This window comes from Raphanus sativus, chromosome 4, assembly GCF_000801105.2.
Source record: "Raphanus sativus cultivar WK10039 chromosome 4, ASM80110v3, whole genome shotgun sequence".
Lineage (NCBI taxonomy): Eukaryota > Viridiplantae > Streptophyta > Magnoliopsida > Brassicales > Brassicaceae > Raphanus > Raphanus sativus.
Genome location: NC_079514.1, coordinates 27,185,400 through 27,257,488, shown reverse-complemented (window position 1 = coordinate 27,257,488; position 72,089 = coordinate 27,185,400). Strand labels below are relative to the sequence as shown.

Here is a 72,089-nt window from a genome sequence, read left to right as displayed (position 1 = left end):
CTTGTTTGCGGATGTTCGGACCTTCGATAACAATGTTCCGTTTGTTTTAAGAAATCGTTTTCTTTCTTAAATCGTAAATTTCTTAAGCCGTTGATTAAGAAATCGCTAACTTCTTAGGCCGTTGTTAAGAAATATTAAGAAATCGTCTTTTTTTTAAGAAATCGTTGATTTCTTAAATCGTTGATTAAGAAATCGTCGTTTTAAAGAATCATTCTCTTAAAACAAGATTTTTCCGTAAATTTTTCGTATAAGTTTTTCTTTTCCGAAAAACCATAAAAATTTTCTAAGCAAATAATTTTTAACGGAAATTTGGATGCCAACTTTGCCTTGTCCGATTTCGACCCCAACAAGTAAGAAGCCCCACTGAACAGAGTCGAATTCCTTTGAGATGTCTATTTTTAAAGCGCATCGTCTTGATATCGATTCTTTGTGGTAATCCTTTACCAGCACAGTAGCAAGAAGGAGATTCTCAATGAGGAGTCGACCTTTCACGAATGCAGATTGGTTCAACTCAATAAAGTCAGGCAGCATATTCTTCAATCTGGTTGCTATCAGCTTTGAAATGACTTTATAAATAATATTGCAGCATGAGATCAGGCGGTAGTCCTTCATTTCTCTAGCTCATGTCTTCTTAGGTATCGGAGACAGAATCGTGGAATTGATTCCTTTGGGCAAGAAACTTTTTTCAAAAAATAAATATTGGATCAAAATGATGAACTCCTTTCCAATGACTGGCTAAACTGCTTTAAAGAATTCCATTGTGTAACCGTCTGGACCCGGTGATTTATCATTTGGCATCGGAAATAGCACTTTAGTTATCTCCTTCAGAAGCATTTCCTTCATAAGCATCTCATTCACTGTATCAGAACAGCGATAAGGTAGCAAGTCATGAAGCTTGCCCATCTCGATATTCTCCAAATCTGGTGGTTTATGCTGTAAAGATTGCCACAAAAAACTCTCAGTTTCCTCTTTTATCTCCTCTGGTTTATGAACCACTCTTCCATCACGACAGACCACCTCATAGATTGTGTTCTGAATTTCCCTTGCAGTAGCTGCTCTCTGTGAAACACTTTATTATTTCTGTCACAGACGTTGAGCCAATGCAGTTTGGAATTCTGTTTCAAAAACTTCTCCTCCAGGCCTGAAACTTTATCCCATCTTTCATAAGAAATATTCTCATTCTCCAAGTTGACCTGTGATGGGTCACGCATACTTAGTTCTTATTTTTGACATATCTCTGTATGAGCTTCCTTCGTTTTTGTAGTCAAATTTCCCATGCTCTCCTTTGCTAAGGATCGGATCTCTGGTTTCAGTGCCTTCAGCTTTTTTGAAAATCTGAAAAGAGATGAAGACGAGCTGAAGATGGGAAAAGAGCTGTTCCAATACTTCGACACCATCTGGAGAAAGTTTTCTAAATCAGCAACTGGGTTGACAAATTTAAATGGCCTCTTTGGACGATAAATTTCAGAACTCAGATTTATACGACAGCGCAAATGGTCAGAACATCCTCCTCCCTCGAACACACTATAAGGTTGTGGGAAAGCATTGAGCCAGAAATCACTATACAAAACTCTATCCAGCTTCTTTGATATAATTCCATCACCCCGCTTATTACTCCAAGTGTAAAGCGGACCATGAGAAGGGAGATCCAGTAGAGAACAGTGTTGCGTAACACTTTGAAAGTCACGCATGCCTTGTATTATGAACAGATTTCTTTCATGATCAGAATGCTCCTCAGCATCCAGAGTTTCATTGAAATCTCCAAAAACTAGCCAAGCCTAGTTCCTGAAGATTGGTGAGTTTTGATGGTTCTTTAGATCCTCCCACAATACATGCCTTTCTACTTCTGTGTTCTTTGCATAAATAACTGAAAGAAAAAAATCACCCCCACCACTAAGAACCATAGAGACCGTGATCAGTTGATCACTTTTAAAAACTGGAGTTACTCTCACATCAAATCGCCATACCAACCATATTCGACCTAATTGATTGTACTCGTAGTTTGTTAACATAGACCAGTCCCCAAAGACTGAAGTAGATATCCTCTGACACCTAACCTCTTTAACCCTTGTTTCCAACAGAGCACCAAACTGAAACCCTTGCTCTCTAATCCACCTTTTTACAACCGAATGTTTTTCTTTTTTATTAAAACCTTGGACGTTCCAGAAGAAACCCGACATAATTAATGTTTTTTTATTTTTCTTTTTCCCTCCAACACTTAGGACTGTGTCTTTTGTGCTAAGAGTGCTCTTTCCAGAGAGATTTCTATTAACTCCACGAGGTGGTTTGTGAGCAGCTGAGCGAAGAAGTCTTTCTCTTGTTTCAACTTTATCATTCCCCTTTATCTCTTGTGAATTTACTTCACATTCCTATGCATGCTCATTTTCTGTCTCAGTCCAAAATTCTCCCTCCTCAGTCTCTTTCTCAATGGCATTACTATCATAACCTTCACCCGTATCCACTTGACCTTCATCCTCAGCTAGAATTGCAAATCTGGATGGTGAACTAATGTTCTGGTCATGAACAGGGTCCTTGCCTCCTGATCTGCTTGACTTCGTTGGAGAGATACTTTTCTAACCCACATCCTCTCTTTCAGTACCCTTCTCTGTGTCCTGGTGCTCTGTTGTTAATATTCGGATCTCTGTCTCCTTTGCGCTCTCTGCTGATGCCACAGTTCTAGAGAGAGGTTCAATCTCTTTAGCAGTCTCTACTGCAGCAACGCTAGCTCCAAGAGTATCCAAAACGATTTGTTGATCCCTCTGTGGTGTCGCTACCATAGAAGTCTCTATCTCCTTAGCCATATTCTTTATGGGTGACTTAGCCTTTGTCAGAATTTTTACCTTAGCACGACAAGTTTTGTGAAAGTGCCCCATTTGAAACAGAAGGTGCATCTGTCCGGTAACCAAGGATAAACAAATTTTACCTCCGCATCTACTCCAAGCTCAGACTTAAAACGATGGCTAGTCGGTAGTTCTTTCACATATTAGCTTCAACAAAAACTTTGGCTTCCTCGAAACTAGTACACTGAAGCGTATATGGGTGTAAGCGTTTTGGTTTCCCTACAGCATTGGCTATGAAACCAAGATCTTTCCAAGAGAACATCCTGTGGGGAACGTTCTTCATAGTTATCCACATTGGATTGTTTTTATCTCTTCAGGCTCCTCCTCCTCTTCCTCAGGAGACCATTTTGAAAGTACTAATGGGATGTTTGCAATATTCCACATTCCCCTTTTCAAAACCCTTTTCCTTGTAGCCTCGTCTTTGATTCTGAATTTCATTGTGCGATCATTAACGACGTTGACATCAATTTTGATAGATTTGTCTCCCAAAGGCCAAATATTATTAACTATGAAGTGGATTCTTGCCACATGTGGTGCCTTGTCTAGGAACCGACCTTCAAGAAGATCGTCCCAAGGAGGCGCAGATTTTTCTATCATATCATCTGGAACTTCAACGACTTCTTGTCCCTCACTTACTCCTACTTGCAGAACATGCTCAGAGAGCGATGGTCCATTCTCCGCTACTTTAACCCACTATGGGTTCGACTGCTTCACAGGTACGACATTGCTTGTTTCCGAGCCTGAATCCATGGTGGCTTGAGTCTCCAGCGCAGACATCGGCGTGGAGACTGATTGCTTGCGGCGAACTCTTCAAAAACCTAATCTCCTCTCAAATCGCCTTATGCTGACGTGTCCCTTCGAGTGATGACTTTTTCCCCCTCGTCCAAACCCTTATTTGCATAGGCATAAAGTGAGAAATATAGGATTAAGCATGGTGGAAAGTGTGGGTGGTTTCTTGATAGTGCTTCACTGATAATACTAAGCTTTGCGGGCCTTCTTGTTTGGGTTGCTTATTGCTGAACCTTCACTGATACCACTCAAATTACCCTAAATAGTGCTTTACTCTCTCAAATAAGAGGTTCAGCTGTAGTACTTAGGGATCGAATCACGAGGAGTTAGGGAACCAATTAAATCTAATTAATTAATCAATCCTAGGTGAAGTTTGGTTTTTCTGATAGAAATGTAAGATGACAATCCTAATTGAGTAAGGTAGTTGCTCTACTAACAATATGATGGGTTGTTTATAAGATAAAGAAGAGTGCTAGACATAGGGCTTTTATTCAGGTATTGGGGATTATAATGTCTATAGATGCCTAACAAGTTGTTTGCATGATATTATAGAACTCAGCCGCTTAACAATCAGTTATATCTCACTGGTTAACTAACTAGATCTCTGATCTCAACTGTCGTCTGTTGACCAGAAAAAGAGTCGATCGATAATCCTATAGGGATATCGAGCGATACACCTTTCGCAACGCCGATCGATTGTCCAGTCAGGATATCGATTGACGGCTTCTAGCTATGCCTAGGCGCGAGCCGATAATGAACACTAAGTCTCAAGGAGGGCTCTCGCTCTTCTCAACGGGAGACAAGTTAGTTCACATAGATAATTCAAGATCTAAACATCCTAGTGATCTATGTTCTAGTTAGCTAATCTAGAACAAGCATAGAGTACAATCCATTTGATGAATATCACAACTTAGCAAGTATAGTTTGGGGCTAATCCCTCTAACCTATTTAAACCCTAGATGTAATAAGTAGACTACTCAGACATGACTAAGCAATTCATAACACAAGATAGGTAAATAAATTGTATTAGATAGAGAATAGAAAACAAATGGAGTTCAATCACAAATGTCTTAATGATCTCTCTCCAATCTCTCTCAGAACTTAGAACAAAACTGAAAACTGTAAAACTATAGCTATCTCTTTCACACTCTCTGCTTGGTTGCCGTCAAAAACACTTAGGCAGGGTATTTAAGCATTTCTATTAGGTTAAAAACTCGTCAGCGGTAATCTCATAATTTAGTGAAGCCTTGGTGAAGTAATCGGCTGAACCATTTCGTCCTTGCTATCGATCAATAACACTTGATGTGTATCGATCAATTATAATCTTCAAGTACGCGGGTCTTCACAGCTACATCGATCGACAACTCTAGGTGAGTATCGATCGATTCGTCTTTGAATGTTGACTTCCGACTTGGTCTTGAATGGTCAACTCGGGTGTATTATCTCTTGTGCTCCAAAATGCTCCAAAAGCATCACTTTATCATGAAACACTCCTGAACATGAAAACATACCTAATAGGCTAGAAAACAATTATATAAATATTAAAAATATCATTATACCATGGTAGAAAATGGGTGAAATCTATGATATATCAACTCCCCCAGACTTACTCTTTTGCTTGTCCTCAAGAAAAACTCAGTAGTCTCTGGAAAATATTTGAAAATAGTAGGGACTCAAAGATTCAAAACACTGAAGTCATCACTCTATGGATTCACAATTCATGTCTAAACATCATAATCACAGAAGTTCATTATGCAGTATCCTAGCTTAGCAACCAAATTCATCTAGTTCACAACCTAGCAAATCTTATTTGACATTCTCCTCTACTAACCTCATTTCTTAACATAAAATAATAGTGCATGCTTTACCTTGGGAGTATCGATCAAAGGACACATGAGTTCAACTCAAACAAGTATCTGAACACACATGTAGTCTTCTCTAATCCCTTTCTCCCCTCATCTCTCATCTCTGAATCTCTTATTAGTTTCAATTTCAACAGGTTTCGATACCAACACAGGTCATCTAGTCTATCTCATTGACATTGCAATTGTAACTCATACATTTTTGGCAAAGTGTAGGCGAATATTGGGGATTATAGGTAATGTACCTACCCCTCGCTTCCACAATGTGTGATCGTCCCTGAGATTTAGAATAATGGGGTCACAGGAGACACTTCTACCCCTCTGCCTCTCAAGAAGTCATATCAATATTTTATAACTTAAACTTAGATCTTTGAGATGCCGAAGAGAGAGAAGGAAGAGAACCAGAAACACACAGACTTTTTATCTTCCAGACTTGTAGGAGGATTTCGATCCAATGTATACCAAGCCCCAAGACAAGCAATTAAAGTCATTATTAGTGTTGGAGGTCAGCTTTGGTTCCTTCACACAATCTAGGCAAGTGTGTATAGGTGACAGGTTGATCCACTTTAGCATCTTTAGTACTATTTGTAATCAGTAAATCTAGAATGGTGCTAGAGAGTGGTTAGATAATCAAGTATAAATCAATATCAATGTCCCAATTTTAGTACTTATGTGAAAAATAATTTGAAAATACTTTTAAATAAAAATCAAAATAAAAACACATATCAGTAAACCCCCCCCCCTCCAGACTTAACTTACACTGTACCAGTGTAACACAACAGGAGTTAAGTGAAAACATAAATCATAAGTACTCAATTTAACAAGTAAGAACGACTAAACCTGACCGCGATGGCGTCGATCGATACGTATACACATACATCGATCGTTAGAGATGGTGGTGTCGTGTCGAGCGATGCGACTTGTTGTGCGGTCGATGGGATCATCATTCTACTTGGATCTTAAAAATCTGCAAAAACCAATGCGAAAATAATTAGTAAAAATGTAGAAAATTTTAAAATAAAACCTAATAGTGGGTTGCTTCCCACTCAGTGATTTGCCTCCCACTCAGCGCTATGTTGTAGTCATTTAGCTTGACTTTGGTGGTGTGAGCTAGTTGGTGCAAAAACTGCTACTTGTTGGACAACAAGTATCAACTTCGTGTCTTCTCCTATTGAACCATGTGGCAATGAAGCTTCTTGTGGCATCATCACTTCTGAGATGTTTCTCATCCATCTTGAGAGTGGCATCTGTGATGTTCCTCAGACCTCTTCCAAGTAGTTCAATGCTGTCTGCATTCCTGAAGATGGTGTTGTATGCGTATTCTGATAGCTCCTTCAGTTCCTGCTGCAAGGCGTCGATTTTGTCATGAATCAGCTGATCTCGGTTTGTCAAAGACTCGGTGTCGATCGATGTTATAATGTGTGCGTCAGTCGTTTCGCTGGGAGTTCTATCGGTCGATCCAGTGGTAACTGTGTCGATCGATGCTGAATGCTGACCTTCATACTCGAGAATTCTCTGAATAGCGAGTACTTCATTTCTCAGTAGACCAGTGGCCAAGCATAGGTTGGTCATTCTGTCGTTGAGAGGGTCGTCAATGTCATCACATCGCTTGTTGAACCTCTCCTCCATAGTATCCACAACTGCATAAAGCTCTTGTTTGATTTGATCAACTTCTGCTGCAGTGTAAATAGTCTGCGCTGGTGGTTGCTCGATGTCGATCGATCGGGATGTGTATGTGTTGATCGATGTCACGTTGTGATTATGAGGTTGACCTTTCTCGCGAATTGTTTCCAAATCTTGCTGTAGAAGATCAATCCTTTTGCTTAACCATTCGACATTGTTGTTTAGACGGCTATAGACGTCTCCAATCCGTGTGTTGATGTAAGTTATCTCTCATTCATAGGTGATGAACATTCTGGTTGGGTGTTGGATGTCGTCTGGCCGATATCGATCGATGGTGTAGGTACTGTGTCGATCGACACTGGTGGCGTAGCTTCCTTCTCAAGCATCTTTCTAATGCTCTAAATCTCCATCCTTAGCACTGCCATATCACTGTGAAGAACATCATAGCTGCGATCCAATGGCTGGTAGATAACTTCCACCAATGTGCGGATATCTTCTTCCAGGTGTGCCTGAGCTCCCCAAATAGCAGTCACCATATCATCTATTTCCTCCTTGCTGTAGGGTACTGGTGCTGGTCTGTATGCATGGTAAGGGCGTGCATGTTTTGGAAGGCGTAAGCAACTTCTCTGAAATAGAGATGCTCTCTCCAGGATTTTCCTTATGTGCTCTTTGGTGACAGAGATTATATCACCATCAACTCCCCTAGCATGTCAAAATTCATCTTTGTGGACACCAAATTCGTCTCTCTCTTCCCATCTGAATTTTCGGGATCCATTGGTATCAAAGGTACGTCGTCCAAACTCAATACGTCTGTCGGTCGATCTGGCTGTGGCGTTGTCGATGGTGATGAAACGATATTGACCGATGGCGAGTTTCCATGTGGACGCAAACGTTGAGGAACAGTATCCTCTGTCATGGTGACATGATGGTTGTCTCGGACGTGAGCTAGGATATCTGGATGGCTACGTTGCTGTGTGAACAGGTTATCTGGTCCATTGGCAACTTGAAGGATGTCTGATATGTCCTCTCTGGATATGTGTAGAATCCTTCCATCCATAGCTCTTGCAAAGCCATCTCTATCCCTGTAAATACCAAATTCATCAGGTGTTAGTGAAGCATTCCTGATATCTCTAGAATTATGAAAACGAGATTGAGGTAAGGTGAGAGAATCGATCGATGGTGCAGTGGTGATGACGATCGATGAGGATCGTTTGGCTGCATGGTTAGATCGATTGCTTTTGTTGTTGCGGGTCTCCATGGTGATGCTTTTAGTTGCTGGAGGCTGCAGGGTATGAGTTGTTGATGTTTAAATTTTCGTGGTGGACAACATTATATACACATCTGTTGCCCTAATCGGTGAAATTCCGATCTTGTCCCTTAAGTCGTCTGACTTAATATCGATCGATGTAATGCTTGCGATGTCGATCGATAGACGAAGTCGTTTTGCTGGATGAGGTAGATTATCGATCGATGGTTGATAATGCTCAAATTACCCAGTAGAGCTTATTCTCTCAAATAAGAGGTACAACTGTATTACTTAGGGATCGAATCACGAGGAGCTACGGAACCAATTAAATATAATCTACTAATCAATCCTAGGTGAAGTTAGTTTTAATGATGGAAATGTAAATAGCAATTCCTAAAATGAGCAAGGTAGTTGCTCTAACTAACAATATGGTGGGGTGTTTAAATGAAATAAAGAGTGCTAGACTTAGGGCTTTTATTCAGGAATCGAGATTATAATGTCTATAAATGCCTAACAAGTTGTTTGCATGATACTATAGAACTCAGACGCTTAACTCTCAGTGATGTCTCACTGGTTTATGTCTCAGTGATGTCTCACTATAGAGCATTTTAAAGCATTTATAGAGATTATAATCTCCATTCCTGAATAGAAACCCTATGTCTAGCACTCTTTATCACATTTAAACAACCCATCATATTGTTAGTTAGAGCAACTACCTTGCTCATTTTAGGAATTGTTATTTTCATTTCTATCATATAAACCAACCTTGCCTAGGATTGATTAGTAGATTTTATTTAATTGGTTCCCTAGGTACTGGATTTCAGAGATATGGAAACCAGAGTGGAAACATAAACTTTTTTGGTAGTGGTCAGAAGAGTAACTACAACCAGAGTTCACAGTATCAGAAACCCTTCACCAACACAAGGAACTACGACAACTCAGCTTACCAAAACCCACCGCCACCCACCCAGGAGAGTAAGTTTGATGCCATGATTGATAGAGTTCTGGAAGGTCAGCAGAAGCTTACAGTAGACTTCAATGGGAAGATTGATTCTGTCTTCAACAATCTGACCACGAGGATAGACACCATCTGCACTCAAGTTAAGAAACTTGAGACACAGATTGTCCAGACTGAAGACTCTATCAGGAGGATTGAAACTTCTAAGGAAGTAGGGGAAGAAAATAGGAAACACCACGTCAATGCTATCATAGATGATGATTTCTGGCAAGGGGTGAAACAGGAGAAGCTACAAGAAGGAGACTTTGAAGTGGAAAGTTCACTAAGTCTCAGTGGATCACAATGGTGTCGATCGACACCAACTAGTCCACATCGATCGACATCGACGATGTCATTTCCGGATACGCTTGCAGACTGCAAAGCGGTTAGGATATTGACACATGCTGAATTCACGGCTTCTCATCCATACCCACCCACCCACACCTACGAAGATATCAACTGACGAGACGAGCCACTCATCGATCGACACAAAGAAGAGAACCGTATCGGTCGACCCTTTTCTCCACCTATCGATCGACACGCACCTCTCACATACCGAGTGCAACTACCATCGATATACAGAAACCGAATCAATGCACTCAGACCCACACCGAAACCACAAGCTAACCCTACCGAAATCACTGGTAACCTTTCAGACACTACACCAACATCAGAGGGAACTGAAGGAAGAAGGTTAAGGAGTAGGAAGGAGAAGATTCCTAAGAACCTTAAGAGGGAAGCTAATGAAAAGGAGATTGATGGTTTCACTAAGAGAGTTATCGGAATCCCACCAGAGAAACCTTTTGAGGAGGTTTATTTCACAAAGAGATTGTGGATGTTCTTTAGAGAAACAAGGGAGACTGAAACTGACATTAGGAGAAGGTTTGACAATGTTAGAGAAGATATGAGGAAGAGGATTACTTTGCCAAAGAAGAGTGATCCTGGGAAGTTTGTAATACCCTGTGTGATACAAGGGATTGAATTTCCTCATGCACTATGTGACACTGGTTCATTAGTCAGCATCTTACCAAAGGTCATGGCAGACCATCTGGGCCTGCAAGTAGAGCCTTCACCAGAGATCTTTACTTTCGTGGATTACTCTCAGATAAACTCTGGAGGCTTCATCAAAGACCTAGAGGTACATATTGGTGATGCTATCGTCCCTGTGGATTTTCATGTCCTAGATATCAAGCTAAACTGGAACTCTTCCCTCTTACTTGGAAGAGCATTTATGGCTACAGTAGGAGCCATATGTGACATGAACACCAACAGGATGTGCTTGACTATGATAGATCCAGAGATCCACTACGACCCTGTCAAACTTGGCAAACCACAAGCCAAATCTGTGGTAAAGGAAGATGATACTGTTATCATCGCAGTTTGTCATTGTGAAGTCGAGTACAAGACAGAGTACTCGGGATCAATCGACAGTACTTTAACGTCATCGATCGACACTTACAAGTCAGAGGAGATCGACAACAACTATGGATCATCGATCGACAGAGACCCACCAGATGATGAACTCGATCTACCAGATCATTGCTACCCGAATTTCGCCATCCCACCCAACCGAAAGGAAGATGATTACTCAGTAAGGAGTTGGGCGGATAGCGGATTTCATGAGAGTTTTGCAGTAGACATAGCCACCTCTTCCCACAGTGGAGACCACAGTGAAGAACATGATGCAGACTATTGGGAAGAGTGATCTTGGGAAAATTACTTGGAGAATGACAGATTTGCAATTCGATTCCCACAATCGATCGACATCAAACGCCCACCATCGATCGATTATCTACTTCATCCTGCAAAACGACATCGTCCATCGATCGACATTGCCAGTATAATATCGATCGATATTAACCCAGACGACTTAAAGGACAAAATCGGAATTTCACCGATTAGGGCAACACATGGGTATAAAAGTTTGACAACTAAAGCCACGAAAATTCAAAACTTTTCACCTTCTACCCAGCAGCTTCCAGCATTCAGAGATTCATCAATGGAAGACTGCAACAACATGTTCAATCGATCCAACCGTGCAGCTAGACCTGCACCATCGATCGCCACCACCACACACCCATCGATCGACACCTTCAACAGAGCTCAACCGAGATCTCATGAACCTTACGATATCAGGAACGTTTCACTAACACCTGATGAATTTGGAATTTTCAGGGACACAGATGGCTATGCAAGAGCTATGGATGGAAGATTTCTGCACACATAACCAGAGAAGACATAGCAGACATCCTCCAAGTTGCTAATGGACCATAGAACATGTTCACACAGAAATGTAGCCATCCAGACATCCTAAATCACGTCCAGGACAACCATAACACCAACACAAAGGAGGATCCAGTTCCTCAACACTTCGGTCAACCTCGACGATCGACATCGTTTCAACACCATCGATCGACGGCGGATATCCCGGACCGATCGACAGACCAAGAGTCAGATCGCCCGACAGACGGTTGGAGTTTGGACGACGTGCCTTCAATACTGATGGATCCAGGAGATTCAAGTGGGAGGCTAAGGATGAATATGGTGTCTACAGAGATGAGTTTGGCTATGCTAGAGGAGTTGATGGTGAGATCATCCATGTTACCAAGGAGCAAGTAAAGAGACTTTTGGATAGAGCATCCCTTTTTCACAGAGGTTGCTTACGCCTTCCAATACACACACGCCCTTACCATGCATACACACCACCACCAGTGCCCTACAGTAGAGAGGAGGTAGATGATATGGTGACTGATGTATGGAGAGCTCAGGCGCACCTTGAGGCAAACATGCACACATTGGTGGAAGACACTTTCCAGACTTTGGATGTCAGTTACAAGGACTTCCAGAATGATATGGCTGAGATAAGAGTGGAGCTTGGAAACATATTGACCATGCTTGAGAAAGAGGCTATGCCACCAGTATCGACCGACAGAGTACCTATACCATCGGTCGACATCGGCAAGACTACACCCATGGACCGACCAGACTGTTCATCACCTAAGAAAGATGAATGGGAGGTTGCTTACATCAATACACGGATTGGAGACGTCTACAGCCCTCTCAACAACAATGTCGAATGGTTAAGCAAGAGGATAGATCTTCTACAGAAAGAGTTGGACACAATTCGCCAGAATGACCAAGCTCAGAATGCTACTTTTCCATCGATCGACACACATTCTTCATCGTCGATCGACACGAGGTTCGCAGAACTGGAAGATAGGATGAAATCGTACGTAAGGAAGCATGAACTTTTCAGTTCACCTATCCTACGATTCCAGGCCACAATGTCACGACAGCTGAACGAGCTACAAAGAGACATGTGCATAGTTCAAGATCATCTTGGCCTTCGTGACAACACGGAAACATCGATCGACAGGCCTCGACCAACATCGATCGACATCGAACCACCATCAGCGAGAAGAGAATGCACTACAGCAGCGATTGATGAACTTCGACATGAGCTGTACGAGGCTATGGATGCTATGGAGAGGAGACTCCACGGGACCTGTGATACCATTGATTATACTGTTAACGAACGAGTTAACAGCCTATGCAGAACTACTCGCCATATGAAGGGCAATATACGTACTCTGCAGTACCAAGGACAATGCTCGTAGTCGATTGACACAGTGGATTCTGAGTCGACCGACAGACCCCTCAGCGAAATGACCGACGCGCATCTCGTAGCATCGATCGACACCGAGTCTTTAGCAGACCGAGATCAGTTTATTCTGGACATGATCGATGCATTACAGAGTGAGCTGAAATTATTATCCGTACATACCTACCAGACCATCGACAGGAAAGTTGACAAAATCGAATACATCGAGAATTCTGTGAGGAAACTTCAAGATACAGTCCTCCAGATAGATAAGAAACAACTACGAGCGGATGATGCCACAAGAAGCTTCGTCTCCACATGGTTCAATAGTAGGAGACACAAGATTGATGATTGCTGTCCGGCAATAAGCAGTTTCTGCACCCCATGAGTCACTCACCTACCACAGTCAAGCTAAATGACTATAACCAAGCGCTGAGTGGGAGGCAACCCACTATTAGGTTTTCTTTTTCTTTATTTAATTTTATTTTTCATTTTTGCTTTTATTTTATTTTTTTTGATTTATTTTGCAGTTTTTAGATCCAAGTAGAATGATAATTCCATTGACTGACATTCACCATTCATATCGCTCGACGCCACACGACCATTACTAACGATCGACGTATACCACTACGAATCGATCGACATCTTGTCGATCAGGTTTATTCATTCTAACTTGTTATATTTATTAATTATGTTTTATTTATTTACCTCACCACCGGCTGTGTTACACTGTGACAGTGTACTTTAAGTCTGGGGGGAGTTTACTAATATGTGTTTTTATTTTGGTTTTTATTTAAATTATTTTTCAAAATTATTTTTCGCATAAGTATTATAGGAACATTGATATGGATATTTGATCGTCTGACCACTCTTTAGCATCATTCTAGATTACTGATTGCAGATAGTACTAAAGATGCTAAAGTGGATCAACTTGCCATCTATATTCACTAGCTAAGATTGTTTGAAGGAACCAAAGCTGACCTCCAACACTAATACGGACTTATTTGCTTGTCTTGGGGCTTGGATATCACTGGATCGGAATCCTACTACAAGTCTGGAAGGTAAAAAGTCTCTGTGTTTCTGGTTCCCTTCCTTCTCTCTCTTCGGCATCTCGAGATCTAAGTTTATGTTATAAAATATTGAAATGATTTCTTGTGTTGAAGTTTTCTTTACTAGCTGTATCTAATTCTGTCTGATAGATTAGATCTAATCCTCTGAAGAAAGTGATAAACAGCTGCACTTTGTTGAATTTGTGGTGTGGACAATCTCTCTGATAGGACTTGAAACGAACCCAATAGCGTCTGAAAGGCTCTGTAGGTTCTGCATGAATGTAGCAATCTTACTTCTCAAATCTTTTCGCTCGCCTCATCAATGAAATTGATCAAGAAAGCATTCTAGTGGTAGTTGATACTTGCTCAAATTACCCTATACCAATATTACTCTCATCAAAGAGGTCAATTGTTATACTTAGGGATCGAATCCACAAGGAGCTAGGGAATCAATAGATCTTATTGTAATTAAGCTAGGCTAAAGATTTGTTCTTAGTGCAGTAAATAAAAGTAACAAGGAATTGGTTTGAGCATGACAATTACTCAAGATGATTGGATGGGTTAACTAGTATGATTTAAAGAGTTAGATCTAAGGTTGCTATTCAGGTTATCAGGATTATAGAGGTATGATTCCTATGTGAGATGCTTGCATGATATTTAAGAATCCAACTAAACAATAGCGCAACTGTCGTTGCGAACATCTATTACTAGAATCGATGAACACGCCCAGGAGGGTCATAGATTAGGATACCGATCGATATGTCTATGCATGTATCGATCGACTTGCTTTCACATGTCTCGATCGATATGTTGTCGCATGTATCGATTGTTATTTATCATGCGTCTATCGATCGATCACTCTATAGGAGTATCGATCGATGCGCTACTAGCAAGCCTTACCGATCGTAGGTTGAATACAGTTCACCAAACAATTACCCAGTCAGTTGTCGCTTGTTCCAGGTGAGTTGCTGGCTCTAAGAAGATAGATCCAAGGATTGTATCTTTGTATTCATGTGTAGGTTAGCTACTCCTACACAAGCATTAAGCATGATCTTCAAAGATGAATATCACATGCTCAGGTAATCATATTTTGGGCTAATCCCTCATACCTATTCGAACCTCAAATCTAACAAGGGTGTTTACTCAGACATAGCTAAGCAGCACATAGACAAAATCATAAAAAGCTCTCTAAATAGAATAGATAAATAAATGGTGTTCAAGAATGCTCTTAGATTTGACAATTCTCTCTCTCACCAAAACTATGAAACTAGAAACTATCTTAGAAAAACCGTTGTCTGCCAAAACACATAGGCAAGACACAAATAGTAGAATAATTAGGTTAAAACACGTCAGGGGCATTATGGTAAATAGACGGTGCTTTGGGCTTCAAGTCGGTTGTAAACAAATGTGGGCTTCTGCGGCTGAGTGTCGATCGATAGTACTGAGTGTACATCGATTGACGCGCTTCTCTCATTGTCGACCTCGGATGGTCGATTTGGTCTTTCTCGGGTAAAATCTCTAAAGTACTCCAAAATGCTCCAAAATCATCATCTTTCTCCCATTAGCTCCTGTACCTATAAATATGTAATAAAGACCCTAGAATGGATAGAATATATCAAAAAAATACCAATATAGCATGTCTAAAAGTGGGTCAAAATCATGGTATATCAACTCACCCAGACTTAACCTTTTGCTTGTCTCCAAGCAAAAACAACTTGCAGTCTTGGAAAATGTTTGAAACAGCAGGGACTCAATATGTCTATATTTAAAATCATATCTCTCTAGTAGTGCAATCCAAATAATAGACATCCTAATCACAAAAGTGCACTATACAATATCCTAGTTTAGCAACTAAATTCTCCTAGCCAGCAACTTAACTAATCATGTCTAAAAGTTCCTCTACTAAACCTCATTTCTTGCATAAAATAAAAGTGTAGCTTTACCTTGGGAGTATCAATCACAGGACACATGGATTCAACTCAAACAAGTTTCTGAACACACAGACAGTCTTCTCTGATTTCTTTCTCCCCTCTTCTCTCTTCTCTGAATCTCTAATTAGTTTCAATTTCAATGAATTTCGATGCTGATTCAGACCATCTAGTTCATCTCATTGACGTTGTTGCAATTGTAACTCATACATTTTTGACAAAGTGTAACGAATAAGAGGGTCACAGGTAATTTACATATCCCTCGTTTCCACAATGTGCGATCATCCTTGAGATTTAGAATAATAGGGTCGCAGGTAATATACATATCCCTCTGCCTCTCAAGAAATCATATCAATCTTTTCTTTTCTTTTTTTTTTTATATCTGAGATGCCGAAGAGAGAGAAGGAAGAAAACCAGAAACACACAGACTTTTTACCTTCCAGACTTGTAAGAGGATTCTGATCCTGTGTATACATACCAAGCCCCAAGACAAGCAGCTGATGTCAGTATTAGGTTGGAGGTCAGCTTTGGTTCCTTCAAACAATCTCAGTAAGTGCAAACATAGTAGATAAGTTGATCCACTTTAGTATCTCTTGCACTTCTGTAATCAGTAAATCTAAAATTGGTCTAGAAAATGATATCAATAATATAAATAAGATCATTGTCCCCTTCTTGACTCAACAAAAACTTTTTGAAAACATTTTTAATAAAAGCTCAAAATAATACAAAATCATTAGTAAATCCCCCCAGACTTAAATTACACTGTCCCTAGTGTAAAACAGTCGGAGTTTATAAAAATCATAAGCATAATTAACGAATTTAACAAGTTAGAACGTTATACCTGACTGATACCGTATCTATCGATGTAGATGAAAGATTGTCGATCGTGGCGGAGTTAGTGATGTCGATCGATGTTGACTTGGTCGTGTCGGTCAATAGAGAAGGTAAACGTCTAGTCGAGTCTTTTTTTTATAGACCTGCATAAAATAAATACGAAAATAAGTAATAAAAATTAAAATTAATAATAAAAATACCTAATAGTGGGTTGCCTCACACTCAGCGCTTTGTTATAGTCATTTAGCTTGACTTTGGAGGTGAGTGACTTAGTTGTGGTAAGAGCAGTTGTTTGCTAGTTGGCAAACATCTCCTTCTTCGGTGGACTGAGTAGCAGTGAGGCTTCTTGTGGCATCATCTGATCTAGTCCATCTCTGGTGCATATCCGCTAAGTCTCTTTTAATGACTTGTAGCCTCCCTTATAAATCTCCCATGTTGAACTGATGATGTTGGTAATCATGCGTTGAATGTTTGGTCAGTTCTTCATGTAGCGTGGGTAGCACACCGTATGTGCTTGCTGTATGTCGGACTCCTGGTGTATCAATATCGATCGATGCGGGTTTCCTGGCGTCGATCGCTGTCCAAGTTCCATCACCGTTCGATACATATATGGTATTATCGGTCGATTCGTTTTTAGTTGCGTCGATCGATTCCTGATGCTGACGTTGATACTCAAGAATTCTCTGAATAGCTAGTACTTCTTTCTTCAGTAGACCAGTGGCTAAACATAAATTGGTTACTTTGTCGTTGAGAGGATCGTTAATGTCATCACATCGCTTGTTGAACCTCTCCTCCATGGTATCCATAGCTGCGTACAGTTCTTGTTTGAGTTGATCAGCCTCTGTTGAAGTGTATGTAGTCGGCGCTGGTGGTTGCTCGACATCGATCGATGCCACTGTTACCTGATCGATCATTGTCAGATGGTGAGTACCGAGCGACACATGAGGTGTTGAGTCGGTCGATTTCCATGATGAAGGTTGAGATGCAAGTTGTCTCTGAATATCTGTAATCTCATTCTCCAAATTATTTGTTCTTGACTTCAGGGTAGAGATGTTGCACTCGAAAGGATAGTAGAATTTATCGAATCCCTTGTAGAAGTCAGATGTTTTATACTCTAAAAGATCAGATAGCTCCGAGATCATCTTGTCAACTTCTTCCTTGGTCTATGTAGCTTTTCTTCTTTGAGTGGCTGGATCTTCCGATGTATCTGACCAGCTTATCATTTGTCCCATGTGGGGGTCGTGTGCTCTTGCTCCATACTTCGGCTCGTAATAGAATTCTGAGTTCCATCCATCATTGTTGGTGTGGCAATCGATCGATGCGTCCTCTCTTGCGTCGATCGATGCCGAATGCTCCGCGGCAGGTTCTTGTGGGTAGACGACTGATAGGGGTATAGGAGTGTAGATAGGTGGTTGTGTCGTCTATGCATTGGTTTGCCTCTGGATTGTCTCTATCTCCTGTTGCAAAGCATTCATCATGTTGGATAGTGCATCCATGTCATTGCACATTGGATAGTGGGAATGACCAAGTGTGTTTTCCAAAGAGTAGATATTGGCTTCCAATCGTATAAAGCATCTATCAATCGATTTAGCTTCTTTACTATCGATCGATCCCGATGTTTTCTGCTTGTTGCGTAGCAAATCTAACTCTTTTGCATAAGCTCTCCTCTCTTGGTTATCCAATCCATGTTTCTGTTAATTCAGCAGTAGAATATATCGAGCTGCTTTTGTAGATTTTCCTCTTCCCATTGGTTGCATGATCCCAACATTTGCTTGATCTCCTTTTTCAAAGCTTGGTATATGGCAGGTTGGTCCTTGTCGATCGGTAGATAGTATACACTGTCGATCGATGGATTGTATGGTCTTGGTAAAGCGTGCGGAGAATTGATCGATAACCGAGTAGGCGTATCGATCGATGTCGGTCGACGATCGTGGATTCTGTCGATCGATACACTTAAGTCATCAATGGTCGACTCCTTCCATCTGTCGTCGATCGATGTTGAGGGCATAGGAATTGTATGTGTAGTTGTATGCTGAACAATGGATTTGATATTATTCGCAGGAAACTCCATGTTTGCTGCAAGCCCTTCGATTTTATCATTCAGCGGATGGTAGACACTGTCGATCCTCCACTTCAAATCGTTGAGGGATTCGATTTGTGTGATGTGAGCCTTTGTGAGTATCTCATCCATCTCTTCTCTGCTGAAGGGTTTTGATGTAGCAGGCATTGGCTTCTTATCAGCTCTTCTCTAGCCTTATGTATCCCTGAAATTTCCAAACTTATCGGATGTTAGATTATTATGACCTAATTCTTTATTTATATAAGAATCGGGTGGTAAGGGTTGAGTATCGATCGATTTGGGTGAAGTCCCGTCGATCGATTTCGTGATGTGCAGCTGATGTGGAAGTTTGTAGTTGGAAGCTCCTCCATTAGGTTTGGAAGATGGTGTAGTCATCTTGATTGCTTCTAGGGTGTGTGAAATAACTTCTACCCCATTGGTTTCTTATATATGGCTCCATATCTCCAACTTTTCTAATTTTGGAATTTTCTTTTTCAAAATTTCCAAATTTCTCCATGTCAGTTTGACTAGTATCGATCGATACACAAGTGTTTGTGTCGATCGATTTCTCCTCATGTTGTCCTCGACTTGGACATATGTCGATCAATGCTGACGGTGATGCGTCGCTCGATTCGGGTAACATGGTTCTAGTTGATGTAGATCCATATCGGGTGAGAACTCCTTGTTGATTTGTAGCTGGTGCTTCTTTATGGTTCTCTTCATGTTCTTCCTCGTGTTGGGAAGGTGTAGTAGCTTCTGGGGCAAAAATGGGATAGCAGTGTGCTGGTAATCCATCGTGCCCGGTAGAAACTTTCGTATCGATTGATGCACATCGAGATGTGTCGATCGATTTCCAATGGTTTGATCGCAAGATCGGTTTGTGACTGGTGCCTTCCCTATAGTTGGTTGCATGTGGTGGTTGGATGAAAGGGTGGAGGAAATTGTGGGTGGGTAACTCATCTCTTCGGAGGAAAGTGTATTCGATCTCTATTTCTTTCCAGTAGTCTTCATCATACTCATCTTCCCTTGTGTTCACTGTAGGGTGATGCACTACTTGGTTGTATCCGTATGAGATGTTTCTGTTGTAATCCTCATCGTACTCCTCTTCCTCATGGTTGTCCACTGCATATGTAGGCACGTAGTGGTCTGGTTCCCAATTCCCAACTGAATAATCACCGGAAAAGTGATCAACTTCGTACATAGGTGTACTATCAATCTCTGTGGAGTGAAAACTGTCGCCTGAATCGATCGATGTAATGACTGACTGGTCGATCGATGGTTGGTTAGCTGTGTCGATCGACGACTCTGTAGGGCTGTCGATCGATTCCGAGTATTATGTTTCGTACTCGACTTCACAGTAGCAATGTACTAAGAGTTTAGCTTCTTCTGGAGGCTGGTTACTGAACGTCTGTGGCCTGACAATCTTGACTGGATCATAGTAAATCTTTGGGTTGATCAGAGTCAAGCACATCTTGTTTGTTTGTAGATCACAAACAGCTACAACTGTGGCTAAAAATCCTCTTCCAAGTAGTATAGAATTCCAGTTTAACTTTATATCTAAGACATGGAAGTCAACTGGAACTAGGGCATTGCCAATCTGTACCTCAAGGTCTTTGGTAACTCCCTACGAACTCTTCCTTGAACAGTTTACAAAGCAAAAGAATTCTTTTGTAGGTTCAATCTTCAGACGTATATGATCTCCTATAACCTTTGGTATGATGCTGGTTGATGCTCATGTATCACATAGTGCCCTGGTGATTTCGATGCCCTTGATGCGGCATGGAATAATAAATTCCCCTGGGTCACTCTTCTTCTTCAATGTAATCTTGTTCTTCAGCTCATCTCTGACTTGGTTGAACATCTTCTCAATATCAGCCTCTATAACTCTAGTCTCTCTGAAGAACATCCACAATCTATGTGTGAAGTAAGATTCTTCAAAGGGTCTGTCAATAGGAACCTTCAAGACTCTCTTCTTGAAATTTTCCAACTCTGTAGGGTTAGCCTCTCTTTTAAGATGCTTGGGAACCTTCTCTTTCCTTTTTTTTAAGGTTCTTCTTGCACTTCCCTTTTCTATCTCCATGGGCTCTGATGTATCCTCAACCTCTTCTAATTGGTTATCTGAAGGTTTGGGTCGGGGTTTGAGTGCATTGATTTTGGTCATCTCGATCTTTGGTACTTGTACTCTCGGTTTAGGAACTTCGCATCGATCGATGACAGTAGTGTCATGTCAATCGATGGTGATAACAGTAGGAGGATCGATTTCTTCCTCTTCGGATCAATCGTCGAAAGGGTGGAGCGGGTTCGGGTGTTTCTCTGCAAATTCTTCATGCGCGATTATCTGAACTGGGTTGCTTGTAGCCGTAGTTCTGGTGGACTCTATCGATCGATTACGTACCTCGAACATCGAACGATAGTCTTCTTCCCACGTCGATCGATCACGTTCATCTTCTATCGATCGATCACGTTCATCTTCTATCGATCGATAGGTGTCAATATGCATAGCATCGCCGGCTCCAACAACCTTCTTATGGGGGTTCCCATATTCATCCACTACCCAGAAATCTTCTACCACAATAGTATTGATGTGGTGACTTATGAGATCTTCTTCTCTGGCTTTGATGAAGGCTTCTTGTCTCATGATAGCTTCAGAAGTCTGAACCACTTGTGTCTCCAATTTCTTCACATGAGTGCTCAAGGTGTCGAACTTGAAGATCAAACTTTTGTACACAACATCTGTCTTCCCATTGAAATCCACTGTGAGCTTCTGTTGACCCTCTAGAACTGAGTCAAGCGTAGCTCCAAACTTGCTCTCTTGAGTAGGTGGTGGTGGATTCTAGTAGAAGGAATTTGCGAGGTTTTTGTTGCTGCTGAAGTTGTTGTTGCTGAAAGGCTTCTGGTACTGTGAATTCTACTTGAAGTTTCTTCTCTGACTGTTGCTATAGAAGTTTCTGTTCTGGTTCTGATTCCCATATCTCTGGAATACTCCTATGTAATCCACATCTTCTTCCTCGTCAGTCTCAATGATCTCCACATCTTCAGCAAAATTGACTTGCTTCTTAAAGCTGTTTTGCTTGATTTGCATCTCGTCCATCCGCTCTATTCCTAAAGCATTGGCTGCTTTTCTCCTTTCGTAGTCAGTGTTCTTGGTACTATTGCTAGTTGCCAAGTTTTCGATAAGTCTCACTGCCTCTTCTGGATTCCTGGTGTTGAATTTTCCTTCACTAGCTGTATCTAGAGCTGTCTGGTTTATCAGATCTAAACCTCTGAAGAAAGTGCTTAGTAGCTGCACTTGGTTGAATCCATGGTGTGGGCAATCTCTGTGGTAGGTCTTGAATCGGACCCAACAGCGTCTGAAAGGTTCTGCAGGCTTCTGCTTGAATGTAGCAATCTTAGTCCTCAAGTCTTCTGCGCGTGCTTCATCAAAGAAGTTGATCAAGAAAGCATTCTTGATTTCATTCCAGGAAGTAAGAGATCCTGGTGATAGTTGCTTGAGCCATTGCAAAGCTTCTCTAGTAAGAGAGTGTTTGAAAAGCTTGCAAAGTAGGTAGTTAGCAGGTACTCCATTGGCTTTGACAACTAATATGAGATCCTCGTACCTCTCTAGATGGTCCATAGGATGCTCGTTAGGTGCTCCACTGTAGGGTATCTGTCCTACAAGTATGTAGTAGATAGGTTTCACCTCAAAATATGTCCTTTGAATCTCTGGAGGGCGGATTGCAGATCTGTTGGCATAGTATTGATCTAAACGGTTGTAGTCAGCCAGTGATCTGTTTCTGGTGGCCTCGTCTGCAGCTTGAGCAGCAGCTGCAGCAGCTTCAGCTTCTAGATCATGGATTGCGATCCCCTGATCATTAATCTTTTGACATGCTGCATTACGCAGGTGACCATCTTGGCCACGCAGGTTTCCATGTTCGTCCGCTCGGAGTATCAAAGTCGCGACCATGTTCTCAGTATCGATGTGCGAGGTGCAGTATCGGTCGATGTCGGATGAAAGATGTGAGTCGACGGGTACTCAAAAGTATCGGTCGATGTGGAAGGAATAGTATCGATCGATGTGGAAGGAATAGTATCGATCGATGTCAAAGTGAGATCGATCGATGTCGGTGAACTGGTATCGGTCGGCAGTGACTGAAACTCGGTAGACGGTTGGCGGTGAAAGTCGGTCGATGCATAGGTAGGTGTATCGATCGATGCGGAACATATCAGTTTGCGGATTGAACGTTCCAAAGCAGCGGGGTCAGCAGACAATAATTCCTTGTTTTGTTTGCTACTGGTTATGCTGGGCATGCACCTGAAAAGAAAAATAAGAAAAATTTATCAGTTGACAAAATTAACTAAAAAGAAAAACCTATACTTAAATAAAATCTAATGACGATCAAAACTCCCTAGCAACGGCGCCAAATTTGATACTTGCTCAAATTATCCTATAGCAATATTATTCTCATCAAAATATGTCAATTGCAGTACTTAGGGATTGAATCCACAAGGAGCTAGGGAATCAATAGATCTTATTGTAACTAAGCTAGACTAAAGATTTGTTATTAGTGCAGTAAATAAAAGTAAAAAGGAATTGGTTTGAGCAGGACAATTACTCAAGATGATTGGATGGGTTAACTAGTATGATTTAAAGAGTTAGATCTAAGATTGCTATTCAGGTTATCAGGATTATAGAGGTATGATTCCTATGTGAGATGCTTGCATGATATTTAAGAACCCAACTAAACAATAGCCCAACTGTCGTTGTGACCATCTATTACTAGAACCGATGAACACGCCCAGGCGGGTCATAGATTAGGATATCGATCGATATGCCTATGCATGTATCGATCGACTTGCTGTCGCATGTATCGATCGATATGCTGTCGCATGTATCGATTGTCATTTATCCCGCGTCTATCGATCGATCACTCTATAGGAGTATCGATCGATGCGCTACTAGCAAGCTTTACTGATCGTAGGTTGAATACAGTTCACCAAACAATCACCCAGTTAGTTGTCGCTTGTTCCAGGTGAGTTGCTGGCTCTAAGAAGATAGATCCAAGGATTGTATCTTTGTATTCATGTGTAGGTTAGCTACTCCTACACAAGCATTAAGAATGATCTTCAAAGATGAATATCACAGGCTCATGTAATCATATTTTGGGCTAATCCCTCATACATATTTGAACCTCAAATCTAACAAGGGTGTTTACTCAGACATAGCTAAGCAAAACATAGACAAAATCATAAAAAGCTCTGTAAATATAATAGATAAATAAATGGTGTTCAAGAATGCTCTCAGAATTTACAACTCTCTCTCTCTCACCAAAACTATGAAACTAGAAACTATCTTAGAAAAACCGTTATCTGCCAAAACACATAGACAAGACATAAATAGTAGAATCTAAATTGTTAAGGCTGAAGTACAAAAAAGACTTAACCCTAAGAGTTGCACAAATATTACATCATAATGCCACTATGCTAAACCTGGAGCCAAACACACTCATTTTAATTTTGTTTGGGTTTGCAATATGTTTATGGGCTTTATAACTCCTAATATTATTATTTAACCAAACCGAAATCAGCGAAAATAACGAATGATCATATATTTAATGATCGTAATAAATACAAAAAATGTACGGGTAAGAAATAACCTTCACATATAGAAAAATTGATAATTTATGTGATTGTAATAAATTCTCTTTCAAAAACCTTACCATATACAGAAATTTTTAAGTTAATGATCGCATATTTTCGGATACTCCATTAAAACTTGGTTGACAAGCTATAATTATTTTTTCCTTATTTTTATCAACAAAGAATATTCCAAAACATTCCAAAAATACTCCTAAATTTTAGTTTCTTTAAAAAAAATATACGAAAAAAATATTCCCCAAATTCTACGCAATCACATTTAACAACCAACTTATTAACTTCCACAAATCTTGGCAAACAAAAATTACATATCCCTAAATATCGAAGCTTCTATATTTCGAAATACCTTCCAAAACAACTCCTAAATTTCTGATAATAATATAAAAAATATACGCACAATATTTTTTCCTAATTATAAGCAGTCACATTTCTATTATAACTACCAAAATCTCCTATCTAATTATTACTAATTAACCTAATGGTGGATCATGTTTTCATCGTAACTATATATATGTATTCATCTATTCTGAAAATCATATCAAAGAAAACCAAAACCTTCAACATGTCTAGCATTACGACATTTGTTCCTCTCACAAAACTCAGGCCATTCAAAGGCAACTGGCGAGTTCAAGTGAAATGTTTAAATTCATGGAAGGCAACCACACCTTATGCAGGTGATACTTTCGAGATGGTCTTAGCAGATCAATGGGTAAGTTTTGGAACACAAGGTCCTTTCTTTCATTGTATTACTAAAGCCATAAATCTATCTAATATGTCTCTGTATTTTTCTTAGGGTAACAAGATCCATGCTACTTCCAAACGTGATCTCATGCACCGAATTCAAAGTCTACTACCTATAGATTCATGGGCGGTTATTGAAAACGTTACTGTCACTTCAGCTGGTGGTCAATATCGAACTACCAACTACAAATACAAGATGGTTATAGCAGAAGATGATGTGCTATCAAAATCAGATTTAGTTGATGATAGACTTTTTCTATCTCTTTCTAACTATGAAGAAATTGAAAGATCTGACATAGAAAAACAAGCTTTCCTCATTGGTAATCTCATTTTAAGTTATATTCATATTGTTTAAAATATTTACTATAACTTCAGATAAGTCATAACCTATATTTGTTTTTTTTCCCAGATGTCCTAGGAAGAATTCATGATCTCGGTGATGTACAGACCGTTCAATTTCATGGCGAAGACAGAAATAGGGTTCCATCCTCGAACTCTACCATCATCACCAGAACTACACAATTATTCCGAATTTCACATCAAACTCTAGCGCTTTGAATAAACTAACTAACAGTGATTTAGATCTACCTGACGACCACAGAATCTTCGTCTTCACCGTAGAACTTGACCCATTCGTAACTCTACAGCTTCTACGCATTCTTTACCCATTCATAACTTCAAGGATTTTTTTTGGCTTTTCATTCTACAGGTTACGTGCTCCACCAATGGATCTACCAATAAGAGAGAAGAGTCTTCGAAGGGAGAGCCTTAGGTCGTATTAAAAAAATCAACAATCAGAATTTAGGGCCGGACAAATAATCGAAAGAAATAAGTAGATTTGGACAAACTTTGCTATGCGACGAACTTCAGGAAAGCAGTAGATCTATGTTCTTTAATCGTTTTAGTGAAAATTTCAAAGTCGTTTAACAGAATTACGCCATAAGAACAGAGATATAGATATCGCCGACGAACTCATCGGTTGGATCGTTGAAACCTATGTTAGTTTTTGTCAAAAGTCAGTAAAGTAGTTGTTTATCTGTTTTTTCCGGAAAAAAAAATAATTATATGGGATTCGATTTATAATAATTGGGTCCAATATTTTATGGGATACTAAAATTATATGGGCTTCGATCATTGGCTTCGATTTTTATATATATATATATTTTTGGAGTACAACTCCAGATATATATATTTTTTTTTTTTAGGTACAACTACAGATATATACTTTTAATTTTTTTTTGAGTTACTTTTGAATTGGTTTTGTACTTTCTCTCAAAATTATTTATTTTTAAATGTTGTTTAAACAAAACAACAGTTTTCTGTAGCCTATTTATCAATATAATTATTACAATTTATTTTATTTTTCCAAAATATATTTTTATTCTTATTATATTTAAGATTAAATTGTCTTATTTAACATATTATTAAACATGTAAACCTCCACTACATCCTCTAATATTATACACTTTAAATTTTTAAAACCAAGAAAACAAAAGTACAATTTAAGTAATAAAAACTTTACATCCTTTAAAAAAATGAAATGAACAAAATACCCAAATATCTGAACTCGAATAAAATATAAAAAAACAGCATCAATGTTTTTAAAACCATAAAAAAAAATTACATCAAATAAACATCCGCGCGGGCGCGCGGGTCAAAACCTAGTAATTAGGTTAAACACGTCAGGAGCATTATGGTAAATAGACGGTGACTTGGGCTTCAAGTCGGCTGTGACCAAATGCGGGCTTCTGCGGCTGAGTGTCGATCGGTAGTACTGAGTGTACATCGATCGACGCACTTCTCTCATTGTCGACCTCGGATGGTCGATTTGGTCCTTCTTGGGTAAAATCTCTAAAGTACTCCAAAATCATTATCTTTCTCCCATTAGCTCATGTACCTATAAATATGTAATAAAGACCCTAGAATGGATAGAATATATCCAAAAATATCAATATACCATGCCTAAAAGTGGGTCAAAATCATGGTATATCAATAGCTGCTTAAACCATTGCAAAGCTTCTCCAGTAAGAGAGTACTTGAAGAGCTTGCAAATAGGTAGTCAGCTGGTACTGCATTGGCTTTGATAGCAGATATGAGATCCTCGTACCTCTCTAGATGGTCCATAGGATGCTCGTTAGATGCTAGGGTGTCTGTCCTACAAGTGTGTAGTATATAGGCTTCACCTCAAAATCAGCCCTCTGGATGTCTGGAGGACGGATTGCAGTTCTGTTGGCATAGTATTGGTCGGGACGGTTATAGTCAGCCAGTGATCTGTTTTGGATGGCTTCTTCTGCAGCTTGAGCAACAGCTGCAGCAGCTTCAGCTTCTAAATCAGGGATTGTGGCCCCCCTAATCATTAATCTTTTGATCTGTTGCATTACGCAGGTGACCATCTTGATCACACAGGTTTCCTTCGTCGTCTTGCATGAGTATCAATGTCGCGACCATGTTTCTGTGACTCAGTATCGATCGATAGGCGAGTAGCGGTATCGGTCGATGTCGGATGAAAGATGTTGGTCGACGGGTACTGAAAAGTATCGTTCGACACAGATGGAAGGGTATCGGTCGATGTCAGATGAATGAGATCGGTCGATGTCGGTGAACTGGTATCGGTCGGCATTGTCTAAAACTCGATAGACGCTTGTTGATGAAAATTGGTCGATGCACAAGCGGGTGTATCAATCGACGCGGAACGAATCTGTTTGCGGATTGAACGTTCCAAAGCAGCTAGATCAGTAAACAAAAGTTCCTTGTTTTCCTTGCTTCTTTTATGCTGGACATGCATCTGAAAAGAAAAGAAAGAAAAATTTATCACTAACAATTTTAAAAGTAACAAAACCTAGACTTAAATAAAATTGAATGGCGACCAAAGCTCCCCGAAAACGGTGCCAAATTTGATATGTGCTCAAATTACTGTAGAGCAACCTTACTCTCATCAAAAGAAGTCAAGTTGAAGTATTTAGGGATCGAATCCACTAGGAGTTGAGGAATCACTAGATCTTATTGTAACTATGCTAGGTTTGAGATTTCAAAGCAGTAAATAACAAGCAAATTAAAACCTGGTTTAAGCAGGACAATTACTCAATTGATTGATTTGGGGGTTTAACAAATATGATTAAGGCGCTAGAATTAGGATTACTATTCAGGTTATCAGAATTATAGTAGTATGAATGCCTATGTGAGATGCTTGCATGATATTAAAGAACCCAACGGTGCAATATCCTAATTGTCATTATGACTATCTATTACTAGAATCGATGAGACACCTCACTTGTGAATCATAGAAAGGCGTCGATCCACTTGATGTCGCATGTATCGATCGATAGTGCCTCGCGTCTATCGATCGATGAATATATAGGAGTATCAATCTATGCGCTACTAGTAAGCTTTAAGCGTGTGGTTGATAACAGTTCGCTAAGGAGTTTATCAAATCAGCTGTCGCTTGTTTCCAGCAAATTCTTAGCTCAGAGAAGATAGATCCATGGATTTTATCTTTGTTATCATGTATAGGTTATCTACTCCTATACAAGCATTAAGAGAAATCCTCTAAGATGAATATCACATGCTCAAGTATTCATATTTGGGGCTAATCCCTCAAAACCTATTTGAATCATAAATCTAACAAAAGTGTTTACTCTGACATGGTCAAGCAAAACAGAATCATAGTAGTTAAAAGCTTCATAAAATAGAATAGAAAACAAAGGTGTTCAAGACAGCTCTCAATGATAACTCTCTCTCTCACCAAAACAAAGAAACTATGTCTAAAGACTTTTAGAAACTCTTGTAAAAACCGTGTCTGTGCCAAAACACTTAGGCAAGACATAAATACTATAATAATTAGGTTAAAACTCGTGAGGGGTGTTTTGGTGAATAGATGGAGTCTTGGGCTTGAAGTCGGCTGTGACCAAATTCGGGCTTATGCGGTTTAATATCAATCGATAACACTGAAGGTGTATCGATCGTCGCACGTCTCTCCGTGTCGACCTCAGATGGTAGATATGGTCTTCTCGGGTGTAATCTCTAAAGTGCTCCAAAATGCTACAAAATCACCATATTTCTTCCAATTGCTCATGAACCTATAAATATGCTATATAGACTCCAAAATAGATTAAATATATCCTAAAACACTAATATACCATGACTAAAAGTGGGTCAAATTCATGGTATATCAGAGAGAAATCTAACAAATAGTTATACTGAACACACACCGCCTCTCAGATCTGAACAGCGATATGAAGACATCGTGGGAGAGTGCATCAATGGGATTAAAATGAAGCCATAAAACAGAACTGTTTCAGTCATGAGAAGAAGCCTAAACCACTGCACGAAGAGGAGCGACGAACTTCTTCAGACGTTCTAGGGTTAGAAGGGACATCAATCTATCCGGGCCTGATATATCTTCCAGTTACAGAGCCCAATCGCACAACACACTGTCAAAGCCCATGATACCATAGAGTAGTTGATATGGCGCGTTTAGAGCGCTGGACACGTGTCGTCCCCTGGAGCAGCGACTTTCTGACGTGGATGATGACGTTTCGTCTGTAAGAAAGTAAGAACATATTTATATATAAAGATTAGGGTCGGCCCGCCCTACGGGCGGGAAGTTATAATAAAATTATTTTATATAATTTTATATTAATTTATGAAACATTTAAAATCATTATAGAAAATGATATTATAGAAAATTAAATAATAAAAAAAATTCTAAGATCATATTGTTAGTTTTAATAAATATTTTGGTTTGAATTTAAATAACAGTGACCTTTATTATTCTCTATTTCTAGAGAATACAAAATTAACAAAAAATCATTTTGAGCATATCATTAATCTCTCCTTCAAAGCTTTCTATTTCTTCTCTTTATGTTTTTTAAACCCGGGCTCTGATTTGCTTTTCTTCTCTACCTCAGGCTCCTTTCCAACCATCTCATCCTCCTGAGTCGCAGCTTCATCAGCCTCAGGATGTCATGATCTTAATATTGAACAACATATGAAGCGCGCATCAGCCTCTGGTCTTTTTTAAAGGATGAAGAAGTTGCTGATTAAGAGAAAAAATTATTTACATAATTACTTTTCTTTATTATATTTATCACTTTATTTAAACTTGTTTGTTGTAATCTTTATTTTGTTGCAATTGACTAAATTTCATATTAAAATTGTTGAAATAATTTGAATGGGGATATTTCTATTTTATTATGTTGTGTAAATCTTTTAATCTATTTGTTTTAATAATCTAATTTTTCTTTTGTTTTGATGCGTTTTTGCCGGATTCTTTTATATTGGTATCTCGTTCATACTGTGCAACTATATATTTTTTACTATTTTCATATCATTACTGACACTATAGTTGACCTTTTTAATCCAATACATAATTTCTATAAAACATTTTATATTTTATGGATACAATAACATTTGATATTTTGAAATAGTACAGTTTTTTTTCTGTTTGAAGTAGTAAGTGGCGCATTTTATTAACAAATAATATATATATATGCATACAAGTGTATATATATATTTTACCATTAAACATTTTTAGTGAAAATATGTAAATTACTTTATTTATTATCAACTATAAGTAACATTAACTTTCACTAAAAATTACAAATTGTTTTTGCTATTTTCTTTTATTTTTTTATTATTCTATTTATAAACTATATACTTGTTTAATCATTAAAATATTTAAATTTAGTTGTTTTACTTTGTCCTTACTGCTTGTTCTACTTTCCTAGTAAACAGAATATTTAAAAATATATATAACTTTGTGGCATATATGTTGATAATACTATTGATTATTGAATTTATGCTTCTTTTTAAATAATATTCAATTAAATATTTAAAATATAAATATTTCTGTATAGCTAATTTTACAAAAGCATAACCTACCCCATAAAAACTTAAAAAAAAAAACCAATATCATGTAATCGATAGTTACTTTAAATAAGTTTTTTCTAACACATATAACCTTACAAAAGAAAGAAGCAACATATAATAGTGTACTGGCACCAATTCAGAAGCAGTTCAGGCCCATCCTTTTCAATAATCTTTTAGCATCCGTACGCAGGTTAAGCATAACCCTTCACCCTTCTAAAACAAATGTTGAAGAGCAAATCAACAACTAACTAACATATCCAATATCAATGAAAACAAACGAAATGGTAGTAAGATTTCGTACACCAATAAGGAGTACTACAATACCTTAAAAGAATGATAAATCAAAAAACGAATAAATTCTCTTAACTATTTCATCAGACACTTAACCCGCAGAGTAAAAAAAGTCTTGATCCTATTGTTGATCCTTAGACCATTTGATTACACCCAACTTAAAAAAATTGAGAGACTGCAACCAGAAAACCCACATAGTTTTATAATAATAAAGTAATACATGATCTTCAGATATAGAGTACAACAAAACGTCATTGTTTCTGGGAGTTAGGAATTGGAAGCCTGTATCAAATAATATATATATATATATATATATATATATATATATATATATATATATATATTATTTATATGAGTCTGTCATTCCGATGGAGAGTGGTTCAGCATTACCAAAATCTCTGGTGTAACGTACATGCCGTAAATATCAGAACCTCAGCATCCTAAATTGCAATGACTGAGTCAACTTCACTCTGTCTCTTATGTTTTCCCTCCGATAAACTGTTTCCTCACACCTGACCGCAATGAAGTCTTCCGAACATAGAATAGCTTGTCTGAAAATCAAAGACAAAAGGCTTTATACAGAAAATACATTTGAAATTGTAAGAATGTTTGATGATATTTGCAGAAAAACGCATCAGATTACATGATAACACAATGGAGGAGCGACCATGAAATATGCCTAGCTCTTGAAACTAACATAGTTCTTTAAATATTACATACAGAAATTCAATACCTGATTTTTAAAGATGATAAGTGTTATACAAAGAATGGCTCAGCTTATGCAAAGCTTAGCTAATCAATCTGGCTTGGACAGCTATATGAGCACACACATCTCATACTCAAGTGCCCCTGTTAAAAAAAAAAACTTAAGGAGGAGAGAAATATAGAGCACGGACCAAACTCGACGTTCCATTATTTCATCTCATATTAATCACCTTAATTACACAGTGAGAGACAATACATCAATTAAACCAGTTTCAATTAAAGTGTCCACAAGAATAAGAGCTTGTTCGCACCAATTAAGATGAGATAGAAGTAGGTTTTCTGTATTTACACAAATTGCCTTAGCAAGTAAGGGGTCAAGAGCATGCTCCGCATATATCAACACACAAGTTCCTGATATATTTGTAAGAAAAGTTAGCTCTGTCAAATAAAATATGGTCCAGTAAATAACATAGTCAAAAGTAAAAGAAACATACGATAACCTTGTTTCTATGCTTTGGTATGTGTTATTTTTCCAGATGGTTCTGCAATTGTTCCAGTGAGGTAGCTATTTGCGAACATCTATTGAATAACTCATATAAGCATAATTTCTCAGGCCAAACAACTAAATGGGATCATGAGCGAATGATAATTTTTTTAAAAAATACATGAATTATAGTGAACTTACGCAAGATGGACATTGCGACGGGATACAATGATCGTCGCAAGAGGGAGTCGAACCGATGGAGGAGCTACAGCGGCCAACCATTAAATCGGCGAGGAGGACACCAACGTTAGCGATTTTCTCTGGATTTATTGATAAGCTTATTATTGAAGAGGATTGGATAAATGATTTTCGTGGAAGAGGACGTATCTTTAAATCGGTGAGGAGGACGTCCTCAGCGCGTTTGACATTCCTGGTCTCAGCAAGAACACCTACCGAATTGAAATCAGAATAATAATAGGCTTACTTCGCTGTTTAAACAGATTGAGAGGCTGTTTAAACAGATTGAGAGGATGGTTCTGAGAAGAGGAATGCTAACCTATTTATACATCTCCTTGCAAATGAGAAAATCACATTGAAATCTAGATCATGCACCTCGTGGTTGATGGAGTTAAGAAGGGGTTTAGAGCGATGAATCTTAACTGAGACGTTTTGTTTGATGAAAACCAAAAATCAAATGACGCAATAGAAACCCTACGAAAAGATTCATCAAAAAATCTAAATATCTTGGATGGCGGAGAAAAAATATCAGATGATGAGAGGATTAGGGTTTCTCGCGTTATCGGGCTGAATTCCTTGACTCAAACATAAAGCCAACACCAAAAAATAGCCTTCAATCGTCGCTGATTAAGTTAATGAAATGCAGAGCATAATGAGAGACGGACAGGTGTCGCATCCAGAGAAAGCTATTTGATGACGTGGCGTCTTAAGAAGAGAGTAAAACTCTTCTTTATAGTATAAGAAAATATACATACGCAATGTGTTCAAAATTAATTCTCAATTAAATTTGAGTAGTTTTAAATTTTTCTTTAAATCATCATTTGATTCACGCTTATTGCAATATATAATAATGGATTGTTTTTATAATGAAAAACATGCAAGAAACTGAATTATATCAACTCATTTCTTTTGTTTGAATCTTATAGTTTCAAAATAAAAGGCAAATTTTGCCAAAATTTCTCACCAAAAGGAATCAGTCTCATGGCAGTAAAACAACTAATCAATTCGGGTTGGAAGAAAACCATTGGTTTAGGGTGTGTTGGAAGGTTTGTAGTTAATTTTGAATCTTGGATTCAATTGCTCATCCACCTATAAACATACCAATAATTTAATGATAACTCCAACTTTTTGTTTATTCATTTATTAGAAATGATATTAAAGAGTGGTATCTACATCTTTTACATAAATTTTTACTTTAAGGATATACTTTGGATCCTTGGTTTGAGATTTTCTCGTTGGATATGTTGGAACCACACAAAATTGAGAGTATACTCAATCAAATCCTGTAGAAGTATCGGACTCGATCACTCGCTTGATTGTGTTCTCTATGTTCTCTATCTCTCTGTTATCTCTCGTATAACTCTTTATTTTCTCGTATGCAGATCGCGACTCCGATGTACGATCAAACAAGTGAAATGTAAAGAAAAGAAAAACAAAGAAGAGACGACACAAGCAAAGTTTTAGAGTTCCATGTCAATCACGAGGTACATCTCCTTCAGGATCGGTGCCTGGAATTCACTATATCAGTGTTTACAGAAGCTTTCTCTCTCAAGCTACAATGACATTCTCTCTCTAGCTTGCAAAGACGATGAAGTCTGTTATAGAAGTTACACTACTATGTTTCTCGTCTCACCATATATTGATAGACGCTTCTCCTATTTTGGGCTTTTCTCATTTAATCACCTGAAGCCCAATTAACTCCATCGTTGCTTCTGTATTCAAGTTTCTCAGCTAGATAGCCCAAGCCCAAACTGATTGAGTCATGCACCAAAACTCACAAATCCGGATACAAACTACTTAGATTAACTAAATTGTAGTTCATGAAATAACATGTTTGGGAACCGAGTATCACATGTCTACAAAGTCACGTTCAGAAAATAAAAGCTCCATGCAAGATGAAATATTTTATGTGACAGCCTCTTTCTAGATATAGCGACAGTAGATAGGTTCACTTATAGACACTTGGATACTGATAGGAGCAATTGCTCAGTAGAGTCAATTAATCATCTTATTTTTGAATGGGCCCCAACTTTATAAGTTTGAGCTTCATTAGACCATATGTCTCTTCCTGGTTATTTCTCGAATACATCTATATACCAAAACATGAACTTTCTGTTTTGAAAAAGATAAGACCTTTAACACCTTTCTATGGATCTTTTGGTAATCTGGACAAACATTTTAAAGATAAAGTCATTTCCCCGATTGACACTCTCTAACTTTTTCTTTAGAGGTAGAAAAGTTAGAGGAAAGCTAACCAAAACAAGAAGTGTACTATGATCATGATGATCTTCCCACCACAGTTGTTGACACAATACCCCTTACATACCTCGAATCCCAACTTTCCAAATCTATGTTTCATGAATTGATAATGGTAATGTTAGTGGCCTAGGGTGGAATCTTAAGAATCAAATGTACTGATAACTCGAATTACGTGCGTGTAAAAAAAGTCTTACAGCCTTATAGGAAGAGATGGAAGTATTATTATGTGCATCGTCATGTATGACAGATAGAGGTTCTTTTGGTCCGATTTGAGATGACTTGCTTAGATTTATTCGATATGACTACAAGTCTGATGAACAGACCGAACTTTGCTTTAAAAATTAATGTTTTTGGAGTTTACAGGATAATTTTGACAAATGTAAACTTGTTTCAAATTCCTAAAAGCAGAAATATATGACAGACTTTTTATTTAAAAAGATTAGGATTAAAATATTTTTTTCTCCATATTAATCTAACATGGTAATATTTATATGCTCCTCCAAGAAACATGTTTTCTGATCATATATTATAGCATCTCTGGCAGCAACTTTATATTTAAGATTTGCTGAACTTTATATTTGAGATTTGAAGGTGTTTTTCTCCAATAGTAAACCTTAAAATAAATCTTAAAAGTTTTAGATATTTACATTATAATTCTTATTTTGACAAAAATCAAATAGAAACATACAATTTTTTTTAACAAATGAAAACATAAAACAAAGATATTATAAAAATATTTATTAATAAACTATTATATTTTAATAGAAAATTACATATAAATGAAAGACTTACAAACAAAATCATTTTCTAAAAATACATAACTATTCATTAGTATTATATCAATAATACTTTCATTTCATATATGATTAATTAGTGCATTTTGAAGTGATAAATTTATATGTAAAATTTAAATTTATAAAAATATATAAAAGATATAAAATCGTATGAACTAAAATAATAAACAAGCAAGTTATCAAAACTATTTAAAATACATACAAGTACAAGGACCTAGCAAATATAAACCTCAAATATAAAGCTTTGTACATCGAATCCTTATATTTGAAGTTTTATTGTACAAAACCTTATAATTTAAGGTTTTGAAGTTACATTTGAAATACATAAAACCTTAATATTTGAGATTTCGTGGAGATGCGTTAAGAAAACAACAAGGGAATTTAGTTTTGGGGTTTTAAAACTAAAAGTAGATACTTTGAAGTATGTTCCGGTAAAATTTAGAACTCCGCAGTTACATACAGATATATAGTATATATATACATAAAAATATACATAAATATGTACTTACTCTTGGTTAACCAAATACTCCAATAAGGGTGCTCATTAGTAATATTGATCAATCTCTTGGTTTATTTGACTTAGAAAAGAAAAAGAAATAGAGAGAAAAACATACCTCCACAACCTGGGTCCCCCACCTCGAGAAGTGTCTTTATCTACACTTTTTGTATTTTGTTTCCTCTCTCCCCCACCATTCTTTCTCTGCTGCTCCTTCTCCTTCTCCTTCTCCTTCCATTGTTCCTCAGAAAACCCATTTCATGTCTTCCTCCTCTTCAGCTTCCGACAATGGTAATTCAAGCGGTGGCCTCAGCTCTGTCGCCGGTAGAAGCGGCGGCGTTTTCGAGGCCCCATCCCCATCTCGCCCTCGTCACAGTGCCAACGACGTCTGGCCGGAACCTTTCCTCGAATCTCTTGCCGTTCAAGTTGCCGTTGACGCTTCCTTATCTGCAGGTCTTGTCGACGCAGCACCGGCTCTTGCCAACATTTTCCGGGTTAGTTATTTATAATAGTTTTGTAACGTTCGAGATACATGTATATTCATTTTATAGAGTAGATCTTACTCGACGAACATGACACTATCAGATTTCGTTTATTAAGTGTAAGCTAGCAAAATTAACCACATAGATCTAACAAAGACAAAACAAAGTCAAATCAGGGAAGTTATACAATCTCGGTCTAGTCAAATGTACTGCTTGTTTCGTTTTGTACTTTAGGTGTTGGTTCTATAGGCTTAGATTTGTTTTTGCGTTTATTTTTATGGTATCATTTAATATATCCAGTTAAAATTTACCCGATGCTATATCACAAAATCATAATGTAATTTTTATCAACATCATAAACTCATAATTAAATGATATTAGAAGTTACATTGAGTGGAAGGAATTATGAAGAGACAAAAAAAACTGACCTTTGGAAAGGTAACCGCCCTTTCTGTGTTTCTATGATGGGTCCAAGTCCAACTTTTATGTCTAACAAGACGACATTAACTTGATGTCTCTTTCACATATCTATGGTTTTGGGACTTTATTTTCTTTTTCGTTTTAGAAACTTTTTGTCTTCCATTTACCCAATAAGTTTATTTCTTTTATTCTTTGTTCACTCGAAAACATTTGATACCTTTTAATATCTATTTCTGGATCCACAAAGGAGACCTTACAACCCCCGGCCCCCAATTTCGTTTGTGTATCTTTGGGAAATCGGACATGTAAATTCGAATATTAATACTAGGGCACAAATTAGGTTTTTTACTTGTTGGCTTTAACATCTTCCTTTCTTGGCATGATGAAAAAAAAACATTTTAATAAGAAAAATCCCACTTTTTGACAGAAAAGTCCTCCCGATAATAATCAATTTAAACACTTTCTTGACTCCAAAATATCGAGAGGCACAGTCTTTAGTCCAATGGCAGATACATTTAATAGTTCTTTTTAATCTATTTATAACGGTATTTATCTTTCAAAAGTCTAAAAATCAAATCTTAGAGAGTGACGTCTCAAGATAGACTCGTAAAACTAGAAAATGTCGTTGAACATCTTTAAGCAAAAAAGAAATATTAAGAACATCGAAAAAGAGAATGACAAAGAAACCTACAAGTAAGGTCCTGTTTTTTTTTTCAAACCAAGTAAGGTCCTGTCTTTTTGCTTTGCCAATATTAAGTCATACTTATTACCAGATTTAGGATATTATATACATACACAAAAACAATGTTCACCACATACATGATTTCTGCAACAAAAGAAAATATATATAACATGATTTATGTATTCTCTCTTAGCCGTACATATTTTTCTTTTCAACTAAACTTGCTGCTTTTTTGTACATCATATATATATAGTGTGTAGTTTTTTTTCTCATATCTAGGAACGAGGAATAACATATAAGTACATATGTGCATTTTTTGCGTCCTGCTTTTGTTAATTTTTTACTGTCAATATTATGATCCAGTGAGTAATGCATGCAGTGCTTCTGACAACTCATTCCCTTTTTCGTATCTCTCTCTATATGTGAATCTATTAACTCCATGGTATTTTTCTAATATATTAAACTTTTAAATTTGCATTTAACTATATATTAGAAACTCCAGTGTGGTTTAGAGCATAACCCCTTTTGTCAGAGGTTTAATGGTATAAATAGAGTTTTCATCGTTGGTTTTCACTTTGAACTCGATCATCTATTCGTCTTTTCCATCGAAGTGGGTTTATCTTTTGTTTTTTCCCTAACACTCTCAGTCAAAAGAGACGACAGCATGGGCACTACATATGCCAAAAAGCACATGGAACCCAATGTTATGGGTCTCTTAGAGCACGTGGTGCCTCGTTTTTTTTTTTTTTGGAACTTAGGCTCTCGTTGCTAACATTACTTATTATCGTAATTTTGGAAATTTAACTTCTTCGAAAACCAATATTAATCCTGTAAAAAGTATATATATATTAATCCTGTACAATAATTTTTTTAATGTAAATTATATAAAAAGTTTCACTATATTTTATATATTGTTTAGTCTACCACGTAATAAAAATTACTAATAATTAAACTAATTATTACCAAAAAGATAAATATCTTTGAAACAAGGTATAATATTTCCTTTCAGTTCTTACATAGATATATCTCAAAAACATGTCTTCACTGATTTTTCATCGGTAGCTATCTGAGTACTTGAGCTAATTTTAACAATTATACTTTTTTTTGGTAAAAAGCTATTATACTTATTTTTGTATAGATTTATTTCCTGCCGTTCTGCAATTTGGCTGATCAAAACTATCATATATTTATATATATACCATACGTTCTATCCAATGGATATAATCTAAATGACCTTAGGTGTAGTTTGTAACCTTACAATCTCAATGCGATGACTTATAAATTTTTAAGTTTGCTGACTCCCTCTTAAATCACGAGTTCACTATTCAGATGTATATGGTAATGTTATCATGCCCTAGATTATTGTATCTTAGTCTTGACTGCTAAATGTTAACCTATAGCTTCGCTTGATGTGTTATCGTTTTCAAATTGAGTTTCTAGAGCGGAAGGATGAAATTCGAATACAATGATAGATATACACGATTCTCTATATTATGTATACTATATACATGTAAATGTAGAGGATGTAGATACACGATATAATAGTATACTATATACATACGAAAATTTGGAGAATGTAGGTCCACGGATTCTTGAAGAGAGAGAATCGTGTGTTACACATCAAGTATATAAGTGTAAAATATATGTATTAATGGGAAGCTCTACTTTTAACAAAACAGGCTTAAAGCTATCCTTTCTTGGAAATGAAAGAGAGAAGGGCATGCTTGTTGGCAAAGTCGTAATCTCATGTTCAGCTTCGATCTGTTACTTCCCCTCGTTTTTTTTTGTTTGACAACTTCTGCTCATTTAATATCTTCACCTAAAAAACCATAACGTTTTTTTTGGGGGTGTGGGGTATTAATATCACATTAATATGCTTTTTCTTTTAACATGCGAGTAGGGCTTCTCTCGTTATTCCGTTTACTAGGGCCTCTGTTGCTAAATCTGTAACTTGCAGAGATTGATTAGTCGCATCAAATGAACATATACATATCTAACATTCTCATAATAAATAATTTTTAAACAATGAGTTGTATTTTCAATAAGACATATTTACGCAGAGCTTGTGTCTGAGTCTGTCGTTGTCTTTCCATCCTCCTAGTCCCTATAGAGTTTTTCATGCTTCGTTGCAGGCCTACTTATTTAATTTTTACTAGAGGCTATTTTCTTCTTTCTTTTTTTTGATCAATAGGCTATTTTCTTCTTTCTATGTTTAGTTTTACCCTCGTTATTTTTTTTGTATGTTATCGCTCTTACTCCTAAATTTGATAAAACTGAAATACCATCAATCTTACTAATATTTGTCTTTATTTATTAATGTAAATTTATGTAACAACAAAGTTTAAACTTTTAACTATAGAGGCTATATCTTCTTATTTAATTTTAACTAGAGATCTTCTTTCTTTTTGGTCAGTTTTACTCTCGTCATTTTTGTGTTTAACCACTCTTTCCTCGTAAATTTGAGTATTCTGGACTACCATTAATTTACTAATAGTTGTTTTTATTTATTAAGTTATTTACCAAAAAAAAATAATTACAATAGTATCCATCCTATATATTGTATTATATATATCATATATGTGTATATATTGTTGCTAGCAATATCAATCCAGCTCTGCCATTTTAAGAGTAATTTATTTACTTTATATAAATACGCTCCCTTATGTCAAATTTAATTATTAAGCTGGTACTCACGCACTCTATATTTCACTAATATTTGTTATCATAGGTATGCACGATGTGGCAGGCTGTTTCTCGTTCAGACCATCTGTGGCAACTCCTATCTCGCCAAGTCTGGGCAAGAACACGTTTGATGCATGACACATGGCGAGATGAGTTCATCTACTGGCATCGGACGGCTAGAAACTTCCAGACTCGTTCGTATGTACACGTCACACTCAATTTTGATCCGTCTGATGTGGACGAGCCGGATAGTCTCTCTTGCCGCTGTCTCACGCTCTCTGATCTCTATTTAGCTGCGGGTTTCGCAGACGGAACAGTTCGTCTCTTTCTCTTGAACAGCCGTCTCCACGTCAGGACGTTACGTCCGCCTCCACGAGACCGGTTTGGACGATTTTCCCGAGCAGTCTCGGGCATCGTTATCTCAGATTCGAGATTGGTTTTCGCCACGATGGACGGAGACATCCACGTGGCGGAAATTAACGGCCTGGGTAGTCACACGCGCACAGCTTTCGTCGGAGATATCGTTAACGACGGCGCCTTAGTGGATTTCACGGGCTGTGGTCGCTACTGGGTTGGGCTTTTTGCTGGTGTTCCGGGTCGGGCTTTTCACATTTGGGATTGTATCAACGAAGAAACAACGTTCGTTGGTGGTTCGCTCACCGATCCCGAAGCTGTTATGGGATGGCACACGTTAACGGAGCTAACGATGTCTCTCGGCCGGCTTCGAATCTCCGGCGGAGAAACAGCAGTGGCGTGTACACGATGGAGAATCATGGTGATTGATCTGAGAAACCAAGGAGTGATCATCGGAGAGGACGAAGAGCAACGGAGAGGACTTACAGTGACGGGTTTTGATGCTAACGATCAGGTGTACGTTAGGATGGATAGTAGAGGTAACGCTATTGTGCGCAGGGTGAGGACTCAAGAGACGGTTTGTGAGTTCCGGGTGAGTAGAGCAGCGCAGAGAAGAGTGATGGGCTGTGTTAATACACTGCACGCCTTAATGTGCGCCGGAGGAGTGATGCGCGTGTGGGACGTACAGAGAGGAGGAGAATATCTCTACAGTTTTAGAGAGAGAGTAGGAGAAGTTGATGCTATCGTTGCCAATGATAGACATGTGGCCGTTGCTTCATCTTCATCAACGGCTGTGAGTACTATACATCTGTGGGATTTCGGTGCACTGTAGCGTTCCAGATTATAACGTATGGTTGATTAATTAAAAGAAAAAAAAGGAGAAAAAGAATCATTTTCTCTGAAAAAGCTAAGCCCTAAACCTAGGTGTATATGTAGGGTTTCTGAATCTTAATTTAATTGGGAAAGTGACGGATTGGAGATGGTGACAGGAGGGTGAGATTCACAAGGGAGATTGATTCTCTTCTACAGAGTTTGACCAAAAGTATGTTACTGTTTTTGTCTAAAACCAAACAAAATGGACTTTTTATCGCTTTTTTCTGACGTTTAGGGTTATCATATCAATTCTGACGTTGTACGAGTTGTTATTCTTCAATTTCCATTTGTTTTTTTCTGGTCTGTATAATTATTGAAAATGTTCAAACTTTGTCTAAAAGAGAATATTTCAAACGAGCTGTAACAGAAGCAAGACCAAAACTGTAGAAGGGTTTAAAAATGAATCATGAGATCAAGAGTTTTGGATGTTTCATTCCATCATTTTCAAAATAATAAATAATGTATATTTTAGAGTTCATATTTATTACAAAAACACAGAGTTTTCATATTTATCAAAAAAATACGTATAATTTTGATAATAAAAGTATTATTTTCCGTGTTTAACTATTTCGAATAATTTTTAACCAATCAAATTTTAGTAAATATATTTAATGTTTTTGAAGTTCAAATTTTTTTGTTATTATATACATTGAAAATATAAAATATAGATTTTTTTAAAACAATTTTTTAGAAAAAAATATAAATCATTTTGAAACAGAGGAAATATATATTAAGGAAAACAATTATTATTATGTTTTTTCTTTAAGAACAAAAATGAATTTTTAAATTCATTTCACCTCTAATAATCAATCAAAATACTATCTAGATTAATAAATTAAAATTAAATATTTTAAAAAAAAAACTAAAAAGCTGAAAGAAAAAATGTCAATTTTAATGACATTAACGCCACCAGTTAAATCATACATTTAAACCCTAGATTATAAATCCAAATTTTAGATCCTAAATCATATATTTTAAACCCAAATTCTAGACTCTAAATCTAAATCTTAGATTCTAAATCTAAACTTTAAAATCGTAGCATTAAATTCTAAAGAAACAACATCAATATTAACCTAAACATTTAAGGTATAGAGTTTGGATTTATGATTTACGATTTGGATTTCAGATATATGGTTTGAGTTCAGAGTCTAGGTTTAAGTTTAGGTTTAGGGTCTAGGTTTGAGTTTATGATTTATAATTTGAATTTAGGGTATTCGATTTGAGTTTATGGTCTAGAATTTGAGTTTATGGTCTAGAGTTTGGGTTTAGTTTTTAGTTGGCGGCTTTTGCGTCGTTAAAATTAACATTATTTTATCTTTTAAGCCGTTTTTTTTAATATATTTTTATTAATTAATTTATGTGATATTTTGATTGGTTATTAAAAGTAATGTAAATTTAAAAGTTTACTCCCAAGATGAACCTAATTTTTGTTTTTTTTAAAGAATTTTTGATTATTGTTATTATTATTTAGAATTGATTCACCGAATACTACATAGTTACACTCAAGCCTATAAATTTAGAATCAAGCTAAAACATAAAATATGAAATTTGGTTTTTTAATTGAATGTGAAAACGAAATTCAACTAAAGGCAAGTAAAGATATGATGAATATATGAAATCCTAGATAAACGAAAACTATTACAGATTCAAACAAAACCTTGCCACCCTTATCTTTACCATCCATTCCAGCTCAAGATTTTGAAACTGTATGTCAGCATATTCATCAGATCAGGTGGAATCTGATATTTTATATCGAGAATGTTAGTGACGATTTTCACTGGACGGGCGTGACTCAATACGTCAATTTCACATCATCGTTAAGACAGGAAGAATCATGTTGGAAAGAGTGTGCAAGAATCATGTTGGAAAGACTTTGTAAATTTTGCCCAAAAAAGACTCTTTGTAATTAATTAGGTATAAAGACTAAGTTGAGTTTGGGGTCTGTCTTGTTGATTGTGGATCTAACTTTGAAGAAAAGACATATCCCTACACAAATTGTTAGGTATTGGAGTAGTATTTTTGATGAACGCAAAACAAGACGAAACCACTCAACATGATCCTATAAAGAAGGTTAAAAGAACAAAGAAAGTATATGAAACTCATTTAATCTCAAAGAATAACTCGAAAAGAGATGTATGCCAAGTTAGAAGAGATGCGACAAAAGATTGATAGGCAAGTAGAAATTCTTCTATAAAAATATCGGGAGGATAAATGACAAAAACGGAACAAGGAAACGTCTTGAGAAACTGGATGCTTCTGCCATTCCTATTAACATTTTTGATGAAGATGGTGAAGCAAAGTCAGATGAGAGGTGTCACAGGTTTACCCCGAAAGCCCATGCAGTACTTGGTAATAACCCTCACATCACATACCGAGGCAGTTCCTGGAGACTCTGATGAAGTTGTGGTGTATCATCTAAGTTGTCTTCAAAGAAGTGTTGAGAGCACTAATAAAATAGCTATCATAACCAAAAACTTTTCTTGATGGCTCTCCATTAATGTCGAAACTCCTAATGAGATGTGAGTTTTGAAATTATTCTTAAGGCTAGAATTTGTGAAACGGAAAAAATTCTTAATATCTCATAATAAATCAATACTATCTATGTTTCAAACAAAGTATCCAAAACAGAAGATAAATGTATCTGAAAGAGAAGAGAAGAAAAAAATGTAAATCAAATATTTTATTTTCTCTAAATGCTAGACTAAATCTTTGTCATAGTTAAATATTATTAACCAAGGTATTAACCAAAAATTTGATGGAGGTATTATTTTTACCCAAAATGTTCATATAATCAATAATTAATGTAACATTGTACAAATAAATACTCAAAATTTTAAAACAGTTAAGATACATACATTTTGTTTGCATTTTATTGAAATCATACATATGCCGCAAAATTAACTAAAGAAATAAATTTTGTTAACATTAACGTCACATGGACAAAATTATCATTTTACGTAAAATTATTAAATTTAAAATAATTGTAGTCAACTTTTTTAAATTATAGTTAGTTATAATAAAATTAACCAAAACTAATTCAAATATTACAATTTTTATTATAGCTTATATTACATTTTTTTTAATCTTTCGCTCGATCTGTTAGACAAGAATTATATTACCGTTGTAATACTTAAATCATAGTGCTTGCTCTCATGCAACTTGTTTTCAGTTAATCTTGGCTATGTTATGTTGCTCACTTGCTTGAATCAAAATAATTTTGATCGAGTAATTATGATATATATATTTTTTTAAAACGTTTGTTATAAAATTATAAGAATATATTTTTGCATTATTTTGATTAATTATATTAAAATAATCATATTTTGTTCTAAAGTGTTATTTAAAAAATAATGATGTTGTGTACATGGCCGGCTTAAGGATAGGGGCTAGCAGGGCACTCGTCCAAGGCCCAGGCCAGGGCCAACGTACAATGGGGTCCATATATATTTTCTTTTGTCATGAGTTACAGATCTAAAAAGTTCTGATTATGTTCTTAAAAAAATTATAATTGTTTAGCGGCAATGTCAACGAAAAAATATCAAATCTATTATATTAAAACAGAAGTTATGGCTTTTTATTCATGTGTGGTTTTTTTAAAAATAAACCTTTAACTAGAAATCATATATGTCACATCTAAATAAATAAATCTATACATATATTATTCAATTTAAAAAAATATTACTATAAATCAACACTAAGCTCAAGCAGCTTTTAAACTTTTACCGTAATGAAAAACAAACGTTCTTTTATCTAGAGCAGTTAACATTATCATCACGATGCTGCTTCTCTTGAAGATAACCCTGAGCTGAGGTTTAACATATCATTGTACAAGAACAAGGATTATCATCAGGAGTCTGAGACTGCTTCAATGACGGATGGAGAAGGTGCACTGACCGTGCCGATTGAAGAGTTGCTTGCTTATCTTAGAGCTTAGTGAAGAAGGAAGACGAAGAAGAGGGTGATGACTAAGAGGACATGGATGAGTAATTTTCATTTTACAAGACACTCAGTTTGACCATGGAACTTTTATATGGTTCTTGGTGTTTTTTATTACTTGCTATTTAGTTTTGTCAAAATTTTGTTATGAATGTTAGCTGATTGATGTAAGCTCAACAGTTTTTGTTTTGACTGAAACATTCATTCATAGGATGGTGAGAAACACATCAGTTGCCAACATAAGAGGTGTGAGCTCGATGGACTGAACGTCTTGCAGAGTGAAAGAGGTCTGTCTGCTCTGTTTCTTCTCTGATCAAGAGGTCCGTATCTGATGATAACATCCAAAGCTCCACACGCTTGGCACCACTGATATATACCAGGCTTAAATAAATTTTGGACCTTGTGCAAAGTTGAACCTCTATATGTATTTCAATAAATCAGGACCTTCATTACTTAAAGAAATTGCAAAATAAGAGATGGACCCTGTGCCTAAGCACCGTGAGCACATGCTCAAAGCCGGTCTTGATATATACATATATCACTAAATTTAAAAAAAAACCATAAATTGAACTCGGGTTTTAAAGAAAAAGATTTCCTTAATTTTTTCATATCTATACAAATTTTTAGTTGCCGTGATTTACTCATCTGTTTTTCTAAAATTTTGGTTTAAAATCAATAAATATACTATAAGATATCGATAAGTATACTATTTTGATTTAAAAATTGTCACATATAAATGGTAAACTTTTTTTAATACGAAATAATATAACTATAATTTAAATATCTATGATTTGTTTATTTTGCAGATATATTTTATTTTTAATCTTTAGATGAAATTTAGTCTTTTAATATATGTTTAATAGTATACATCGTATCTAATTTATTTAAATATATGTCAATGTTATTTTTTGATATTTGATCTTTCACTTTTAAAAACAAAAACAAATACTAATTGTTTAATCACTTATTTTTAATTATAATCAAAGAAGATATAAGTTTAATTTTTGTTAAATTTTATAATTTTGTGAAATATTACCATGCATTTCGTAATGAAAATTATTTTATATTTTACCAAACTTTAAATATTTTAAAATTTATAAAAATAAAACACTTATTCAACAAACAAAATATAGAAACGAAGATACAAAAACATGTTACATTTTTATATAATTGATTTTATGAAAAAGATAATTGAGAAATATAATTATATTTTTATAATGAATAGGAACATATATATAATTATAATATATATCATTCATGAAGTAAAAATCATATATATATGTAAATAAAAATAAAAATTTAACATCCGCGCGGTTGCGCGGATCCAACTCTAGTTTATATTAAAAATATTGGGCCTTACAAACCATTGCGATAGTACATCATTTTAATAATTTTCTTGTGGATTAGAGTTTTATACACGGACAATAAAATAATAAAAATTGATGGGTTTAATTTAAAGCAATGAATAATAGCAATAACAATACATTTGAGCCGGTCCTGGTTGTGTAGCATCATCCACTTTGACAAAAATTATCTGATGCAACAGGTAATGTCAAGGCAAATAAATGATTCCACCAAAACATTAAACAAAATGTATAGTAATTAATTTTTCTTAAGTTTAAATATTTATTTTCACAATTTTGTATGTTCATGTAAGTTTAACATGTATAGATATTTTAGACATGTTTGACCATTTTTCAATTAAATGCACAAAAAGTAAAAGTTACACTACAAATGTCACTGAAAATTTAAGATTCCTCAAAATAATGTTTATACGATGTCAAAAAAAAAAGAAAAGAAAAAAGAGTGTTTGTACTTCAAATGCTAAAGTCAATAATAATCTTTTCATCCTAAATCTCAAAACTACTATCTAGTAATTTCACTCTCTGATCTAAAGTAAATGCTAAACTACAATGCATTACGGGTTTCACATGTTCACTAAACAATGTTTTTAGTCAGCTGTCACTATATAAGCATATCCAATCTACAGTTCAAACCAATCAGCCAAGTAGTAGAAACACAATGATTTTCCTAAATAAAAGTTTTAAAACATGCATTAAGAACATAAGCAAATATATAACTACTCTGATATGAAAACAATACTTTAGAAACACAATCTATGTACCAAACCTCGAATCACTCTCTCTTAAAACATGTAAAATCTACAAATTACTACTCGCACATGAAAAATGAAATCATAACAATAGAATAATTGATTGTTAAAAAAAACAATAGAATAATTGACTGCACATTTTTTCTTTCAGAAAAATTCTTACCATGAAAATACAAAATAAGATATTATCCAACAGAAAAACAAGAAATGGAAAAGAATTGGATTTGTTACTCCCCAAGGTACATTTTGACTTTCATATATAAGGTACATTCTATTTGAGGGGCACTTTTTGAGTGTTCAAAGACTTTGATGTCCTTATAATAAGTGAAACCAAACTGAATTGGTATTTTCTAAACCAAATCCTACCAATCCAATTTAAACCAACTTCCAACTTTAGTTTCGTAATTCCCTTATTTCACTCTTTTCACTTTTTCTCTCTCTCTCTCTCCCAACGGTTGCGGCGGAGATCTACTCTGAACCCTAATCTCAGTCTCGACTCTTCCATCTCGTCAATTCAGCCCGATATGGAACTTGCTTCTGCTTTTCTCCGGCGTAGACAAGCCGCTTAGACGACTTCCGACAAGCCGCTTAGACGACTTCCGTTCTTGTTTCCAACATACTCCCTCTCTGAATCAGTTCAAGCCATGCGAGGTTTGTTTATTTGAAATCCTTACTTTTTCATCTCGATTCTCTCCTGACACAAACCTCATTTTCGCTAAAGATCTGTTCTGTTACATTTGTGATTTTTTTTTGAAGATTTGTGAAATTACGATTTTAAAATCTGAAAAATCCCTCAAATCTGTAAAGTGTATCATAAAATTCTCTAGGTTCACAGATCTTAAAAAGAGTTCGACTTTGATTTTGTGTTCTGATGGTTTCATTTTTTTGGTATCATTGTTTTTGTTTGTAAGAAAAGCTGATGCTTCTCTCTACGCAGCTTTTGCTTCTCTCATCCATAACAAACACAGCGATTTGGTAACTAATGAAAACACACAAACTTATCTTCTTCTTCTGAGTCTCCTCAAATCATAGTATTTACATTTTGGTTTCATTTGTGTTTTTGTATACGCGGGAAAGAGGGTGGTTATGTTCTCATATGGAAGTGGTTCAACCGCAACAATGTTTTCATTGCGTCTCTGCGAAAACCAGTCTCCTTTCAGCCTCGCAAACATTGCATCTGTAATGGACGTTGTCGGTAAACTGAAGGCTACACATGAGGTTGAGCATCCTGTAGAACCTAAAATCTACACTCAAGTATTTTGTAGTGTTTGTAAGTAAACTAGGAAAGTGACAAAAGATGTAGGCAACGATATCCTTAGAACACAACGATGTAATCGGAATTCGGTAGACAAAAATGGATTTTTATTGATTAAGAGGTCGAGTACAAAGAATAGCTAAGAGATCGACTATAACAAGGAGGTCGATCAAGAATGAGATCTAAAGGAAGTAAAAAAGATGTAAATGTGTGGTGTGCTCTCTCTCTAGAGTTTTCGCTGTGTCCTTTATCCTTGATATCCTCTTCCTTTTATAGGTTCGACTCCGCTATTCTTGTAACTGCTTCGGCGACCTTCTTTTCCACTTTGTTGACGTCGCTGTGGGTTTAATCATTTTACGGTCCATTTTAAATACAGCCCATTTAGCCTATGTCAAAAATTGGGTCCAACATTTGTCCCCCAGTCTCTTTTCTTTCTATCGAGACGGAAAGAGACGGTTCGGTTTACTTGGTTCGGGAATCCGGTTGGATCTTCTTCGGTTTTCAATGTTTCGATTTGTCTGTTATTTTGCACCGCATAACGGTCGTGCGCGTGATTTTCTAGGGCGAATGGGAAGTGATTGGCGGTTATAGGGTAGCCTAGGCAATTATTGCGTTCCTCGGGAGCCGCAATATAGCCGTTTGAGGCTTCCCTTTAAATAGCGATGAAGCTTTGATCTTTCTTTTTCACTTCCGATCATCTTTCTTTCTCTTTCTCTTGTTCTTGTGATTTTTCTTCTTTGCTTATCTTTGCGAGATGTCTTTTTTTTCGTTCCCAAGTCCGACGATCACGCAAGAGCACATTGAAAAGTTATACTCCTCGTTTGGAGTAGATCGCGCCGTGGTCTGTGAACTTGCTTCTGATCACGAGACTCCAGAGACTGTTAGAAACGGGTATGGCGGAGCATATCTCCCCTTCTTCGAGTCCTGCAGGCTTTCTTTCTCGATTCCGAGACAGCTGCTAGAGATTCTCGCCGAGCTTGGGATTTTTCTCACACAGCTATGCCCGAACCTTCTTCGACACCTCCTAGCGATCCTCGTGAGGGCCAGAGAGGAGAAGCTTTTGTTTGAGCTGGAGGAGTTGCACAGCCTATATCTCATAAAGCGCAACCAGAAGAATCCTGGGACGTTCTTGGCGTCTCCTCGCCATGGCCTCCATGTGATAAGTGGGACACCCTATCGAGATGATCAGTGGCGAGATCAATTCTTTGTCTTCAAGATCGACTCGTCCACAGTGGTAAGGTTTTGAACCTTTATTAGCGTGTTATCCAAGGAATCTATGCAATTGCTCATTCGTATTATTTATTATTATTATTTTTTGTTTAGCTCATCTGAGGGTTTCTCCGGTGTCCGATCAACTTCGAGGAACAATGGTTGTCTTGAAGCGCGGGGACACCGATTGGTCATCGTTTACCAGGGAGCGAATTCGTACTTTGGATTCGCTTCCTGTCGGTTTAGGTATAGCTCCCGCAATCTCGGGGCCGGTCGGGTTGCTCGAGGAGGCCGAGCATTCTGATCATGAAGAGCCTACCTCTCCGGAAGAAATTATTACTCGTCCTAACACGAGTCGTTCTGAGAGGTGCTCGTTTCGGAGATCACTCAGAACCCGGGCGTCTGCTTCAAGGAAGACGCCAGTGGATCCTACCCCACTATCTTTGAGCTCCGATTCGGAGGAGGATATGCCAGCTCGCGAGCATGGGTCTGCTTCGCGAAGTGCTTCACCGAGACCGTCACGACCTGCTTCCAAGACGTCGAAGAGACGGAGAGTAGGGAGGAACGATCATTCCCCTCTATATGAGTCCAGTTCTGGGCCAAAAAATGATGGGACTAGCTCTCAAGGCTTTAGGGCGGCGCTCTTTTCTTCCTTGGAGGAAGAAAATGCTTATACCAAGGTCGCCGAAGCGAATGCCAAGGTTTGATCTAAGCGAATAGTTATCCTATTACTGATTCCTGCCTTTATTGCATCGTGTTTTCTGATTATATTTACTTCCAGGTCATGGAGGCTTGTAACGACCTCGTTCTGAAGATGGCGGAGCGTACAGGGACCTCTCAAAGAGATGTGGAGACTGATCAGATCTCCCTTGACTTCAAAAGGATCTCTGCTGAACTTGAGATCGCCAAGCGGGAGAACAAGGAGGAGGTTGAGAAGATCAACTCCATGATGGCAGAGTGGGTGAAAGTTTGTGATGAGAAGTCGGCTTTAGAAGTCGAGGTCGGTGCTCACCGGACCAAAATTGCGAGGCTTGAAGCTGAGAGGGACCGGGACGTTCGCTCCGCTCGTCGTGAGATGTCGCGTCAGTACCCGGGGATTCTGAGGTCTTTAGAAGAGAAATGGTCCAACAAGGACACGGAGATGGCGGCTAGGATTCAGCTTCAGGAGATGGTAGCCAACATTGACCATCTGAACGAGATCAAAGAGGGCAGCTGCGACGTTGATGGGGAGTTGGCTCGCTTGCAAGATTTGGAGAGAGATTGTGAAGCGGCCGTTGATTCTTGTCCCTCCTCGAGCTGGACTATCTCCGAGCTTGATCTTCCGCAAGTGCCGGAGGAATTGGACCTCGGGGGGGCCGTCAAACGCGGGAGGCGATGTTGGCCCTTGATTTTCTTTTTCTTTTGATTTTGCTTTTTGTTGGATAACTATGTCATCGCGGATATCCTTATTTTTCCCGGGATTTTGTAGGTTCAAATTCGAATCGTTAGGATATTATCTGTTTCTCTTTTGATGAGAATATTTTGGTGTTTCGGATTTATTAAAAATCTTTTGGTTATTATATTTGTTGCACTTCGTTCTTTATAAGACCACGAGGTTTCTTACTTGGGTTTTATCCGAGCAACCTACGAAATCTTTATCCTCTCTTCAATTTAAGCGACTATGTCAACAAGAAGATCGAATCCTCGTGAGGCCGATAAGCCGAGAAGCCGAGAAGCCGAGTTGGCAGCATCGGTGTGGAAAGGATTCGATCTGGTGATGTTAGCGAGGCTCTTACTGAGGTCCTTCGTGAAGAAACCCGAATTCCCTAGATTTCTTCTAGACAGGAGGATAAGGAATCTAGCGGCAAGGACTCGGCCACTCGCGTGAAGTCGAGTAGTCCTACTGGCTCGGAGGGTCGCGAGTGTCCCTCCAAGAAGGCAAAGACGAATGGTTCTGATCATCGCCAGAGTTCTCTTGGCAATGGGGCTGCGAAGCCGTTCCATTGGCAATTTACGCATTCCAAGGATTGTCCGATCACTGAGGATCCGGATAGTGTGGCTCATTTGGTGAGGCACTTTAAGCCTGCTGGTTGCCCACTTCCGTCTCTTCGGAATATGACCGAGCGCGAGGCTTATGTCAAGATGGCGGTGGCACATGCCAAGGTCGATTTCCTTAACTTTTTGCACGCCTTTGTCCGAACTTTTCCTGACTTTTCATGATTTATAGGCCATGGAGGCTAACAATGAATTCGCGGCGACCTTGGAGCGACGCCTGAAAGATGTTCCGCGATCTAACGAGCTCCTCGAAGTTAAAAGGGTCGTGAGGGATCTGAAGTCAAACCTGAAGCTATTGCGGGAGCGTGATCGCACCAATGCTGATCGTTTGTCTGTTGCAGAAGAATCGGAGAGCCGAATTGCTTTGCTTGAAGCTCGTCTTCGCATTGCGGAAAATGAGAGGAAGTTGAATCTTGAACGAGTTTCTTTGCTTGAGTCACAGCTAGAGTCAAACGCTTCGAAGCATGCCGATGCTCTCCGAAGTTCGATTTGTGAGGCCAAGAAAGGCTTGGCTGATGATTATCAGGGTGTTCTGAGATCTCTGAAGGAGAAATGGGAAGGCGAACGGTCCAAGATCGATGATGAGCTCCAGCTCGGGGAGGTTGTCGTGAGGATAGATATTCTGAAGGAGATAATGGGCAAGAATCTATTGGCCCTTGATGACGCGAAGCGTTCTGGAGAGAAGCAAGTCGAGCTCGGAGAGTTTGATGTGTCTGTGTTGACCGAAGGGCTGGGTCTTCCCCATGATTCGGAAGATTACTTCGCCAAAGGGGCTTTTGATGGCGATGGGGCGAAGCAAATGGATGGATGCTTTGGAGATGGAGATTTCGACGTCGGAGAGTAGTTTGTAGGAAGCCGCTCTCCGTTAGTTGTTTTTCATGTGTAGTCTTTTTTTTTTTTTTTGCTTCTGTTATTGAATTCAATAAAGAGATGAGTTTGAATGCCTCGTATTTTCTTTCGAACGATAGAGTTCCGATTTATTTTTGAACTTTTGATCGAAGAGAGTTGATACTCCGTCGATGCCTTGTTGGCGTAGATTGAGGTTTTTATTAAAACCGATATGCCGCGTTTTCCAGCGGGACCTAAATGTGCTCAGAGACTTGATCAGGGCCTTGAGTTTACATTTAGTCGTTTAGTAAGCAAGAAAATTATATGCTGGTAAGACTTGTGTTTTGAGTACGATGAATTTAAAAAAGATTGCTTTTTGATAATTTTGAACTGTAAATTTTATTACAATCAAATTCTTGTTGAAAGAAAATCTGTGTAATGGTGTCCTCGACTTGGATAGGTCGCTTGTTGCTGCTGGGTGCTCCCTTCTTGTTTTTAATGTTGGGAGGTGACTGAACTCGTGTCGCGATCTGCCTACGTACCCTTAGGAAGTGATCAAGTCTTAACGTAGTTCGATTGTTTCCCCTTAGTTAAGGGTCGTTTTGGCTTTTGATCGTGTACGAGTGTTCGTACGGTCTTTGTCAGGGTATCTATTTCGGTCTAGGGGAGTGGTTCGATATCTTTGAAGCTCGCGAGGTAGCATGTCCGAGAGCTTCTCTGACTTCCGCGAATGGTTTCAATGCCTTTCGGGGTTGGGAATTTCAAGCATTGGTGGTAGGTAGATGGTACTGCTTTCATACTGTATAGCCATGGTCTTCCTAGGATAGCATTGAACGGTGCCGATCGGTCTATTACGATGAATTCCACGATTTTTCTCACGTCGCCGGCGGTGACTGCGAGCTCGATAGATCCTAGGGAGTAAGTTGTTTCCCCTGCGAATCCGATGAGAGGAGTCGGTTCTTGTTTAAGGAGAGTTTTGGTGAACCCCATTCGTTTGAAGGCATCGTAAAACAGGACGTCGGCTGAACTTCCGGTGTCGATCATAATACGTGAGAGCTCACATCCTCCGACATCGAGTCGCAGAACGAGGGCGTCGTCATGTGGTTGATCAAGGTCTGCGGTTTCGTTCTCGTCAAATGTGATTTCGTGGTCAGGGCCGGATAAAGGTTCTTGGATTCTTAGAGGTCTTTCGGCTCTCCGCTGGTGGGCCTTAATTGAGTTGACGGAGTTGCAAAATTTTGACCCTCCATATATGAAATTGATACGTCGCATGATCCGACTGTTTATAGTGGGGGGAGCCATTTCTTTTTCCATGCGGACTGCTATTGCTTTTGCCCCCCAGACAACTTGTAGTTGGGCTGCTGCATGCTGTTTTTATTTCGGTTCCTGAGTTCATATGACCTCATTTCCTCTAAGTGCTTTCTGAGTTCTGTGAATTTTTCGGCCCGTTTTGGCTTGATCGGCTGTTTTTTCGGTACAAGCTCGAATTCTTCATGGAGGCCGGGGATTTGTATGGTGATTGTTATGCTTCCTTGCATCGAGGTCGCCGTCATACCCTGAACGTCGCATCGATCTCGCCTGTTTGAGCTTAGTGAGATCATGTCGACCCGCTTTTTGGGAGCGGGTGGTGGCGAGTTTGGTGACTCGGCCTCTGCCTCCCGAGCCCTTTTGTGGGAAGACGATTTCGGCTTTTTGTCACTTTTTGGAGTCGAAGGGAGTTCGTCCTCTTGGGAATTTTCTTCTTCCTCCTTTCTCTCCTTTTCTCGTAAAGCAGTGCGGCATTCCTCAGTGGAATGTCCTTTTCGTTTGTGGAAATCGCAATGGTTGTTTAAATCGAAAGTCGATGACCTATTTTTTGAGGAGCTGTCTATCGCGTAAGAATGTTGACTTTTGGTCGGTGCTTCTTTAGTTGTCGAGGTCTTTTTGCTGGCGGCATCTTTGGTTGCCAAGAATTGCTCTTTCAAGTTAGCTACGTCCTCTTCGTAGGCCGCGAAGTGCGATGCTCGATGCAGCGCGTCGTCTAGTGACACTGGGGCTCTGACCGACATTTCTTCTTTGAATTTAGAAGAGAACCACACACCATTTTTCAGGGCGGCTAGGGCCACCCCGTCGTTTAGGTTTGATTTCCCTAAATTTGTTTATGTAGGCTCTTAGAGGCTCGAAGGGCGCTTGTTTGAGGTTCCATAGATCGGCTTCGGTCGTTCTGATTTCTATGAACATCGAGTATTGCTTTAGGAACGCCGACACCAGCTGTGAGAAGTTATCAATCGATTTTTCTTCTAGGCCGGCGAACCACTCTAAGGCGGAGCCCGCGAGGTTCTCTGCGAAGAAACGGCAGTAGCCCGCTTCTTTTTCGTTGTCGTTGAGATGCGCTCTGGATATTGCGAGTCTAAAGGCTCGAATGTGAGCTTTAGGGTTTGAGTTTCCAGAGTATTCGGGGAATTTAATTTTCCCGATGGTGCTTAGCTTCATCCCCGCGATTCTTTCTGTGAAGGGAGTCCTTTGGGTTTCCTCTATAGCGAGGTCGATATCCGGGGCTGCGCTTGTTGCCATATGCATAATAGCGTGGAGTCGTTTGAGTTCGGCATCGTTTCTATCGGTCCTCAAGTTATCCCTCCGCGGAGTCCCTACGGTGGTTGGGGAGAAAGGATGAACTTCATTTTGTATACCCTGCTCGAGACCTGTGTCAGGGATTCCGAAGTCTCCCGTCGTTGTGTGATGGACTCCGAGAGCTCGTTGGTCGGAAGGCGAGGTCTCGAATCGAACTCCGTTGGCTCTTTCGTTGACGCCATTGGTTCGGAGAGGCGTGATCGGAGAGCCTTGGGTTCGTGTTGGGTTTTCCCCAGCCCCATTTAAACTTAGGCTCCGGGGAATCGGGCTGGTATATGGATTGTTAAGCGAGTTATCTCCAGCATAATGTCCCGATCGAGCACTCGAAAAACCGGAAGTTCCGAAGGCTCCGCCGTTCGGTGCTCGAGACAACGGATTTTTCTGGGATCTGTGCCCGTCCTGAATGTTAGCTCGATGCTCGGCGAACTCTCTTTCAGTTTGTTATAGCCTGGTGGTAATTGCTCGATGAGCAATCTCCTGCTCATGGGCTTTGTCTAGGAGAGCTCGTACCATGCCTCGAAGCTCCGCGACTTCCTCCCTTGCTTGGGTTATTTGTATAGGAGAAATCGGTCTTATCGGTTGAGTTCGGGTTAGCGAACTGTCTATTGGGGATCTGTCCCCGGTTCGGCTCCAGACTCGGGATCCGGATCTGTCGGATGCTGTGACCCCAGCTGGTGGAGCTTGCTGGATCTGGGTTGGATCGTTGATCCCTCTTATGTTAACTGGTCCGATCGGCAGATTGACTCCTTGGTCGACTCCGATTGGATCGACGTTGTCGGATCTCTGTTGAGGGACTCCAGATTGACTTGGATCCATAATCGTGCTTAGAAATCTATAGATCGGGTTCTTAGTAAGGATGTTTTTCGTTTATCTTCCTCACAGTCGGCGCCAAAATGTAGAACCTAAAATCTACACTCAAGTATTTTGTAGTGTTTGTAAGTAAACTAGGGAAGTGACAAAAGATGTAGGCAACGATATTCTTAGAACACAACGATGTAATCGGAATTCGGTAGACAAAAATGGATTTTTATTAATTAAGAGGTCGAGTACAAAGAATAGCTAAGAGATCGACTATAACAAGGAGGTCGATCAAGAATGAGATCTAAACGAAGTAAGAAAGATGTAAATGTGTGGTGTGCTCTCTCTCTAGGGTTTTCGCTGTGTCCTTTAGCCTTGATATCCTCTTCCTTTTATAGGTTCGACTCCGCTATTCTTGTAACTGCTTCCGCGACCTTCTCAACTTCGGCGACCTTCTTTTCCACTTTGTTGACGTCGCTGTGGGTTTAATCCTTTTGTGGCCCATTTTAAATACAGCCCATTTAGCATATATCAAAAATTGGGTCCAACACATCCCTTAGTTTATATCTGGAATGTTGAACCATTGAGATCTCATCTTGGACTTGTGTTTGTTTGCAGTATGCACCTGAGAAGTTTGTGGAGACAATGAAGCTGATGGAACATAGGTACGGAGCAAAGGAGTTTGTGACAAGCAAATAAGGTATCTTAGAGATTTTGGCTCCGGGTACTTATTACCTGAAAGAGGTTGATTCATTGTACCGGAGATTCTATTGCAATAAAGGAGACGATGGATCCACAACTCCCTGTAGTGCCCCTCACAACTCTTCCACACACAACTCCTCCCGTACACAGCTCTTATGTACATACGCCCCTCGTACACAACTCTCCTAAAAACGCTTACATGTCCACAACTCCCATGTCCACACCTCACCCGTCCACAACACTACCATCCACATCATTCCCGAACACACTAGCCCATCCATGATTCCCCTTCAAACACACCACCATTCCTGCGAACTCAGATTACTCCCATGTATGCTATCATTCTGCTCTTCTGGGGATTGAGAAAGAAAGAGAATCGTATGTTATTATTTGTTACTTTTCTCCAGAATGCAAGTGTAAGCTCAACTTGAATCATGACAATTTGAATTTAAATGATAAAAATGCAAAACATTTGGAGCCCTTACAAATTATTACTACTCTTTAGTTTTTGAGTGTTTAGTTGAAGTTTTGGTCTTGATGAGATATTGAATGTGATTGAATTACTTTAGTTGGAGTTTTGGTCATGATTATATGATCCCCTTTTTATATCAATGGTATGTTCCTAAGAAAAAACAAAAACTTACGTTCATAACGTTTTGTTGGTTTTGATGAAAAGTTAAATTATCAACCTCAAACATCGAAAAAAAAAACAAAATAACAAAAAGAACTTCAAATAACTCAAACCAGCGACACATCCACCAAACCGGTTTGTAAATCACCCATACAATCGGTTTTGTTTCTTTAAGGGCAAAAATGTCCTTTTTGCTTCTTTATACAAAATATTAAGAGTGATTGGTTGGACTTTAACTAATGACTTTAGTTTTAATTTTTTCTATAACCAAATAAAATTGTCAATTATGTTTTATGTAATTTTTAAAGTTAAAGCAAAAAAAAAAAACAAAAAAGTGGTTGTAGAAAACTTATTTTCTAAAGCAAAGAAATACCGGTGTAGAATATCTTTTCTTTTTATTATTTAATTCCCACGGCTATAATAAATACATGTACATCAAAATAATTGTACAAACTAAATTTTACAGTAAATATTTTACAACTACAATCTAGCCAATCGTCCCCATTGTGTCTTGAAAGCAAGATGTGTCCTTTTGTGTAAAGTAAAGACATAATATGTCTTATCTTGTAATCAACTCAAAGAATTGAAACCTATGAAACTTTTGGTTGATATTTATTGCAGGCTTGTCAAGCCTCTTTTTTTTGACAATGAATGACTATTCTATTACTCAAATGTGAGGTGGTCTTGATAACCAGACCGGAATAGAATAAACAACAAAATGAAGCTCTCTATGAAAAGATCTAGCCCTCCTAGCTAGAGAATCCGATATCCGATTATGCGCTCGTGGAACATGAGAAATCTTGAAATCCGGAAAACATATATGCAAAGTCTCAATCCTCTCCATTTTTTTTGCAAAGCTTGGTGAGGCGTGGAGATCCTTGATCATGGCGATCAAATTGTTATCATCCGTTCCAAAGCTCTGACATGTTGAATATTGTAGCATACTCTATATCGCCCATCTTAGTGCTTTTACTTCGGAATGCAGAGCAGATTCTCGCCGAATATAGTTCCTTGTCCCCATAAGTTGAACCTTTTCCAAGCTCTCCATCCAAGCCCATCCACATCCGCTGAACTGCAGTGTTGATGTCCATGACCGTCTATCATATTACCCACGCTTAAGACTTGAGGCTCTTCACTACTATTGTCTCGTGGAGCTGGTGGCACCATATCGTTTGCATTGAACCAGGCTTGACACTCACCCTATGCATATCGAACAAGCTCCAAAGGATCCCCGTCAATTCCCCTAAAGATTTTATCATTTATGGCCTTCCAAATGTACCAGATTTACGAGAGATGAGGATCCCTATCTAAATCTGGTCCAACAATGTTGTTTTTCCTCCAGAAAAGATAATCCGTATTTGCATATATACTTGAGACATGGAAGATATCTTGGCTCGTTGGCGTCGATGAAAGAGCTCAAACTTGTAGAGCTGGTGGGCATTCAAAAATCACATGAGTAATAGATTCTTCTAGTTCTCCACATTGTGAGAAATAATTATCGCATCTCATGTTGCGCCTTATCAAATTCCTTGTTACTGCCACATGACCCGTTATCAATTTCCATATAAGATGACATATTTTCTGTGGGGCTTTTATCTTCCAAGCAAAGACTTGAAGCTTTGTTATACTGGGTTCTAGATCCTCCTTCTCTTCCTCGGGCTTCAACAGATCACGAGCCACCCAATATCCTAATTTGACATTGTAATGACCATTATTCGTGTAATTCTAACAAAAAGTTTCACAACGATGAGCTGAACTAATGGACAAACTCCTTATGTGATGAATACCTGGTGAGGTGATCCTTTTGTCTCTAATTCTTTTGAAGGAAGATCTGATGGGGTGAGAGAGATATGGGTTGATTTTGGATGATGATGGATGGATTGATTGGATGATCAAATCTTGTATAAAGGTGTCTTTGATCAAGAGAATGAACTATGTTTAGAATCAAAGACAAGTTTACTGGCAGAGAATGAAATCCTAGCAATCAATGTTCAAAGACGAACAAGAGATTCACAGATTTTAGAGAGAACTTTTATAAAAATGGTGAATAAAATTTCAGAGAGTTCTCAAAGAGTTTAAGTAGCAGAAAAGGAAGGAAAAGAAGGAAAATAAGTTGAAAGGTCCTACTACTTGATAAAAACAAAAATAAGAAGTAATAAAACTTAGATCGAGATGCTGGTTCAGCCACTGTTTCACTCATGATTGCATCATTCTTCCATCCTGGTTTTTCCTTTCTTGGACGATTAGCTGGCTCAGTAATAGTTGCATCATTATGAGATTTATATCTTCAGGGACCACATAATTTTCCAATAGTTCAACATCCCATTCCTTTGATTCCTGGTTGATAATATCACTGACTCTCATGTTTGGATTTAAGACTGGAGCTAGGGGGCGAGCCGGTTTAGCTGGTGTTGTGGGGATATAAGGATCTTCCTAGACTTTAACCTCATATCCAGAGTGTATCTTCTTTCTAATTCTCAATAGCAATAGCTTCCTCGCTGCAGAGGTACTTGTCCACACATACAAAGGATTACATACAGAGAGTGTTCGTAAAGGCAAGCTCATTCTGTAGTATCTTCCCCTCACTACTCTGGCCACCAACGAATCATGATACTGAACTAACCTCCATAGTTGTTTTGCTAGTAAAGCTAGATTAAATTCATGGATCATTCGGAAACCAATGCCCCCTCCTCTCGTGGTAAGCAGACCTTTTCCCACTTTGCCCAATGAATTCCTCTTTTCGGGGGTTTTGAACTCCACCAAAATTGTGCAATGACACTTGCTTGGTTTTCACATATCTCCAAAGGGAGTAAAAAGTAGACATAACATATGTCGGAAGAACTAGCATAATATATTTAAACATTAATTCTTTTCCTCCTTTCGAGAGCCATCTGCTCGTCCATCCATTAACCCTATGCATTAACTTTTCCTTCAAGAATGCAAACAGCTTGCATTTGGAACCGCTTACATCATCTGGGATTAAGTTCTCATTTCAACTTCATTCTGGATCCCAAGAGCATCTTTTATCTGCTGTCTAACATTTGTATTAATCCTCTTACCAAAGAGTAGATATGATATCTCAAAATTGATGAATGGTCTGGATGCTTGTCCATATTTCCTGACCACTTTCATGACTTCTTCACATTCACGGGGCTCTATCTTACAGAATAAAAGGCTATCATCAGCAAAGAGAAGGTGGGATAATGAAGGACACGCGTGTGTGACGCGCATTCCCGTCATTTTCCCTTAGTTCTCTGCATAATTAAGAAGGCTAACGAGCACTTCCGTGCATAGAATTAAGATGAAAGGAGACAAAGGATCTCCTTGACGTATACCTCTCGTAGGTACAATATTTCCCCTTGGTTGTCCATTCATAAGTACCTTATATTTAACAAAAGTAATGCACCTCCTTATCTAGAGATCCAGATTTCAGAGAATCCCATTTTGCGCATAACTGTTTTGATGAATGACCATTCCATTATGTCATACACTTTGATCATATATGTCTTAATAGCCATCCTTTTGTTTCTTTCGCTTGGTTTAGTTCTCAGTGCGTAAAACATCTCTTAGGTAATCATAACATTTTCTGAAATCTGTCTTCCAGCAGGCTGACTGGATTTCAGAGATTATATCTGGTAGAACATTCTTAAGTCTTGCATAAGACCTTAGAGATTATCTTGTAACTTACGTTACACAAGCTAATGGGTCAGAATCAAGTCATTTCATTGGGCCTAGTTGTCTTTGGGATAAGGCAGATATTTGTGTCATTCAATCGATTCGCCATCACTCCATGTAAAAGGAATTGATTAACCATATTAATTAAATATTCCTTGACAATATCCCAATTTTTTTGATAAAAAAACTGTCATTTCATCTGGTCCAAGAGCCTTCTCCGGATGCATAGCAAAAAATGCTAACTTGACTTCCCATTCTGTGACTGAAGTTGTGAGATCTTCATCTATTGACTCATTGATTGTTATGGATACCTCAGAAAGCGCTTCTTCTATATCATCCGGGTTGGAAGACTCAAAGATTTTCCTAAAATAATTGGTAGCAACTGCTACTAGTCCTTCCTCATCCTCTACAATATTTTCATTTGCATCTAAAAGCTGTGTGATTTTATTCTCATTTGCAACGGCTACGAGATCGATGTGCACACAATACACATCGATCTCGTTCCACATCGCCTTTAGATCTATTCTCTTTTCCATTTCTGTTGTAGTTTCTAATCTCATTTCATCCATTGTAACCGATCTCTTTACTGAATAAAAGTCCATTTTTTCCTACAGATTTCCGATTTCATCGTTGTGTTTTAAGGATATCGTTGCTCAGATCCTTTTCATTCCCCAGTTTACATTACAAAAACTATCAAATACTTAGTGTAGATTTTAGGATCTACAATATACATCACCATACACTATAATGGGATTGACAATCTGTTTTGGGTTCATTTCATCCCTCTTCTTACCCTCAGCAATCTGTTGAACCTGAATATTTGGCTTCTTGACATGAGTGTTCTGGCTTTAAATTCTCATTCGGATCACTGTAGGCAGAATCACGTTTACAATCAAATATTTATGTAGCAGAATAGTGTCGAGATGACTTTCTAGGTTATGCAGGTTTCCATCCGAATTTTGAGTCAACATAAGTCGTGCAACCATCTGTGTTTGTTGCAGAATAGTGTAGAGCGACATTTTTGGTGTGTTGATCGACACCTTTTCACTAGTAGAGTTTCTCAACGCTTAATGCCCATCGATCGATGCAGTACGCCTCTGTATGTGGATTGTGTGTTCTAACTCAGCTAACTTTTGCTTTGTGAAGTACAAAATATATTTCTCATTTTTGCTTCTGGTATTGCAATGCATGTACCTGAAAGCCACAAGGAGATAATATAAATATACTAAAAAGAAAAACCAAGTCTAAATCACCTAGTCTAATGGTGATCAGAGTTTCTGGCAAAAACGCCAAATTGGATATTCTCAAATTGACCCTCAACCACCGTTCTCAAATAAGAGGATCGGTGTAGTAGTTGAGGATCACATCCACAAAGACTCAATTTTTCGCACAATAGACTTTACTTTCAGATCAAGCTAGGCAAACAATATAAAAAGAATAAACAAAGCAATAAGTGTACAGAATGGTTGTAAGAGATAAGAGAAAGCGATATATCTATGGATTTATCAATCAAGAGATTCAAAACACAAATCAAGGATGCTAAGGGTTTTATAGGTTCAAAGTTATCCAACTCTCACTGCAATAAAATATTCAGATGCTTAACTTTAATCAGTTCCAACTCTCGCTGTGAACTCATGAATCAAACAAGATGTATACAATATCCGATAATGTTCAATTAAATCCTAGACCAATTCTCGCTGTGAATAGGTATCTAATCCATTAGAGTTTGGATTTCGTTAGTTAATTGCACTCTCGTGCTTTTCAATTATCGTTTGATCTTAAGTTCTAGTATTACAAGTTACTCTGGTGTAGAAATCAGTAAACAAACCTAGCAATCAATGATTATCAGTTTGATGTTATATTTATGAAATCTCTAAACCTAACATGTTGCTTACTCAGACATTATCATGGAATAATCATGGAAAACATAATCATTGACCGGATAGAATGCATATAGAGTAATTAACATGAGTTCAATATCAATTTCCGAATGAGTTCTAATCTTTCTCTCCAATCTAAAGTAAAGTTTAGCAGTCAAAAATATTTTTATAATATTTCAATTTTTGGTGTATAATATTGCATGTGGAAAAGTTTGAAATAATAGATTTGATTATCTATACCACTAAATTGTATTTATTTTCAGGTCATTTGTTTAGAAAAAAGATTAGTGGTTAATTATGTTGGAGCTGAAGTATTAAAAATTGATTCGTGATACCGTGCAACTTAGGTCAACATACCTGAAATTGTTATGTGACTATTGGAGAATCTGTAAACAATTTTTTCAGAACTTCCCAAAAATTAAGACATCTATTATTACACAGAATGAATGCCATATGCTTTGTGTTCAAAAAAAGAAAAGAAAAAATGAATGCCATATGCCAAGAAAGCGAACATGTAAGCGTATTAGCCATGGATGGTGTCAGGGGACGTTACCATTTAAACATGGTACTGCATAAATTGTCTTCAACACTGAGAAAGAATGAGATAAACATATATATGTCATGATGATGGCTTAACCATCAATAATTAACAATTAGTAGATGTATTTGCAAAGAGCAAACTTGTGTGCGCAATGGCGGGAAACTATGTTTTCATGTTTCAGTTTTACCTCCAGTACGGTTCTTATATTCATTTTTGATAAGGGATTATGTATTATTATCACATTAATTAATTTTATATACAAAAAGGTTATAGATATGATTTTAAAAATTATAAATACATAAATGCGCACTGTGCACGATAGCATAAAGCAGTATTAGCAAATTAGCATCGTTTACTTTCACTTGTGAAAATTACTTAAACCAATCCGAAGAAAATAAAAATTCCATATTTTATATTTTATCGTTAATTTCCCCTAAATTTTCGATTTCCGATCGACGGCGAATCTCGAGCTTTACACCGCCGGCAAATCGATTAGGGATGTGTGATTTCGAAGAGTGTTGAACGAACTTCAGTTAATCGGAAACCCTAGTTTTACTGGAGTGGATCTACAAATCTCGTGCGTTTAAAGCTAGGGTTGATCTGCTCTGGAGGAAGAATCTGAAAGTGGGCATTGTTTCCAAGTAAGATCTCTAGCTATTTCTTGACGAAATCGATCGTAGTTGATTAGGTTTTATTTTTGAAATTAGCGAAGCTTTAAATGTATCAGATTTTGTTGTGATTCTTTTGCTGGAGTTATTAAGCTTACATTTGACTCTGTTCCTGTTTCAACTGAATGTTTTGTCGGAAAAGGAGACAACTTTAAGCTAAGATTTGACTTCAAGATGCGTAAAAATAATCAAGAGGGTTTTTTTTTTTTTTTTTTTGTATTTCTGACATATATTAAGCAGCGAATGATCGTAAAACAGAGCTAGTACAAGTGAATTCTCTCTCTATTTTAAGGGTTTAAGCTCAAACTCTAAGATTATTCTGTTTTGTGTCCTCTTCCGTGCCTTTTGACTGATTCTACTCTGGTGAATCATTGATTGCAGATGATGATCTCTTTGGTGCTTGTCAATGAACAACTTTGTGCGTGTTAGCTCGCCAGAACGGTCTTAGTTTCCTTTTTGCAGAAGGTTTCGAGAAAATTGTCCAAATTGTATACATGGAAGCATACAGAGAAGAGGCTCTTAAAGCCAAGCAAATCGCTGAGAGGAGATTTGCAGAGAAAGATTTTACGGGCGCAAGGAGCTATGCGTTGAGGGCGAGATCGCTCTTTCCAGACTTGGATGGTTTGTCCCAAATGCTCACGACGTACGATGTTTATATAGCATCTCAGAGTAGGCGCAGCGGGGAGATTGATTACTATGCTGTTCTTGGACTCAAACCGTCAGCTGGAAAAAGAGAAGTGAAGGCACAGTACAAGAAGATGGCTGTATTGCTTCATCCCGACAAGAACAAATGCCTTGGAGCTAGTGGGGCTTTCCAGATCATATCCGAAGCTTGGGCTTTCCTCTCCAATGAGTTCAAGAAAAGCACTTTTTATTACAAAAGAAAGAAACTTATTGACTCTATGGTGGATCCCAACAACAACAACAGCAACAACAACAGCACAGAGTACGTCCCTGGGACCGCAGGATTTGAATGTTGTCCACCAGTTTCAGAAAGACTTGATACGTTCTGGACTGTTTGTACCTCTTGCAAAGTTCAGTACGAGTATCTGCGCAAGTATGTCAATAAGCGACTTTCGTGTAAGAACTGCAGAGGAGCATTTATTGCTGTGGAGACTGGACCTGGTCCTGTTAGTGCATCAGTTCAATATGCGCCTCCAGGTCATCCAACAAGTAATGGCTACGGTTCTCATGGCTATGATTTTGTCTCAGGCATGCCTACCAATTCTACTTATTACTTAGGTCAGTATCCTGCACATGGATATGAATATGACTGGAACTCATACGTGGGAACATCTCCTGGGAATCTAGAGGCAAACCGGATGTCTTCAATATCAAGCGGATATCCTTCTAAGATGGCCAACGGAGTTGTCTGTAAGGGAAGAAAGAATGTTAAAGAAGGGTCTATCAGGACTACAAGCGCAGCCACTGATCTGAGCCCACCCAATTGGTCTGCTGATCCTTCAGTTATCAAGTCCCCCAGACCTGAGAAGAAGAGGAACGTGAGTTTGGGCTCATCTGGTAATGGATTTGTTGAAAACACAGAATCAAAAACAACAAAGTTTGATGGACACAAGGAACCTGAGTTTAAACATCTTGGCCAAAGTCATGGTAAAACTAGACGGTGGTCGGCGCCTGCAACAGGACTGGATACACGGAAGCTATTGATAAACAAAGCTAAAACACATATACAGCAAAGACTAGAGATGATAAGATTGGCTTCAGTGGCAGCAGAAGCGATGGCTACAGAGGACGCAGCTCCACTTGATGAAGTAAAGGCCTCCTCCAAGGTAGGAGATGGTGTATCCGGAATAGGAAGCTATGTTTCCTCCGGTCATCAATCTGTTCGGAAAATAAACGGACCAATAACAGTTCCAGACTCCGACTTCCATGACTTTGATAGAAACAGATCGGAAGAGTGCTTCGAGGCTAGGCAAATATGGGCAATCTATGATGAAGATGATGGTATGCCACGGTTATATTGCGTGGTCCGGGAAGTACTCTCGGTTCAACCATTTAAGATCGACATAGCCTACTTGAGCTCCAAAACTGACATCGAGTTTGGGACAATGAAATGGGTGCAGTACGGGTTTACCAAGTCGTGCGGACATTTCAGGATACGGAACACTGATATAGTTGAACACGTTAACATATTCTCCCATCTGTTGAAAGACAAGAAGACGGGAAGAGGTGGCTGTGTTAGGATATTCCCCAAGACCGGAGAGATTTGGGCTGTGTACAAGAACTGGTCACCAGACTGGAACAACTCAACACCTGATGAAGTGAGGCACCAGTATGAAATGGTCGAGATCCTCGACGAGTATTCTGAACAGTTTGGTGTTTGCATCGCCTCGCTTGTGAAAGTAGAGGGTTACAAGACCGTGTATTGCAGGAGAGAGGAGAGTACAAAATGGATACCGAGGAAGGAGATGCTGCGGTTTTCGCATCAAGTGCCATCTTGGTTTCTTAAAGAAGAAACCAGCAGCGTCCTTGGAAACTGTTGGGACTTGGACCCAGCGGCTATACCTGAGGAGTTGCTTGGCACGGGAGCACAGAACTGATTGAGATGTAGCTTCACTGTTAGTGCAAGAGACGAGTAAGATCTTTATATATATATCTCCATCAAAAAGGTTTTTTGACTCTGTAGAAAACCCAACTCTATCCACAAGATTTCTGGTTTATTATGTCAGGAACTATATTCGCGCAAGCTTCTGTTTGTTCATTGTAGTTTGTTGTATTAGCAATGTTGAAGAATCAAAACATAGTTGGACTTGTTATTTGTTTTAGGATTCTGTATTTCATGTTTCTTTCTTAACCTTTACTATAAAAATGTAGCAAATATCATTTTGCTTTAGATGGCTTATGCTACCTGAGATAATTTCGACCTTTTTTTCTTTTTATTTTGTTTGTTTCAAATTAAGCGAAAAAGAAATAAGGATTTTGTTAAAATTATTCAAAACTAAAAGTCAAATATTAATTCTTGACTTTTTTGAATTTTCATTTACTTTTTTTCATTCAAAAGTCCGAATTATTCTTGAAATTGCTATTACTTTAAAAAAAAAATACACTTAAATCAACATCTACATCTTCGTATTATTATTTCTTACATACATATATCATTTCTCTTTCACTTCCTCATTTATTCAATCTCAAAATCCCAATTCTTTTATTTTAAAATTTAGAAGTTTACTAGAGTTATTTAAGTTCATAATTCTTAGTCAAAAACAAGTGAGTAACTTTTATTAAAGAGTGAAGTGTGCTTGGAAAAGTTAAACATGAACCTCGTTGAATTTAATAATGATTTTTAATATTTTTTCCAAACATATTCGCTATAAGATTTACGTGTAAGTCTTCTACATGGAGAAGACTTAAAACTTACACGGAAGTTTTTTTTGTCAATGCAAATGTTAGTTTTGCAATTGATTTTATGTCTGTTTTTAGAGACGACTTTTCTGAAAGTCTTCTAATTTATACCGTAAGTCTTCTAGATAAATATGTTAGTTTTGCAATAGACGGAATTATTTCAGAAATTTGACTTTTTCTAGAAGACTTTGATCTCACTCAAATTATCTTAAAGAGTAAATTACTCTCTCAAATAAGAGGATTAGTTGTAATGTTTAGGGATCGAATCTACAAAGAACTAGGACACACAATAAATCATAATCAGTAGTGATTAAACTAGGTCGAATGTAATTAAAACAAGCAGTGCTGAACAAGGTACTTGTTCGGTTGACTTGATTGAGGTTTAGACAATAATGATAAAGAGTTAAGTCTAGGATTTCTATTCAGGTAATCCAGATTATAGAGGTACATATACTAAGCATGCATGCAAGATATATGAGAACTCAACATATGAAATAATCGATCAACTTCTGTTTGTTTAGACTATCTATTGTCTAGATCTTCAGACCTCAACTTCCGTTTGTTGATCTGAAGAAAGTGTCGATCGATAATTCTATTGGAACATCTATCGATACACCTTTGGAGCCATCGATCGATTAATCTTATATGATTATCGATCGATGGTCTTCTAGTAAGCTTTAACAATCGGGTTGAATGTGTTCACTAGGCTTCCTAGATCAACTTTCGTTTGTTTCTAGCAATTCTAGCTCAGAGAAACTATTCTAGTAGAAGACCAAGTCGTCGCTTGCGCCTAACTATTCTATTATCGGAGTTCTAGTTAGCTACTCTACAACACAAACATTAAACACAATCTTAATGATGAACAATTATCGGGGTTCTAGTTATCACTAAACAAGATAATTTGAATAAAAATATACAAGAAAAAAGTTCAAAATTTAATTAAGAAATGAATGAATATACTTTCAAATATTTTTCTTTAACTTAGTAAATCATTCACAATTTGTGATGTTTGTTGTGAAATTTTTGAATCTCAGCATACAACCATGTTGAAACTATTTCAGAATTCTCAAAACCATAACTTACAAAATATAGATAACTATAATATACTCTTGAAACACTAAAATAATAAAAAATGTTTAAAGAAGTTTTTGCTGCATTTGTGTTTAAATGTATAACTAGATTTTGACCCGCGCTTTCAAAGCGCGGGTTTATTTTTCTTTATTTTTTTTTTAAATTGACAAATATTTAGTAAATGTCATATTTTCATATATTTGTTTTTTTTTTTTATAAAAGACTTAAGTTTTTTTATCTTTCTTTATCTTGTTTCATTTTAAATGAGTATATGCCTGAGCACAATATCCGGATCCGAAGAACCAACCCGAAACCGATCCAAAAATCAGGGTCCCGAACCCGATCAGACCTGAGATAAATATCCGAATGAGTTCTAAATTACTATATCCGAAGAACCAGTCCCGAATCCGACCCGAACCAAGAACCGAATGAGTACCCGAAGATATCTGAAATGTCAATATATATCTTAAAATATATGTTATAATTATATTTATAATTATTTTAATATTTTAAATTAATATTATAAGTTAATTATAGTAGTTATTTTCGGTACTTTTGAGTATTTTTGGATAAAATATGATAGTTTGGATAAAAGTTTACCTAAAAAAATTGTATAGAATGGATATTTTTGGTTACTTTTGAGTAATTTGGATACAAAAATTTGAACTGAATCGGATACTTTGGTTACTTTTGAGTACAAATAACCGAACCTTTTAGATACTTTGGTTATTTGGTTTTTTTCAGGTTCTTATGCATGAGAACCGAACCCACCCGGACCCGAAAAGACCCGACTCAAACCCGATCCGAAATTTTATAATACCCGAATGGGGTTTTAATTTCAAAATCCGAAAAACCCGATACCCGAAAGAACCGATCCGTACCCAAATGGGTACCTGAACGTCCAGGTCTAATGAGTATTTATGTTTAGAAAATTAAACTTTATTTTTAATGAATTAAGTTGATATAACTCTGATAAATTAATTTTATTATGTGGTTAATTTTCTAAATAAAAAATTATATACTTTTAATAAAGATTTATACTTTTCAATGAAAAAAATCAAAATTTTTAATGAATGCTTAAATTATATTAAAACATAATGATTAAGTGATTAATTTTTGTTCACTACACAAAATATTAAGAATGGTTGAAAAGAAATTATTTGAACTTGAAGAAAAAAATAAGAATTGGATCTGATTTATTAATCGGCCCAAATGGCCCAAGAGAAATCTGATGTGGGGAGTGGGCTGGATCCAAAAGAATGACCCAATCTAAATATGTTATTAATATTACTTGATTACCCTTAATGAAATATGCAATGTTAATAAAAAAAAGAGTAATCTTAGTAAAAAATCCAATAGGATCCTGATTTAATAGTATAGATTAGTGAAAAGGTAAAATATTTATTTATATAATTAACATGTTTTAACCTAAATGGAAAATAATATTAAAAATATTTCTCTTTATTTCACAAACAGTGGAAAATTAAAATATCATGTAGTTATTTAGACTAACTCGCTGAAGATTTAGATTTATCTGAGATATGATTAGCATAATGTTTACAATTTATTTATAATACTATGAAAAATATCTTAATATGAATGTGCTTTAAGAAGAACTAGATGTGCGGGTGCATATTTTACAGTATATACATAGTATAATATATGATTAATAATGTGTTTAATTGTTTTTGGAATATACAAGGCGTTGGAGCATTTTTAAGGGATCTGAGTACGCACACTCTTAAAGAAGAAGTCGTGGAACAGCTTCAGAAGAACATTCCCATCTTATTGTGCAACTTGGAGAAGATAATTCCTCCTGGATTTTTTAACGTCATGTTGCATCTAGCTGTTCACCTCCCATATGAGGCATTGCTTCGTGGACCTGTACATTACGGATTGATGTATCAGCATGAGCGAGCCATGAAATATTTGAAGGGAAAAGTAAAGAACCTCGCAAAAGTTGAAGATTCTATAATTGATGGAAGTTTAATGGAAGAAACTTCTCACTTGAAATCGTACTACTTTGCGTCAAAAGTACGTACCCGGAAAAGATCTCCAAAGAGATATGATGATGGTGGTGTCGCGCCAACATATGTAGTTGTTGGTGTTCCAGACATCTTTAGCCATATTGGACGACTCGGTGGGAAATCAAAAGAGGTTTGGTGGTCGAGTGAAGAAGACGCTCATAGTGCACACACCTATATTCTACTCAATTGCGAGGATCCATTGATGCGTTAATTTGAAATGTAACATATATAGACACTTCTAAATTAACACATATAAATATAAATTATATAATTGCCAAAGATTAATTAATATAAAATATGATTTTACAGCCTATTTGTTTCTCAAGTCGAAAAAACATTCCTAGGTATATCCACAAGTGAAAGTGACGCAAACAAAAGGAAAGATCAACACTTTATAAAGTGGTTGAAGAATCAGGTATTAACTCAAACTCTTATTTTTTTTTCAGGTCGATTAAACTCTTTTTCATACATGATCAGTATCTCAACGTTCACTTTATTTTTGCAGGTTGATTATGACGACGATGCAGATTATCCTAAGTGGTTACACGAAGTAATTCAATCTCCACATGTAAAGGTCACCACATCACATATGTCTTTCACACGAGGTTATACTTTTCACACATATGAGTATGGTAGACAACAGGTGACTAGTAACTATGGAATATGTGTGAAAGGGGAAACCGATTTCTATGGGATCTTGACGGAGATTATTGAAGTGGAATTCCCAGGGATATTAAAGCTGAAATGCGTCCTTTTCAAATGTGAATGGTTCGACCCGTCGTCAACAGAGGTGTTCGGTTTAACAAATTCGGTGTAGTTGATGTCAATGGTGGATGAAGGTACAAAAAATTCTTTATTTGGCATATATGAGCAGAATAAATTAACATCTACATTTTCTTTATTTTGCAGGTACAACAA

At 37.6% G+C, this 72,089-nt stretch overlaps 2 protein-coding genes across 2 annotated transcripts; both read left to right on the top strand.

Annotated features, from left to right (window-relative positions):
* The first annotated feature begins 36,552 nt into the window (after window positions 1-36,552).
* On the top strand, window positions 36,553-42,122 carry LOC108830607 (transcriptional regulator STERILE APETALA). The gene is made up of 2 exons (XM_018604204.2): window positions 36,553-36,831; window positions 40,650-42,122. Exons 1-2 carry the CDS (start codon window positions 36,598-36,600, stop codon window positions 41,787-41,789), a joined length of 1,374 nt encoding a protein of 457 aa, XP_018459706.1. The 5' UTR covers window positions 36,553-36,597; the 3' UTR covers window positions 41,790-42,122.
* Window positions 42,123-64,396: 22,274 nt separating this feature from the next.
* On the top strand, window positions 64,397-67,571 carry LOC108835413 (uncharacterized). Its single transcript, XM_018608667.2, has 2 exons — window positions 64,397-64,683; window positions 65,092-67,571. The coding sequence occupies exon 2, from the start codon at window positions 65,205-65,207 to the stop codon at window positions 67,269-67,271; it is 2,067 nt and encodes a 688-aa protein (XP_018464169.1). The 5' UTR covers window positions 64,397-64,683; window positions 65,092-65,204; the 3' UTR covers window positions 67,272-67,571.
* Window positions 67,572-72,089: the final 4,518 nt, after the last annotated feature.

Coding starts and splice junctions, on each gene's coding strand:
- LOC108830607 (XM_018604204.2), top strand. CDS start 36,598: ATGTCTTCCTCCTCTTCAGCTTCCGACAATGGTAATTCAAGCGGTGGC. Junction 36,832..40,649: donor CTCTTGCCAACATTTTCCGG/GTTAGTTATTTA, acceptor TTGTTATCATAG/GTATGCACGATGTGGCAGGC.
- LOC108835413 (XM_018608667.2), top strand. CDS start 65,205: ATGGAAGCATACAGAGAAGAGGCTCTTAAAGCCAAGCAAATCGCTGAG.